The 72,089-nt window shown below is 40.5% G+C and overlaps 4 gene segments (V, D, J or C); all 4 read left to right on the top strand.

Annotated features, from left to right (window-relative positions):
* Window positions 1–11,632: 11,632 nt before the first annotated feature.
* Window positions 11,633–12,135, top strand: LOC112604954. The segment is given in 2 exon segments: window positions 11,633–11,687; window positions 11,813–12,135. Coding segments are annotated over 2 exon segments (378 nt in total).
* An 11,692-nt stretch (window positions 12,136–23,827) lies between these two features.
* LOC112604959 lies at window positions 23,828–24,330 on the top strand. The segment is given in 2 exon segments: window positions 23,828–23,882; window positions 24,008–24,330. Coding segments are annotated over 2 exon segments (378 nt in total).
* Window positions 24,331–30,240: 5,910 nt separating this feature from the next.
* On the top strand, window positions 30,241–30,757 carry LOC112604967. The segment is given in 2 exon segments: window positions 30,241–30,315; window positions 30,441–30,757. Coding segments are annotated over 2 exon segments (372 nt in total).
* A 16,012-nt stretch (window positions 30,758–46,769) lies between these two features.
* LOC112605290 lies at window positions 46,770–61,779 on the top strand. The segment is given in 3 exon segments: window positions 46,770–46,856; window positions 47,026–47,307; window positions 61,721–61,779. Coding segments are annotated over 3 exon segments (390 nt in total).
* Window positions 61,780–72,089: the final 10,310 nt, after the last annotated feature.

Below are 72,089 nucleotides of genomic sequence, written 5' to 3'. Positions count from 1 at the left end.
ATTAAAACCACATGTATGCATATGCGTCTGCACGTATTTATGCATGTATATGCACATAGATAAACATATGCATATGAGTGTTTTTCAAAAAATAAAAGGCATGAAATCAGTAACCTCAGCTTCCACCTTATGAAGCTACATAAAGAGGAGCAATTTAAATCTGAAGTAGAACATGAGCAAAATAAATAATAAATATTAGGGCAGAAGTCAATAAAACTGCAAACAGAAAAAGTGACACTGAACACCAGGCAAACCAAAGCCTGGTTCTTTGGAAAGAACAATCTTGTATAGGTCCCATATATTTGAAAATGTGGGGGTTATATTTTCAATATTGATTTCTAGTTTGATCCCTCTGTGGTCAGAGAACATATTCACTATTTTAATTATTGCAAATGTGTTGAGAGGTTACATGGGCAGAATATGTCCCATCTTGGTATATGTCCTGTGGGCACTTGGAAGAAAAAAATGTGAACTTCTATTGTTATGGGTTGGAGTGTTCTATCAATGTCAGTTAGATCCTGTGGGTTGATGATATTGTTGAGTGCTTCTCTCTCTTTGCTGATTTTCTGTTGAGTTGTCCTATCAAACATTAACAAGGGGTTTTGAAGTCTTCACGTGTAATTGTTTTGTTAGTTTTTGCCACATGTACTATATTGCTCTGTTGCTTAGTGTCTACGCACTTAGAACTGCTCTGTCTTCTTTCCAAAATGACTTTCTTCATTATGTAATGTACCTTTCTGTCCCTGGTAACATTCTTTTGCTCTGTGGTCTACTTTATCTGATACTAGTATTTGCTAGTGATTCTTTCTTTTGAGTAATGTTTGCATAGTATACTACTTTCCTTCCTATTATATTCAATCTACTTATACTGTATATTTGATGGGAGTGTCTTATAGACAACATACAGTTAGGACATTTCTTTTTGACTAATCAATTGTTGTCTTTTTTAAAATTTCATAATTTACATATTTAATATATTGATATTGATATATTAAAATTTAAGTCTGCACTCTACTTTTTTGTTGTATCTTTTTTTGCTTCTCTGTTTCCTTTTTGCAGCCTTTCTTTGGGTTACTTGAACATTTTTACAATTTCATTTTAATTTTGTCAAATTTTGGGGTATCTCTTTTTATAGTGATTTTTAAATTGGTTGTCGTGGTATTTCCTTTATATGCATAGCTTCTCACAATATGTTGGTGTCAATATATTACCGTTTAAAATAAATATAGGATTTTACCTTTTTTATGTCACTTTTCCTCCCCCATTGTAAATAGATTGTTTTTTAAAACTAATTTCTCTGCATATATTAGGAAAAAAACAATGTTACAACTTTGATACAACTATCACACATGATAAGCAATGCATTATGTCCATCTATCTTCTCATTTTTGTAGTCTTTTGTCCCTAACATTATTTAATATCCCCTCTTTATCTTTAGTCTTACCTTCCTAGGGCTCATTTTGGCTATGTTTAAAGTGGATCCGCTAGCAGGAAATACTCTTAGTTTTTCTACAACTGAGGACTTCTCAATTTGTCCTTCATTTCTAAATAATAATTTTACTGGACATAGAATTTTAGGGTAGCAGATCTTTTCTTTAAATACTAGAAAATATGACATAATTGACACCAGATAACAAGGTGGAAATATTTCCAAGAACAGAGGACAACCATTCTCTCAGTGAGGTGAAAGACATCTCTTCCCCCTTGCATTAGTTTCCAATACTGCTGTTTAAATCGCCACAGTCTTGTTGGCTTCACACAACATAAATGTGTTATCCTGTAGTTCTGGAGGTCAGACGTCTCACAGAGCTAATGTTAAGGTGTCATTAGGGCTGTAATCTGTCACGCGCATCTGTGTGAAGAGACCACCAAATAGGCTTTGTGTGAGCAATATACCTCTTTAATCACCTGGGTGCAGGTGGACTGAGTCTGAAAAAGGAGTCAGCAAAGGGAGATAGGGGTGGGGCAGTTTTATAGGATTTGGGTAGGTAGTGGAAAATTATAGTTACAGGTCATTTTTCCCTTGCGGGCAGGTTCGGGGGTCACAAGATGCTCGGTGGGGGAGCTCCTGAGATTCATTGTCCAGGAGAAGGAATGTCGCAAGGTCAATTGATCAGTTAGGGTTGGGCAGGTACAAATCACAATGGTGGACTATCGTCAGTTAAGGCAGGAACTGCTTATTTTCACTTCTTTTGTGGTTCTTCAGTTGCTTTAGGTCATCTGGATGTATGAGTGCAGGTCACAGGGGATATGATGGCTTAGCTTGGGCTCAGAGGCCTGACATTCCTGTCTTCTTATATTAATATGGAAAACAAAACAAAATAGTGGTGAAGTGTTGGGGCAGCAAGCATTTTTGGGTTGGTATGGGGAGATAATGGGTGTTGTTTCTCAGGGCTGCTTAGAGCGGGATTAGGGGCAGCATGGGAACTAGAGTGGGAGATATTAAACTGAAGAAAGATTTGGGGTAATGGGTGATATTGTGGGGTTGTTAGAAGGAGAATTTGTCATATAGAATGATTGGTGATGGCCTGGATGTGGTTTTGTATGAATTGAGAAATTTGGCGATAGGACCAGGAGATATCAGCTGTGATGGTATGGAGAAACAGTGTAAACTGGCAGTATAATTAAGAGCAGGGCATTTATGAGTAGTTGATAATGGTGAATAGGACAGAAGATAGTAGGGATGACAAGTTTTTGGGGCACAGTTCAAGTAGTGGGGGTGACTGTGTAAAGCCCTGTTGCAAAAAGTAGGGAGCAGACAGTTAAATGTGAAAGGTGTAAGGAGGATATTAATGCTTGAAGGTTATGAGAACTGTAGAGGGTAAGTGGAGCATAGCTTGTGATTTTGAGGGCTTCCAGAAGTATTACAGCAGCAGCTGCTGCCACACACAAAAATGAGGGCCATGCCAGAATTGTGAGGCCAAGTTGTTTTGATAGAAAGGCAACAGGCTGTGGGCCTGGCTCTTGTGTGAGGACTCCAGCAGCACAGCCTTTTATTTCAGCTGTGTGTAAGGAAAAAGGAAGGGACGAGTCAGGGAGTGCTAGTGTGGGAGCTGTCTCCAGGTCCTTTTTGAGAGAGCAAAAAGAAGAATGGGGAAAAGACTTAGGGTCTATGGGATCAGTTAAGTTATCTTTTGTGAGCTTGTAAAGTGGTTTGGTTAGGATAGCAAAGCCTGGTATCCAGAGTCGAAAATATCCAACCAATGCCTAAGAAGGAAAGGAGTTGTTGTTTGGTGGTGGGGATTGGGGTCTGGGAGATTAACTGAACATGGTCTGCAGGAAGGGCACGTGTACGTTGATGGAGGATTATATCTAGATAGGTAACACTAGGGGAAGAAATTTGAGCCTTGGAGGGGGATACTCGGTACCCCCTTGAATAGAGATGTTGAAGAAGCAGGATAGTGTCCTGCTGGGAAGAACAAGATTGTCAAAATGTTAAATAAGGTGAGAGACAGACAGGTGAACAGAAAGCAGATCATGAGAAAGGGCCTGGCCAAAGTAGTGTGGGCTGTCCCTGAAGCATTGGGTTAGAACAGTCCAGGTGAGTTATTGGGATTGGTGGGTGTCAGGGTCAGTCCTAGTAAAGGCAAAAAGAGGCTGAGAGAAGGGATGCAAGGGGATAGTAAAGAAGGTGTCTTTGAGGTCAATAACAGAATAATGAGTTGTGGAAAGGGGTATTGAAGATAGGAGGGTATAGGTGTTTGGCACTATAGGGTGGATGGGAAAGACGATTTGATTAATAAGGCAAATATCCTGAACCAACCTGTAGGATTTGTCCGGTTCCTGGATGGGTAGGATAGGGGAGTTGTAAGGAGAATTTGTAGGCTTTAAGAGGCCATGTTGTAACAGGTGGGTGATAACAGGCCCTAGCGGTAACAGTGATTAGGTTTTAATGGGATGGTAAGGGGCGCATGATCGGTCGCCAACAAGGGAATAGAGGTATCCCATACTTGTGGATTAAGGCAGGGAGACACAAGGGGAGGATGTGAAGGAGGCTTTGAACTGAGGAAAAGGGTGGCAATGAAGTGTGCCTATAGCCCAGGAATAGTCAGGGAAGTGGATAGTTTTGTTAAGATTTCTTGACCTAATAAGGAAACTGGGCAGGTGAGGATAACTAAAATAGAGTGCATAAAAGAGTGTTGTCTGAGTTCACACTAGAGTTGGGGAGTTTTAAGAGGTTTAGAAGCCTGGTCATCAATACCCACAACAGTTATGGGGGCTAGGGAAACAGGTCCTTGAAAAGAAGGTAATGTGGAGTGGGTAGCCTCCACATTGATTAAGAAGGGGACTTACCCTCTACTGTAAGAGTTACCCAAAGTGTCTGTGATGGTCCAGGAGGCTTCCGAGGTGATTGGGCAGTGTCAGTCTTCAGACACTAAGCTGAGAAGATCTGGGAAGGAGTCAGTCAGAGAGTCTTGGGCCAGAGTTCCAGGGGCTCTGGGAGTGGCTGCTGGGTGAGTTGGACAGTCCAGTTTCCAGTGGGGTCCCACACAGATGAGACATGGCTTAGGAGGAATCCCAGACTGTGGGCATTCCTCGGCCCCTCTGCCAGATTTCCATCACTTGAAGCAAGATCCTGGGGGAGGAGGTCTTGGAGGAATGCCGGGATGCTGCAGTTTAGGCATTTTGAAGCTGTTGTGTGCTGGAGACGTGGGTGGGATTTCTTTCACAGTGGAGGCAAGTAATTGCAATTCACAAATACGTTGCTGCTTGGCTGCCTCTTCTCTATTATTGTACACCTTGATGGCATTGTTAATTAAGCCTCGTTGTGGCGTTTGAGGGCCAGAATCTAATTTTTGGAGCTTTTTCTAATGTCGGGAGCAGATTGGGTAATAAAATGTATATCGAGAATAAGATGGCTTTCTGGCCCCTCTGGGTCTAGGACAGTAAAGTGTCTGATGGTTGTTGGTATACAGGCCATGAACTGGGCTGGGTTTCTATATTTGATGAAGAAGAGCCTAAATACTGATTTGGAAGAGGTCAGAAAAGGAGAAAGGAGCATTAACCTTGACTATGACTTCAGCTCCAGCCACCTCTCTAAGGAAATTGTTGGGAGCAGAGGCTGAGGAAGAATTGGGACCTGGCTTGGCCTGGCAAGGAGCAGCCTGGGGAGGAGGGGAGAGGTCAGATGGGTCCATAGAAAAGGAGGATTCAAAGGACTCAGAGGTTGGGTTGGAGGCTGAAGGAACTGACAGGAGAGAAAGAAGAAAAATTTGGGACAAGTCACATTGGGAGCAAAGACTAGGGAAGGGCCAATGTGTAGTAAAGAATGCCTGGATGTGAGGCACCTCAGACCATTTGTCCATTTTTCAACAAAAATCATCCAGGTCTTATAATATGGAGAAATCAAAAGTGCCATTTTCTGGCCATTTAGAACCATTGTCAAGTTTGTAGTGGGGCGTAGCAGTATTGCAGAAGAAAATAAGGCATTTAGGTTTTAGGTGAGGTGGGAGTTGAACAGGTTTTAAGTTCTTGAGAACACAGGCCAAGGGAGGAGGGGGAATGGAGGGTGGAAGGTTGCCCACAGTGAAGGAGATAAGTTTAAAGAGAAAGGGAGAGACATGGAGAAGTGGGGGTAAGCAGCCCTGGGCTGTAATGTGGGTGAACAGCCAAAGCAGGCATCCCCACAACTGACTTGCCACCAAGTGGGAATGTGGGTGAATGACCAAGGCAGGCATCCCTGCAGTGATCAGACACCAATGGAACATGAGTGAATGATCAGGGCAGGCATCCCTGCGATGATCAGATACCAAGGGAAAACTGCCTTCCTGAGTCCATGACCAGTGCCAGGGTTTTGGGTCCATGGACAAAATGTGTCTCCTTTGTCTCTACTAGAGAGGAAAAAGAACTGGAATTGGAAGGACAGGGAGATTGAAGGGTAGCAAGAGAGGTTGGGGAAGAGAGTGAAAAGACCGATTACCTGATTTGAAATTGGTGAGATGTTCCTTGGGCTGGTTCCTACCTGAGGACATATGTGGGTCTCCTCATGGAGTGAGGGCGAGGACAGGGGGCCGGTCTCCCGAAGGAGTCCCCCTGTCCCAGGTTTTGGCAAAAAATGTTATGCATGTCCATGTGAAGAGACGACCAAACAGGCTTTGTGTGAGCGATAAACCTTTTTAATCACCTGGGTACAGGCAGACTGAGTCCGAAAAAGGAGTCAGCAAAGGGAGACAGGGGTGGAGCAGTTTTATAGGACTTGGGTAGGTAGTGGAAAATTACAGTTAAAGGGGGTTGTTCTCTTGTGATAGGGGGTTGTTCTCTTATGGGTAGGGGTCACAAGGTGCTCAGTGGGGGAGCTTCTGAGATTCATTGTCCAGGAGAAAGAATGTCACAAGGTCAATTGATCAGTTAGGGTGAGGCAGGAACAAATCCCAGTGGTGGAATATCATCGGTTAAGGCAGGAACTGGGTATTTTCACTTCTTTTGTGGTTCTTCAGTTGCTTCAGGCCATCTGGATGTATATGTGCAGGTCACTGGGGATATGATGGCTTAGCTTGGGCTCAGAGGCCAACATAACTTTTCTTGAAGCTGCAGAGGAGAGAACTGGATCCTCTGCTTCTTATCTTCCAGGCACTCCCACATTTCTGGTTCCATGGCTCCTTCCTTCCTCAAACTACATCCCTCCCCAGTGTCCCAGCTCCTCTCTGACTGCAAGCCTCCTCTTCTATTTAAAGACTTTTGTGACAATATTGATTTAATTTCAATAACCAGGTTGCTTATTGTCAAATTCCTGGAACACCAGGGTTCTTGGTCTCATGCCGGTTTGGATAAAACGACATCGACATACGTGGAGTGGTTTTAAGGAGAGAAAAGTTTAATATACAAGAATGAAGGAAGATGAAAACAGCTCCCCTGTACAGAGAAAGAGGGACAGGGGATTGTAACAAAGAGAAAACTCCATGTGGGGCAGAAAAGTAGCTGCTTCTATGAGGAGGCTGGAGAAGGTGGTGTCTGATTTGCATAGGGCTCAAGGGACAGGTTTGACCAGGCATGTCATTCACGTAGCCTGTGGAAAACACTGGCCCTCCCATGGTAGTCTTTTTAATATGCAAATGCAGGTCACCATAATGTTCTACACACATGGGGATATATGGGGACAGCCATGTTGCCAGAAACATGTGGGAACAAGGAAGAAGACAGTGGGAATCGCCATGTTTGGGTGAATCCAGTTTCTAATGGCTGGCATTTGCATAGGAAACCTTCCCGGCCTGGCTCCAAGAACCAGGGCTTTCCAGCTAGACAAGAAGCATTTCTAGAGCTGCTTTAAAAGAAACCAAACTTTCCTAAGGACTCCTTTTCCTCTCTATCTGCCTAAAATAATTTCTTCATAACTCCTATAATATTTAGGTTCCAGAGACAGGACATGGACGTCTTTTGGGTGGAGACATTATTCATTCCACCAACAATAAACATATCCCCCAGAATTGTTCTTCTCTAAAGTAAAATTTTAAAAATCATGAAGTATTTTTATGGATCAAGAGAACTGGACAAAATCTTAGACTCAGGTTCCTCTAACTTGTGAGTTTTATCTTCTGGGGTTCGCTCACTCCACTGTCTCTAATGTAGATTTATTGATGTGTAGATAGTTTTAGAGGATTTTTAAATTTTGTGACCCAATGTAAACAAAACACTGAGACAGGTCTCAATCAATTTACCAAATTGATTGAGTTATTTTGCCAAATATATGGCTTATGGCCTGTGACACAGTCTTAGGAAGTCCTGCAAACATGTGCCCAAAGTGATTGGATTACACATTAGTTTTATGCACTTTAGGGAGACACAGAAATTACTGGCAAAGACATAAATCAATACATATCAGATATACATTAGTTTGTCCTGGAAAGGTGGGAATTCTTGAAGCAGGGGCTTCCAGGTCATAGGTGGAGTCAAAGCTTTCCTGATTGGCTACTGGTTGAAAGAGTTAAGCTCTGCCTAAAGAGCTGAATTCACCATAAAAAATGCTTGAGTTTAGAAAACGGGGTTTTTTGTCATATAGATGAATCCTATGGGTAGCAAATAAAGAAGATGATGAATGTTGCTTATCAGACCTTTAAAAAAATGTCAGACTCTTTGGAAAAGACTTAGTAAGGGGAGGAGATTCTCTATAGAATGCAAATTTCCCCCATAACAGGCAGCTTAGCAAGACCACTTCCGAATAGGTCAAAGAAATATTTTTAGGGTAAAATATTTAGATTTTCTTCAGGGCCTATTATCTGTCACGTTGGAGTATGATATCTTATTGGTAAAAAGTATCTGTTTTGTCAGTCGAAAGATCTCTATTGTAATGATAATGCTGATCAGTTGTGTCTGAACTCCAACATGAGGAGAGCATAATGAGGCGCATTTAAACCCACCTGCCAGTCATGGCCTAACCTAGTTTTTCAAATTTCTTTGAAGTACTCTCTGTCAAAAGAGGAGTCCATTCAGCTGGTTGGTGGCCTACAACTTAATTTTTGGTTTTAACACACAGAAAAACAAAATCACTGCACAAATTCAATCTGAAATAGATTGGTAAAGAAAAATTAAGTGTTTCCTGAATATTCCTACATTTCAAAGAAAAAGAAATTATTAGAATTCAGATGAGAAAGACTCCTCATACAAAAGATTAATGATTTTTGTTTTTTAAATATCTGAGTTTGGGTCCACCAGCAGTGAGGATTCCTGTTTAGGTAGCAAATTTACACTGGGAAGAAAGGAGGAAAGTGAGGAAGGGAACAGAAGATGAATGCTAAAAGACACATCAACAACCTACCTGACTCAGGATAACTGAAGATCAACCACATGTGAAAACATAGACTGAATTCCTCTGGGCTGTTCCATCTGAGAGATGACGAAGCTGGGGTATGTGTACACCTCATCCTGTCCTCACTGATTGTGAGCTGTCTCTCTTGTTCTATTTCAAGCTGCTATAACACATTCCTTGTCACTGTGTAATTCATAAGGAACAGAAATTTATTTTCTCACACTTCTGGAGAATGGGGAAATTTAAGATCAACGCATGGGCCGGTTAAGGTCTGCTTTCTTTGCTTTCAAGATGATGTCTGAAGTTTTGAGTTCTTCAAAGGAAGGAAGGCCATGTCTTAACATGACACACGAGCAGGAGAGAGAGAGAGAGAGAGAGAGAGAGAGAGAGAGATCCCAGCCCTACAATTTCTGTTTATAGTGGCATTAATGTATTCCACTAGAGGGCTCCACCCTGATGACCTAAACACATCCCAGTAGGCCCCACCTGGCAATACCATTACACTGAGAATTAACTTTACAACAGATGGATTCTGGAGGACACAGGGAAAGCATAGAAATTGCCTAAGAGATACCCATTCCTGGCCATTTGGTCAGCAATGTATGCAGGCAGAGTTCTCTGCCGAAGACTGTAAAGAACATAAGACATGTATATTGCCATTGGAAGTGAGCAGAGGTACAGCAAAGGGAAAGCCCTAGACTACAGATGGGGACTCCTACATTCATCCTGGTACAGTTAACCCTTGAATATCTTGGGTCTGAAATTTGCAGATCCACTTATATTTCTTCTCTGTGAGTCACCTATGAGCAAGCACTTAATAAGTAGTAAATATATTTTCTCCTTTTTATAATTTTCTTAATAACATTTTTTTCTTTAGCATACTTTATTGGAATAACAGAGTATATAATATAAATAACTTTTAAAAAAGTGTTAATCAACTATTTATTTTATCACTACGACTAGCAGTCAAAATAAGCTATTAGTACTTAAGCTAGAAATGCAAAAGTTCTACACAGGTTTTCAACTGCACCAGTGCTCAGTGTCCCAACTTCCACATTGTTCAGGGATCAACGGCCCTTTCAGTCTGTAGCTGCATCTCTCTGGAACAGCATCTTGGCAGGTGGGTTGCAAGTAAAGGAATCCAGAAAATAATATCTCAAACTGTGCTGCATTGGTATGATGATTATGTAAAACCAAAGGCATTTAAAAAGCAGTAAATGCACAAAAACCCTTTTCCTGAACATCCCTTATCTGCCGAAAAGCAATTGTCAAGAAAATTCTTCCTGAGAATTTTTATATCAGGGAAGATTAACACAAAAGAGAAATCTAAAATAGAAGAGACTGGGAATTGATACTTTATCCAGACAGGCTATTACCTGTTCTTTTGAGGATGCACTTCTGTTCTCATCTATTCTCTCCAAGTTGCCTACACTTCCCAATTCCCTGTTTCCTAGAAAGGAAATATGAACAACTGGATCCCACTGAGTTATCTGGGTAATCGTCCTACTATGATATCCTGCTGCACTGCAAATGAATTTTGTTTGCCTTTTCTTTTACTAATCTTCCTTTTGTCAGTTTATTTATTTTGTCAGTTTATTTAGAGTACAAATGAACCATTCTTCCTTTCTTGCAATATAACCAAATCCCTTAAAATTCTGGTGGCTTACAAAGCTGCAGGAAGGTTTGTGCATGGGATTTGCAGGAAGGGAGGAAGCACTGTGATTTGGCTCACCAAGTCAGGCATCAGTAAAATTTTGTACAGTCCTAGGCTGCAGCCCACTGATGCTGATATAGTTGGATCCACTTCCCCTGCTACTGAGCCAGGCTGGGACATTTTTGGTCACATTAGAAATGTGCGATATAACAACTGCAAATCATTTCCAGTTTCATTTGGATCAAACTCCTTTCTCCATGTACATAGGCAATTGCTTGATAAGAGATTCAGTGTCTCTTTCCTAAAAATGTTAACAGGGTCGCTGGTGTTTGGGTCATGGTGATGTCCCAATCACTGATGAAATGTAAAAGAGGAAAGTGGCATTGATGGTGCATGGCAGGGACATGCTCCATACAGTGGTCACCCTCACTAAGAGAGAAGAACTTTGGGAAATAATACTCAATGGCAGAAAAGAAGGTAGACTATGGAGGAGCCCAAAACAAGAATAAGGTGCAGCCCATTTAGTCTCCGGGTACTATAGAGACCTGCAGCTTGGTGGATCTAATGGTGGATCTGCGAGTGCGGCATTCATTGAGGAAACATGGTATCATCTCTGTGCATCTGCAGTAAACTGCTTGATCTTATAGTGGTAAGAACAATGGCATAACACCATTTGCTTGATTCTTAACGAACATACATAGCATCATGTCAATAAATTTTAGTTTGTTTTTTTTTTTATAAAGGAGCAATATTAAACTCACAGAAATGTTGCAAGTATAGGACAAACTAACCCCTACCCTAACCGGTGTCTAATGAGAGTCTTTTGAAGACCTGAGATCCATACCATTTAACATTTTACTATGTATTTCCTACAAACAAGAATATTCTCCTAAATAATCCCCATATACCAATGAAATACATACTCCATCAACTCCTGAGGAATATTTCAAATTGTAAAAAAAAAAAAAAACCTAAAAAACGTCTCTCATGACAAAATAGTCCCCAGTGGAAACACATTCTCTGCCAACAAACTTGTGCTACCCTGGTCTTACCTGGAACACCTGGGGACACTGAGCTGGTGCTGAGTTACTCTGATGAGCCAGCCCTGCAGCTGTGCCCAGTCTGCCCCATCCCCTGCTCATTTGCATGTTCTGAGAGCACATCCTCCTGCCCTGAAGACTTCTTAATAGGCTGGTTACACTTTGTGCAGGAGTCAGACACAGTCAGGACACAGCATGGACATGATGGCTCCCGCTCATCTCCTAGGGCTCCTGCTGCTCTGGCTCCCAGGTAAGGAAGGAGAACACTAGGAATTTACTCAGCCCAGTGTGCTCAGTACAACCTGGCTCTTCAGGGAACTTCTCTTACAACGTGATTAGTTGTGTGGACATTTACTTTTATGTCTCCAATCTCAGGTGCCAGATGTGACATCCAGATGACCCAGTCTCCATCCTCCCTGTCTGCATCTGTAGGAGACAGAGTCACCATCACTTGCCGGGCAAGTCAGGGCATTAGCAATTATTTAAATTGGTTTCAGCAGAAACCAGGGAAAGCCCCTAAGCTCCTGATCTATGATGCAACCACTTTGCAAAGTGGGGTCCCATCAAGGTTCAGCGGCAGTGGATCTGGGACAGAATTCACTCTCACCATCAGCAGCCTGCAGCCTGAAGATTTCGCAGCTTATTACTGTCTACAGCATAATAGTTATCCTCCCACAGTGTTACACACCCGAACATAAACCCCCAGGGAAGCAGATGTGTGAGGCTGGGCTGCCCCAGCTGCTCCTCCTGATGCCTCCATGGGCTGAGAGTGTTCCTCAGATGCAGCCACACTCTGATGGTGTTGGTAGAGAAGCACATGAAGTCACCTCTGCATCCCAATTTCCTTTTTTTTTTTCTCAGCCCCGACTACACAGACATAACAGTGCCTCTGCTGATTTAATGAAGACAGAGATCATGACACCTGAGGAGTCTAGTTTATGGCTTCAGTTGGAATTCATATAACAGAGAAGAAGCCACTATAGATATTCTAAGCAGGAATTGTCTTAATACAGAGAATTAGAGTCTAAACTATTGAAGTCTAAACAAAATGTAGAGATGAATCTCTAAATTTAATGTTTTATTTGCTAAAAATTTTTTGCCAAATGGGGCATACAGGAAAACTCAATGGTCTGCAGTATGTTGGAAGAACAAAGAGTTTTATGAAAAAGGAAAATTGTTACCTATCATTCTTTGAGAAATTTTATTGGCTCTAGTAAGAGTTGGGACCTGGCAAGATCAGACTGGCAAGCAGTGGTGGACAAACTGAATCCTAGAATTACATTCAGTTATCTCAGAAGTTGTGGGTAAATTTGATTTCAGTTTACAATAAGTCAAAGCAGTGAAGTTGCAGACAATTTTGTTACTGAAATGCCTGGGATTCAGTGAAGATCCTGCTGCTCACCACACAGATAGCTGATCACTAAGACAACAAGTATTGCCAAGAACAGGCGTTAATCAGGTGCTGCAGCCGAGGAGATGGGACACCATTGGTAGTATATATAGTACTAATACTTAAGTAGTATATACTACCATTAGTGGTATATGTAGTACTAATACCTAAGTGTGCTTATTCTATTATATATGCAATATATGCCTGTTTGTAAAATTATTATCTAAATTGAATATATTTGAATAATTTTTGTTACATTCTATAAAAATTATATTTTGGACCACACATAGTTCATACTCTTGCTGCAGAAAATTTATGTGTAGCCTTTATTTTTAAAACTCTATCAAATGATTGTCCTTACCCAAAAACATTTTCCAACCCAGTAGGGCTCCAAGGGTATCAAATGTTGACTAAAGTTGAATATTAACCATCGCAGCCTATGAAACTCTCCATTATGTTCATGCCCACAATGATGATATGCCAAATAGAGTTCTTACAACAATGGATGCTGGATGGAGTCACATCAGTGCCATTGTCAAGGAAGCCCTGGAAATGTAAAAATCATAACAGTGGGTAAACTGCAAGGATTACATCGGATAATCACATTGGAAAGAGAAGAACATTTTAATGATATTGGCTGTTGGTTTTGACAGATCATCAGGCCTTAAAAGAAATGCAACAGGATGATTACAGACAAAGCCATTCTGGAAGAGCTATGACTAGATGTTTTAAAAATGAGCCATAATCCAAAAAAAAAAATGCTCTCCAAGTGAATATTAGTCAAAATGCCATTAATGAGCAGCGGCTTTTAATAATGATGATGATTCAACACATGGACTTCAATCAATCACCTTTCCCAGCTTTCCCAGGGAATCTCCTGAACCAATGTTATGGAAGTCCCTGTGGGGACTCAATAATATGAGTTTCCCCCAGCTGAGACTTAGAGTGCTACTGGCTCTTCTGAACATCTAATTTGCCAAGAAGAATGACCCCTCCTGAACCTCTCACATTGTACCACAAATCAGGGCTCAGACTAACAGCTGATGTCAGGTGATTCTAGTGTCATTGGGTGTCCCAGAGTCACTTCAGGACACAAAAGTTTCCTGAAGCAGCCACCAGTTGTGCCTCTTTTGAATGACAACTCCTTGCTTACTGTAGGAAACTGATAGGGCTGAGTATCTCAGAGCTAGAGCACCAGGCATGACACTGCTACCTTAACTAGCCATTCTCACTTTGGTGCCTACGAACACAATCAATAAAACTGGACAGGCCCAACAGATCCAAATTATTAAATGGAAATGGTACAGTCAGAATCAGCCCTAACCAGGATCTCAGAGGACCCATGTGCCCCGTGAACAAATGGCAAGCTTGCTGGAAGGGAACAAATAACCCATAGAGGACAATTTAGTTTCTCTTTTGGCCACATAGTCAAAGATTCAGAGACATGTCTGTGTCAGTATGGCATGGGGGCCCTGATGATAGTGCAAAACACATGCCAGTGGGTCCCCTGGGTGTGGCCACCATCCAGCCAGGGGATGGCGTCTTTTGACTGACACTGAACATGGACATTCTGCCCAATGGGCCAAACTACATGCAATGACAGTAGCCATGCAGGCTGCCCCTACACTATATTTTACTCCATTTCCACTAAATCAAGGGCCATTGTCAACAACCCAGCCACCTGGTCAGGAAAATAGCAACTGAGTGACTGAACTATTAAAGGATCCCCTGTGTAGGGAAAAGGACTATGGCAATAGCTTGCTTCCTGGAAAGCTAAATATATGTCACTCAGTTAGATGCTGGGGCTACCATCGCGACCCTTGAGAGGAATTTATGTCATGTTTTTGGATACCCCATGAGACTTCACTCTGACCAAGAAACAGCCTCACTACCCAATCAACAGGACAATGGGCACTTTCTTGGGGAACCCAATGGAGACTTTCCATGCAATTACCAAACCCAACACTGGCTACTGTACCTGGGTAAACACCTCAGGTGTCCTAGAAATACAAGTAGAGCTGATCCTAAAGCAGGCTCACTGGCTGCAGAGAATGGTGAATCTGAAAGATCCCCCTTACACTTCTTAACATCTTAGTCCCTGCTTTGGGGGGTCTTATCCTCCTGCGAGTTGTACTAGCTTTTCTTGGCCCAGTGAAATGTTCTTTCACTATGGCTTAATAATCTGCATTGAGATTGTGTTAGTCAAGGTGCATCATCAATCTGAAAACATAAACTTCCACCTCTAGTTCAGGGGAAGTTGATGGGCATATGAAATGTGCTAACTTTGCTAAGGGGGATGTCTAGGTGATGGGGTAACTGCAAGACAGTTCTCCAATGACCCTGACTGACTTAGTTCTCTCCACTTTCTTGCTTATTTTAAGAGTTCTCAAGAATAATTGTACAATGTGCTGGAATTGTAACATCCTGAAATAGAGAGGAACTGGACAGAACAACCTACCTGTGCTCTATACAAATTTCCCATAGAATGGAATGTCCTTTAGCACGTTAGCCCTGTGTGTCTTGTTACCCCAGGATATAAAACCCAGAGTTGCTGCTTTCCTGGGTTCCTGAGCTGTGGTGCAAGTAGGGGACACACAGTTGACTCCATCAGCTCCACATGGCTTTCCTGTGCCTTGGTGGACTGATCCATAAGTCCAAGGCCTTTGTGTTTCCTTGCTGCTTCTCTGTAAATGATAAGCCCACTTCAGGTAACTTACTGTATGGGGTGTTCTTTTCCCAGACTCAAGTATGTTGGTAACCAGTGCACGGTGAACCTGCTTCAAAGATGTCACTGACATAGAGACAGAACTGGAATGGAGGTTGGAGGGGGCAGGGATAGATAAAATGGAGCAGAGTATTGTTTAAGGGGTATAGACATTAATTTTTATCCAGTGAAAACCATTCTGGATTTAGTATCAGTAATAATAGCAGAACAATGTGAATATATTTAATGCCATTGAACTCTACTCTTAGAAATGTTTAAGAGAGACAATTTTATGTTCTCTGTATCTACTATAGTTAAAAAATTAACATATTTATTAAAGTATTGTTAGCTCAGAAGACATGTTTTGTTTTCTAAATTTCTGAGCAAATGTTCATACATAATCACTTTGTGATGTCATTGTTCACACATTTTAACAAATTGTGCGTGTGTGTGTGTGTGTGTTGTAGACATGGGGTCTCCCTATGTTGCCCAGGCTGGCATCAAATTCTTGGCCTTATGTGATCCTTTCTCCTCGGTCTCTCAAAGTGTCCAGGGGCTACTAAGAGTCTGAAATCTTCTCGAGGAACAGGCTAGGGGACACCTCTGAATTCACATCCCTCTTTGCCTCACATCCCCTCCCACCTCCTCTATGGGCACCTCTAGTGTATCTTGTGGGCATCAGTGCATGGAGCATGTCAGGATGTTTTCTCCCACCTCCTACTCCCATGTCATGATGAAAATTCATCTGCACTTCAGACATAGGCTGTCCACGCCTTGTTTCTCTTACATACATGTCCCGGCACATTGCTGAACCCACAGTTCTGACCTCACTCCATGAGTCTTTGTGGAAGGGTCATGGTTGCCAAGTTGTGGTTATCGGAGACCAGAAAGTAAAATGGCAACTATTGAGAAGCTTGTGCGTGGGGCAGACATAGGCCATTGTCAAGAGTCCCAGCAGCTAGTGAGCCATGAAAGCTGGGCAGAGAGATCCCACATCACCCCAGTCAGAGGGGAAGCAGGGAGTGAGCCATGGAGGGGCTTCTTCCTGTGACCATGCAGCCTCTGAGCCACATGTGCTGCTTTGTTTGACAGAAATGACCAGAGGAGGACTTGTTTATGCTGAGCTCTGGGGACAAAACGTTCCTCCAGTCAGGGACCAGACTCACTATCCATCTCCTGGGCATCTGCTGCTCTGTGATTCCTCAGACGCTTCTCAGGTCGCTCATGATCCTCTGCAATGGGCAGCTCACTGCTCTAGGCCCAGGGGGCACATGGAAGAGGGTCCTGAGCTTTATGACCCTCAGGCCCTGGCATGAGGAAGGGGCCATGAGGTGGTGCACCCAGTGCTTGTTTTCAATGTTCACATTCAGTTTATTAAAGTTTAAAGCTATACCTTATACTAGAAATCAAAGTTATATGTCTTTATATATAAAGGTGCATCATATATTTATGCATAGATATGTAGTTTATACAAATATATAAATACAATTTATTTCTTAAGTATGTATTCAAAATGTGAAGTTTACAATAGAAATTCATATTATACAAATATATAAATACAATTTATTTCTTAAATATGTATTCCAAATATAAGGTCTACAATAGAAATTCATATTACATAGATACATAATTTTATGTTTATTTGTGTAGCGTGTGTTTTGTTTCTTTCCAAGCAGAACAGAGTCTCGCTGAGTAAAGACTTTGAGGACATTTGCTGACCCTCCATCTTTGGCTCCAGCAGGGTCCCAGTCTTTCAGGACCAGGGAGGATAGAGTTGACAGCACCCAGCCCAGGAACCCCGCCCGAGCCCTAAGGTCTGGATCTCTGAGACTTTCACTCTTGCTGGGCTGCGGGATATATGCTTAATGCAGCTTCTGTGAATTTCTGAGTAGTTTCCTTTCCTCAAGCCCCTGCCAGGCAGCCCTGTGGGCAGGGCCTGTGGTTCCTCCCAGGTCCTCAGCCCTGTGGCTCAGGAGAGCAACTGCTTCCCCCACAGCCCAGGGCCAGCACCTGGCAGCTCTCAGGCACTGCCAGCCTGACCTTAGCCCTGGAGTAAGGGCCCTATTCCAAATGTCTCCTAATTTATTGCAGTACCTGAAAGTCTGTCTTGTTCTTAAACTCAAAGTCCACATTTCCACATTTGCTAAAGCTAGCATTTGCCACCTGGAAAATTAGACATGTGAATTCACTGTCATTCTCAGAGCCTGGCCTCTTTTAATCCCACCAAGTAAAGTTGCCCGTATGTTCTCTTCTTTCCACACAACTTTACTGAGAATTATAGTGAAATGTAGTGTGGTAAAGCCTTTATGGCCTGTACAGAAACCATCCTCTTCCCCTTTGGTGCGTAGGGCACCAGCTCTATCCTGCTGGGCATGGTGAGGACAGTGAGCCTCTCCCAGCCTGGGACAGGAGCAGGGGTTAAGGGCCCATGTGATTAGCTCCACAATGCAATGTCAGGGGAGTGAAGGAGGGGCAGGGACTCTGGGAAGAATTTGATCCCTCCAAAGAAGATGGAAGGTGAAGAGCTTTGCTTCACCTTCTAAAATCAATGACTTTCTTTTAGATTTGGGAGCAGGGACACATGTTTCATTGCCCTGACTCCTCCCACATCTCCTCTTTCTCTTACAATAGCTCTGACTCTGTCTGTCCCTCTCAGATTGTGTCCTAAAAATCTAATTATCCCTCCTAATATGAAAACAAACCAACAAACATAACCCTCTTACTCCTATCATGAGCTGTGAGATCTGACCCCTAAACTCTGTGATACCCAGATCATATAAGAGATAATCATGGGATTTTACCCAAGAAATGTTCTAGCTAAAAACAATTCTTGTACTAGATCTTCTCTTGGAAAAAAATTTACTCTGTCTGTTGTCATAACTGACACCAGATAATAAGGTGTAAATATTTCCGAGAACAGAGGACATCCATGAGCTCAGTGAGGCGAAAGACATCTCTTCCCCCTTGCGTCAGTTTCCAATGCTGCTGTTTGACTTGTCACAGTCTTATCGGCATCACACAACATAAAGGTATTACCCTGTGGGGGTCAGAAGCCTCACTGAGCTAATGGTAAGGTGTCAGTAGGGCTGTGATCTTTCTGGATGCTCCAGAGGAGAGAACTGGATCCTCTGCTTCTTATCTTCAAGGTGCTCCCATATTTCTGGTTCCATGGCCCCTTCCTCCCTCAAACCACATCCCTCCACATAGTCCCAGCTCCTCTCTGACTGCCAGCGTCCTCCTCTATTTTAAGGACCTTTGTGATTATGTTGATTTCATCTGGATAACCAGGTTGCTTATTCATAAAGTCCTTAACTTACATCTGTCAAGGTCATTTTTTGCTACATAAGGTAGAATGCTTATGATACAGCCCCAGTGACTGGAGGAACACCAGGGTTCTTGGTCTCACACTGCTTTAGATAAAACGCCACAGAATCTCGTGGAGTGGTTTTAAGGAAAGAAAAGTTTAATATGCAAGAAGGAAGGAAGAAGAAAACAGCTAAACAGCTCCCCCATACAGAGACAGAGGACGGGGGATTCGAACAGAGAGATAACTCCATGTGCAGTGGAAAAGTAGCTGCTTATAGGAGGAGGCTGAAGGAGGTGGTGTCTGATTTGCATAGGGCTCAGGGGATTGGTGTGACCAGGCATGTTATTCATGTAGCCTGAGAAAAAACTGGCCCTCCCACCCTAGCCTTTTAATATGCAAATGTAGGGCACCATAATGTTCTACACACATGGGGATATGTTGGGGCAGTCATGTTGCCAGGTACATGTCAGGGCAAGGAAGAAGAAGGTGGGAATTGCCATGTTTGGGTGAACCCAGTTTCTCATGGCTTTCATTTGCATATCAAAGCTTGCCTGCCTGGCTCTAAGAGCCAGGGCTTTCCTAGCAGACAAAAAACATTTCTGGAGTTGCTTTAAAAGAAACAAAACCTTCCCAAGGACCCCTTTTCCTCTCTATCTGCCTAAAATAATTTCTTAATAACTCCTATAAAACTTAGGTTCCAGAGACGAGGACATGGACATCTTTTGGGCAGTATTCATTCCACTCATCTTTTGAGGTAGGACATTATTCATTCCACCAAAAATTAATATATTCCCCAAAATTGACCTCTCTAGAGTAAAATTTTAAAAATCACGAAGTATTTTTATGAAGCAAGAGAGCTGGACAAAATCTTAGACTTAGTCAGAGTCTAACTTGTGAGTCCTCTAACTTGTGAGTTTTAGCTGTTGGGATGTGCTCATTCCACTGTCTCTACTGTAGACTTACGGATGTGTAGATAATTTTAGAGGATTTTTAAATTTTTTGACCCAGTGTAAACAAAACAGTATCTGAGACAGGTCTCAATCAATTTATAGGTTTATTTGCCAAGGATAAGGCTTATGGCCTGTGACACAACCTTAGGAGGTCCGGCAAACATGTGCCCAAGGTGGTTGAATTACACATTGGTTTTATACATTTTAGGGAGATGCAGATATTACAGGCAAAGACACAAATCAATACATATAAGATAAACATTAGTTTGTCCTGGAAAGGTGGGATATCTTGAAGGAAGGGCTTCCTGATCATACATGGATTCAAAGGTTTCCTGACTGGCAACTGGTTGAAAGAGGAAAGCTCTGCCTAAACAGTTGAATTCATCATAAAAAAAATGCTTGAGTTTAGATAAGGGAGCGTAGAAGTCAAGGTTCTTGTCATGTAGATGAATCCTATGGGTAGCAGACAAAGTAGATGTGGCCGGGGGGGAGCTTATCAGACCTTAGGAAAAAAAATGTCAGATGATTTGGGAAAGACTTAGTAAGGGGAGGAGATTTTCTACAAAATGCAAATTTTCCCGACAACAGGTAGCTTTGCAGGACCACTTCCGAATAGGTCAAATAAATATTTTTAGGGTAAAATATTTTTATTTTCTTCAGGGCCTATTCTCTGTCATGTTGGAGTATGGTGGTATCTTATTGCTACAAAGCGTCTGTTTTGTCAGTCCAAAGATCTCAGCTGTAATGATAATGCTGGTCAGTTTTGTCTGAACCCCAAAGGGAGGTGGGCATAATGAGGCCCATCTAAACCCACCTGCCAGTCAGGGCCTAACCTAGTTTTTCAGATTTCTTTGAAGTTCTCTCTGCCAAAAGAGGAGTCCACTCAGCTGGTTGGTGGCTTACAACTTAATTTTTGGTTTTAACACCCGGAAAAAAAAATCATTGCATAAATTCAATATAAAATAGATTGGTAAAGAAAAATTGTTTCCTGAATATTCCTACATGTCAAAGATAAAGAAATGATAAGAATTGAGATGATTAATATCCCTCGTACCAAAGAATAATGATTTTATTTTTTACTATCTTAGTTTGGGTCCACCAGCAATGATGATTTCCATTTAAGCAGCAAATTTACACTGGGAGGAAAGGAGGAAAGTGAGGAAGGGAACAGAAGATGAATGGTAAAAGACACATCAACAACCCACCTGACTCAGGATAACTGAAGATCAACCACACGTGGAAACATGGACTAAATTCCTCTGGGCTGTTCCACCTGGGAGACTAGGAAGCTGGGGTATGTATACATCTCATCCTGTCCTCACTGATTGTCAGGTGTCTCTCTTGTTCTATTTCAAGCTGCTATAACAGATTCCTTGTCACTGTGTAATTCATAAGGAACAGAAATTTATTTTCTCACACTTCTGGAGAATGAGAAATTTAAGATCAAGGCATGGGCAGCTTAAGGTCAGCTTTCTCTACTTTCAAGATGATGCCTAGATAGCTGAGTTCTTCAAAGGAAGGAAGGCCATGTCTTAACATGACAGACAAGCAGAAGAGAGAGCGAGATCCCAGCCTTATAATCCCTGTTTATAGTGACATTAATGAATTCCACTAGAGGGCTCCACCCTCATGACCTAAACACATCCCTATAGGCCCCACCTGGAAATACCTTTACACTGAGAATTAACTTTACAACAGATGGCTTCTGGAGGACACAGTCAAATCATAGAACTTTCCTAAGAGATACACATTGCAGGCCATCTGGCTAGCAGGGCATGCAGGCAGAGTTCTCTGCCCAAGATCATAAAGAACATAAGATATACATATGGCCATTGGAAGTGAGCAGAGGTACAGCAAATGGGAAAGCCCTAGGCTACAGACAGGACTGTTACATTCATCCTGGTACAGTTAAGCCTTGAATAACTTGAGTTTGAAATTTGCAGATCCACCTACATTTTTTTCTGTGTGTGTCACCTGTGAGTAAGCACTTAATTAGTAATAAATATATTGACTCATTGTTATGATCTTCTTAATAACATTTTTTTCTTTAACATACTTTATTAGAGGAAAAGAGTATATAATATATCGACTATTCATTTCATCACTAAGGCTTTTAGTTAAAAGTAAGCGATTAGTACTTGAGTTAGGGATGCAAAAGTTCTACACAGGTTTTCGACTGCACATGTGGTCAGTGCTCTAACCTCCATGTCGTTCAGGGGTCAACTGCTCTTTCACTCTCTACCTGCGTCTCTTGGGAACAGGATTCTGGCAGGCAGGTTACAAGTAAAGGAATCCAGAAAATACTCTCTCAAGTTGTCTTGAATTAGTGTTATGATTATGTGAAACCAAAGTCATTTAGAAAGCAGCAAATGCACAAAAAGTCTTTTCCTAAATATCCCTTAGCTGCTTAAAAGCAGATTCTCCAGAAGGAAACCGATCATCAAGAAAATTCTTCCTAGGAAATTTTTATATCAGGGAAGATTAACATAGAACAGGAATCAAAAATAGAAGAGATTGGAAGTTGATGCTTTATCTAGACAAGCTGTTACCTATTCTTTTGAGGATGCACTTCTGTTCTCATCTATTCTCTCGAGGTTGCCTACACTTCCCAGTTCCCTCTTCCCTAGAAAGGAAATATGAACAACTGGATCTCATTGAGTTATCTGGGTAATCACCCTGCTATGATATCCCACTGCATTTTAAATGAATTTCGTTTTCCTTTTCTCTCATTTATCTTTCTTTTGTCAATTCATTTTCAGCAAATATTTAGAAGACAAATGGAGATTTCTTCATTTCTCTCAATATAAGCAAGTTCCTTTACAATTCAGGCTGCTTACAAAGCAGCAAGAAGGTTTGTGCACAGGCTACAGCACTGTCATTTTGCTTCCCTAGTCTGGCATCAGTAAAATATTGTGGAGCCCTAAGCTGTAGCCCACTGATGCCAGTGTAGTTGGAGCCACTTCCCCTGCTACTGAGCCAAGCTGGGACATTTTTGGGTACATTAGAGATGTGCGATATAACGATTGCAAATCATTTCCAGGTTCATTTGGATCAAACTCCTTTCTCCATGTACATAGGCAATTGCTTGATAAGAGATTCAGTGTCTCTTTCCTAAAAATGTTAACAGGGTCGCTGGTGTCTGGGTCATGGTGATGTTCCAATCACTGATGAAATGTAAAAGAGGAAAGTGTTATTGATGGTGCATAGCAGGGACATGCTCTGTATAGTGGTCACCCTCACTAAGAAAGAAGAACTTTGGGAAATAATACTCAGTGGCAGAAAAGAAGGTAGACTATGGAGGAGCCCAAAACAAGAATAAGGTGCAGCCCATTTAGTCTCTGGGTACTATAGAGACCTGCAGTTCTTGATAATGGCGGATGTGCGAGTGCTGCATTCATTGAGGAAATACAGTATCATCTCTGTGCATCTGTAGTAAACTGCTTGATCTTATAGTGGTAAGAACAATGGCATAACACCATTTGCTTGATTCTTAATGAATATACATAGCATCATGTCAATAAATTTTATTTTTAATTTTTTTTATAAAGGAACAATGTTAAACTCACAGAAATGTTGCAAGTATAGTACAAAGTAACCCCTTCCCTAATCGCTATCTAATGAGAGTCTTTTGAAGACCTGAGAATCATACCATTTAACATTTTACTATGTATTTCCTACACACAAGAATACTCTTCTAAATAATCCCCATACACCAATGAAATACATTACTCCATCGACTCCTGAGGAATATTTCAAACTGTCAAAAAAAAAATACCTAAAAAATGTCTCTCATAACAAAATAGTCCCCAGTGGAAACACATTCTCTGCCAAAAAATTTGTGCTACACTGGTCTTACCTGGAACACCTGGGGACACTGAGCTGGTGCTGAGTTACTCTGATGAGCCAGCCCTGCAGTTGTGCCCAGTCTGCCCCATCCCCTGCTCATTTGCTTGTTCTGAGAGCACATCCTCCTGCCCTGAAGACTTCTTAATAGGCTGGTCACACTTCGTGCAGGAGTCAGACACAGTCAGGACACAGCATGGACATGATGGCCCCCCCTCATCTCCTAGGGCTCCTGCTGCTCTGGCTCCCAGGTAAGGAAGGAGAACACTAGGAATTTACTCAGCCCAGTGTGCTCAGGACAGCCTGGCTCTTCAGAGAACTTCTCTTACAACGTGATTAGTTGTGTGGACATTTGTTTTTATGTTTCCAATCTCAGGTGCCAGATGTGACATCCAGATGACCCAGTCTCCTTCCTCCCTGTCTGCATCTGTAGGAGACACTGTCACCATCACTTGCCGGGCAAGTCAGGGTATTAGCAGTTATTTAAATTGGTTTCAGCAGAAACCAGGGAAAGCCCCTAAGCTCCTGATCTATGATGCAACCACTTTGCAAAGTGGGGTCCCATCAAGGTTCAGTGGCAGTGGATCTGGGACAGAATTCACTCTCACCATCAGCAGCCTGCAGCCTGAAGATTTCGCAGCTTATTACTGTCAACAGTATAAAAGTTCCCCTCCCACAGTGTTACACACCCGAACATAAACCCCCAGGGAAGCAGATGTGTGAGGCTGGGCTGCCCCAGCTGCTCCTCCTGATGCCTCCATGGGCTGAGAGTGTTCCTCAGATGCAGCCACACTCTGATGGTGTTGGTAGAGAAGCACATGAAGTCACCTCTGCATCCCAATTTCCTTTTTTTTTTTTCTCAGCCCCGACTACACAGACATAACAGTGCCTCTGCTGATTTAATGAAGACAGAGATCATGACACCTGAGGAGTCTAGTTTATGGCTTCAGTTGGAATTCATATAACAGAGAAGAAGCCACTATAGATATGCTAAGCAGGAATTGTCTTAATACAGAGAATTAGAGTCTAAAGTATTGACATCTAAATAAAATGTAGAGATAAATCTCTAAATTTAATGATTGCTAATTTAATATTTGCTAAGAAATGTTTGCCAAATGGGGCATACAGGAAAACTCAATGGTCTGCAGTATGTTGGAAGAACAAAGAGTTTTATGAAAAAGGGAAATTATTACCTATCATTCTTTGAGAAATTTTATTGTCTCTAGTAAGAATTGGGAGGTGGCAAGTTCAGACTGCAAGCAGTGGTGGACAAACTGAATCCTAGAATTACATTAAGTTATCTCAGAAGTTGTGGGTAAATTTGATGTCAGTTTACAATAACCCAAAGCAGTGAAGCTTGCATATAATTTTGTAACTGAAATGCCAGGGATTCAATGTAGATCCTGTTGCTCACCACACAGAAAGCCAATCACTAAGACAACAGTATTGCCAAGGAACAGGCTTTAATCAGGTGCTGCAGCCGAGGAGATGGGACACCATTCGCAAATGTATCTCCCTGACCAACTAAAAGTAGGGGTTTAGATAGCAGGGAAGAAATGTGGGAAAACAGGAATTAGGGAGGGGTAAAGAAGATAATTAGGTCAACAGGAAGCAGGAGGTCAGTTAGGCAATCATGATGGGCAAAGGGTCTGATGTCTCACTGTCCCAATTCAGTGATACGTAACCTTCAGCTCCTTGATTGTATCTAGAGGCCTGATGGTTGGTTTCCTGAAAAAAGAACTCAGATTAACAAATGTAACTATCTTGAGTTTTAAGACTGGGGGAGTCAGTTTCTATGTTTATTCAAAAAACTATAAACATTGGTTCCATGGGATAATAAGGCCTATTTCAATTGCATTCTATAAGCAATATTTTGCATCCCAAGTGCCTTTCCCTCCTGGCTTCTTGCCTCTGTTGGGTATGACAAGAATGACCGAATTCCTATGATTAACTTTTACACTACAACCTTTCAAAGCCAAGGATACTGTAGTCAGGAAGGTTGATAGTAGAAGCAGGATTCTCTGGTACTCCCTCAGAAAATAGAATGCATCTGCCCCTGAAGTATGGGCTATCTAACCATGTCATCCTCAGTCCTGTCTTAAGGATGGTGGTGCTGCTGCTCTCAGCTTCCTACAGCATCTTTCAGGTTTTTCTCCAGGCACATGTGTTGACAAAGAAGAAGACAGTGGGAATCGCCATGTTTGGGTGAATCTAGTTTCTAATGGCTGGCATTTGCATAGGAAAGCTCCCCAACCTGGCTCTAGGAGCCAGGGCTTTCCTCCAGACAAGAAGTGTTTCTAGAGCTGCTTTAAAAGAAACAAAACCTTCCCAAGGACCCTTTTTCCTCTCTCTCTGCCTAAAATAATTTCTTAAAAACTCCTATAACACTTGGGTTCCAGATATGAGGACATGGACTTCTTTTGGGATGGGACATTATTCATTCCACCAACAATAAACATTTTCCCTAAAATTGTCCTACTTATGAATCAAGAGAGCTGGACAAAATCTTAGACTCAGGTTCCTCTAACTTGTGATTTTTATCTGTTGGGGTTCACTCACTCCACTGTCTCTAATGTAGATTTGTTGATGTGTGGATCATTTTAGAGGATTTTTAAATTTTGTGACCCAGTGTAAACAAAACAGTATCTGAGACAGGTCTCAATCAGTTTACAGGGTTATTTTGCCAAAAATAAGGCTTATGGCCTGTGACACAGCCTTAGGAGGTCCTGTAAACATGTACCCAATGTGGTTGGGTACATTGGTTTTATGCACTTTAGGGAGACACAGAAATTACAGGCAAAGACATAGATCAATACATATCAGATATACAGTTAGTTTGTCCTGGAAAGGTGGGAAAGCTTCAAGCAGGGGCTTCCAGGTCATAGGTGGATTCAAAGCTTTCCTGACTGGCTACTGGTTGAAAGAGTTAAGCTCTGTCTAAAGAGTTGAATTCATCATAAAGAAATGCTTGATTCTAGAAAAGGGGTTGTGGAAGCAAAGGTTCTTGTCATGTAGATGAATCCTATGGGTAGCAAATAAAGTAGATGGTGAATGTTGCTATCAGACCTTTAAAAAAATGTCAGACTCTTTAAAAAAGACTTAGTAAGGGGAGGAGATTCTCTATAGAATGCAAATTTCCCCCACAACAGGCAGCTTTGCAGAACCACTTCAGAATATATCAAAGAAATATTTTCAGGGTAAAATATTTAGATTTTCTTCAGGGCCTATTATCTGTCATGTTGGAGTATGGTGGTATCTTATTGCTACAAAGTATCTGTTTTATCAGTCCAATGATCTCTGATGTAATGATAATGCTGGTCAGTTGTGTCTGAACTCCAAAGGGAGGAGAGTATAATGAGGCACATCTAAGCCCACCTGCCAGTCATGCCCTAACCTAGTTTTTCAGATTTCTTTGAAGTTCTCTATCAAAAGAGGAATCCATTCAGCTGGTTGGTGGCTTACAACTTAATTTTTGGTTTTAACACACAGAAAAACAAAATCACTTCACAAATTCAATGTAAAATAGATTGGTAAAAAAAAAATTAAGTGTTTCCTGAATATTCCTATATTTAAAAGAAAAAGAAATTATTAGAATTCAGATGAGAAATACCCCTCATACGAAAGATTAACGATTTTTTTTTCCAGTATCTGAGTTTGAGTCCACCAGCAATGAGGATTCCTGTTTAGGCAGCAAATTTACACTGGGAGGAAGGAGGAAAGTGAGGAAGAGAACAGAAGATGAATGGTAAAAGACACATCAACAACCCACCTGTCTCAGGAGAACTGAAGATCCACCACATGTGGAAACATGGACTAAATTTCTCTGGGCTGTTCCACCTGAGAGATGAGGAAGCTAGGGTATGTATACCCCTCATCCTGTCCTCACTGATTGTGAGCTGTCTCTCTTGCTCTCTTTCAAGCTGCTATAACAGATTCCTTGTCACTGTGTAGTTCATAAAAAATTGAGATATATTTTCTCACACTTCTGGAGAATCGGAAATTTAAGATCAAGGAATGGGAAAGTTAAGGACTGCTTACTCCAGTTTCAAGATGATACCAGGAGTTTTGGGTCTTTCAAAGGAAGGAACACCATATCTTAATGTGACAGACAAGTCGAAGAGAGACAGAGAGATCCCAGCCTTATAATCCCTGTTTACAGTGGCATTAATGTATTCCACTAGAGGGCTCCACCCTGATGACCTAAACACACCCCAGTAGGCCCCATCTGGCAATACCATTACACTGAGAATTAACTTTACAACAGATGGATTCTGGAGGACGGAGTCAAACCATAGCGCTTTCTAAGGGATACACATTCCAGGCCCTTTGGCCACCAACGCACTCAGGCAGAGTTCTCTGCCTAAGATCATAAAGAACATAAGACATGGATATTGCCACTGGAAGTGAGCAGAGGTACAGCAAAGGGGAAAGCCTTAGACTACAGATGGGGACTGCTACATTCATCCTGGTTCAGTTAACCCTTGAATAAATTGGGTTTGAAATTTGCAGATCCACTTATATTTTCTTGTGTGTGTGTCACCTGTGAGCAAGCACTTAATAAGTAGTAAATATATTTTCTCCTTTTTATAGTTTTCTTAATAACCCAATAATAATTGTTTTCTTTACCATGCTTTATTGGAATAATAGAGTATATAATATAAATAACTTAAAAACATAGTTAATCAACTATTTATTTTACCACTAAGGCTATCAGTCAAAAGTAAGCTGTTAGTACTTCAGTTAGAAATGCAAAAGTTCTACACAGGTTTTCATCTGCACCAGTGCTCAGTGCCCCAACCTCCAAGTTGTTCAGGGGTCAACTGCCCTTTCAGTCTGTAGCTGCATCTCTCTTGAACAGCATCTTGGCAGGTGGGTTGCAAGTAAAGGAATCCAGAAAATAACATCTCAAACTATGCTGCATTGATATAATGATTATGTAAAACCAAAGGCATTTAGAAAGCAGCAAATGCACAAAAAGGCTTTTCCTAAATATCCCTTATCTGCCTAAAAGCAGATTCTCCAGAAGTAAACCAATTGTCAAGAAAATTCTTCCTGAGAATTTTTATATCAGGGAAGATTAACACAGAAGAGGAATCTAAAATAGAAGAGACTGGAAGTTGATGCTTTATCCAGACAGACTATTACCTGCTCTTTTGAGGATGCACTTTTATTCTCATCTGTTCTCTCCAGGTTGCCCATACTTCCCAATTCCCTCTTCCCTAGAAAGGAAATATGAACAACTGGATCTCATTGAGTTATCTGGGTAATCACCCTGCTATGATATCCCACTGCATTTTAAATGAATTTTGTTTTCCTTTTCTCTTATTAATCTTTCTTTTGTCAGTTCATTTTCAGCAAACATTTAGAGGACAAGTGGAGATTTCTTCCTTTCTCCAAATATAAGCAAGTTCCCTTACAATTCAGCCTGCTTACAAAGCAGCAGAAAGGTTTGTGCACAGGCAACTTCACTGTGATTTGGCTCCCCTAGTCAGGCATCAGTAAAATTGTGTACAGTCCTAGGATGCAGCCCACTGCTGCTGATGTAGTTGGAGCCACTTCCCCTGCTACTGAGCCAGGCTGGGACATTTTGGGGCACATTAGAGATACTAGATATAATGAGTGAAAATCCCTGTCCAATTTCATCTGGATCCAACTGATCTCTCCATGTACATAGGCAATTGCTTGATAAGAGATTCAGTGTCTCTTTCCTAAAGATGTTAACAGGGTTGCTGGTGTCTGGGTCAGGATGATATCCCAATCACTGATAAAGAGTAAAAGAGGATAGTGGCATTCATGGTCCGTGGCAGGGACAGGCTCCATGCAGTGGTTACCCTCACTAACAGAGATGAACTTTGGGAAATAATACTCAATGGCAGAAAAGAATGTAGACTCTGAAGGTGCCAAAAAACAAGAATAAGGTGCAGCCTATTTAGTCTCTAGGTATTAAAGAGACCTGTAGCTCTTAATAATGGTGGATCTGTGAGTGCTGCATGCATTGAGAAAACATGGTATCATCTGTGTATCTGTAGGAAATTGCTTGATCTAATGCTAGTAAGAACAAAGGCATAACACCATTACCTAATACTTACAAATATATATAGCATCATGTCAATAAATTTTATTTTTAATTTTTTTTAGAAAGGAACAATATTAAACTCACAGAAATGTTGCAAGCATAGGACAAGTACCCCCTTCCCTAGCGGGAATCATATGAGAGTCTTTTGAATACCTGAGAATTGTACTGTCTAAAATTTTACTATGTGTTTCCCACAAACAAGAATACTCTCCTAAATACTCCCAATACACCAATGAAATACATTGCTCCATCGACTCCTGAGGAATATTTAACAATGTCAAAAAAATACCTAAAACATGTTTTTCATAACAAAATAGTCCCCGGTAGAAACACATTCTCTGCAGACAAATTTGTGCTACCCTGGTCTTACCTGGAACACCTGGGGACACTGAGATGGTACTGAGTTAATGACATGAGCCAGCCCTGCAGCTGTGCTCAGCCTGACCCTTCCCCAGCTCATTTGCATGTTCTCAGAATACAGCCTCCTCCCCTGAAGATTTATTAATAGGCTGGACACGCTTCATGCAGGAGTCAGACCCTGTCAGGACACAGCATGGACATGAGGGTCCCCACTCAGCTCCTGGGGCTCCTGCTGCTCTGGCTCCCAGGTAAGGAAGGAGAACACTAGCAGTTTCCTCAGCCCAGTGTGCTCAGTACTGCCTGGCTATTCAGGGAAGTCTTCCTATTATATGATTAATAGTATGAATATTTGTGTTTATATTTCCAATCTCAGGTGCCAGATGTGACATCCAGATGACCCAGTCTCCTTCCTCCCTGTCTGCATCTGTAGGAGACAGAGTCACCATCACTTGCCAAGCCAGTCAGTGTATCAGCAGCTGGTTAGCCTGGTATCAGCAGAAACCAGGGAAAGCCCCTAAGCTCCTGCTCTATAAGGCACCCGGTTTGCAAAGTGGGGTCCCATCAATGTTCAGTGGCAGTGGATCTGGGACAGAATTCACTCTCAGCATCAGCAGCCTGCAGCCTGAAGATTTTGCAACTTATTACTGTCAACAGTTTAGCAGTGCCCTTCCCACAGTGTTACACACCTGAACATAAACCCCCAGGGAAGAAGATGTGTGAGGCTGGGCTGCTCCAGCTGCTCCTCCTGTTGCCTCCATCAGCTGGGATTGTTCCTCAGATGCAGCCACACGCTGATGGTGTTGGTAGAGGGGGATATGAAGTCACCTCTGCACCCTAATTATTTTCTCTTTCTCAACCCCACCTGCACGGACATAGCGATACTTCTCCTGATTTAATAAAGACAGATCATGACACCTGAGGAGTCTAGTTTATGGCTTCAGTTGGAATTCATATAGCACAGAAGAAGCGACTATAGATATTCTAAGCAGGAATTGTCTTAATACAGAGAAGTAGAGTAAACTACTGAAGTCTAAATGAAATGTAGAGATGAATCTCTAAATTTTATGTTTTATGTGCAAAGAAATATTTGCCAAATGGAGCATACAGGAAAATGTAGGGAGACCCCCTGAAACTATTGCTGCTGAATAAAAGATGAAATGTTCCTGATTACTGTAAATACAAAATTGCACACAGGATTGTGTAAAGATAATGCCGGGTTGGACTGCCAGAATGAGCCAAAAGAGCGTGATGTACTTCTCCCTGCAGAGAGCCTATGAATGGATGTGCAGTCAGGGAGATTTCACATCACCAAGATTCCTATCCCAGAAAAGCAAATGTTCACAGCTCTGGGAATGGAATGCGACCCTCGTGGGAAGCGTATAAACAGACGCATGGGGGGCACCTGTCCGTAAGATAGGGCTATAAATGCCCTCATCTTGCTGCGGCTCTTCTAGGCCTTTTTAGGGTTAAGGCATACTCCCTTCCGAGAATTTCTGCTCTAACCTGTTGTCTAACTTCACGTCCTGCTTCTATGAATTGTTTGTAATCAGCTTTTGCTGCAACTGTTACTGCTGATTAATATCTTGCTAATCATAGGTCATGGAAAGACTGTGTTTCTGTTTTAAGGCTCTGTTAGAAATTAAACTTCAAGTCCTGTTTCTATGAATTGTTTGTAACAAGCTTTTGCTGCAACTGTTACTGCTATTCCTGTTTTAAGGCTCTGTTAGAAATTACTGATGCACACACTATATTGTAAACTCTTATCTCTGTATACTGTACTTCTGCATACAGATGTTACATTAAAGGATTACTTCATCCCTATGTGACCATCTCACCTCGTAATCAAATGACCCTAAATCCCTCACTAACCTACCCCCGCCCTCACTAAACTTAATAATAAATGCTAGCATATCCAGTGCATTGTTGGCACCGTGGGACTAGAAGACGGTGACCTCCCTGGACCCAGCTTTCACTATCTTGTGTGTGTCTATTATTTCTTGACCTACTGATCTGCCTGGGAACGAAGAGAAAGCCCCACTGCATTGCGGGCTGTTGGCCAGATCCTGCAGTAGCAAAACTCAATGGACTTCAATATGTTGAAAGAACAAAGAGAAGGTTAAAGTTTTATGAAAAAGGAAAAATGTTAGCTATTGCTCTTTGAGAAAGTTCATTGGCACTAGTAAGGGTTGGGAGCTGGCAAGCTCAGACTGGTAAGCAATGCTGGACAAAGTGAATCCTAGAATTACATCAAGTTATCTCAGAAGTTGTGGGTAAATTTGGTTTCAGCTTACAATAAGCCAAAGCAGTGAAGCTTGCAGAGAACTTTGTTACTGAAATGCCAGGGATTCAGTGTAGATCCTGCAGCTCAGCACACAAAAAACCAGTCACTAAGACAACAAGTATTACCAAGGAACAGGCTTTAATCAGTTGCTGCAGCCAAGGCGATGGGACACCATTTACAAATATATCTCCCTGAACTACTAAAATTAGGGGTATATATAGCCAGGAAGAAATGTGGGAAAACAGGAATTAGCAAGGCACAAGGAAGATAATTTGGTCAACAGGAAGCAGGAGGTTAGTTAGGCAATCATAATGATTGAAGGTTCTGATGTCTCACTGTCCTGATTTGGTGATATGTGAGTTTCAGCTCCTTGATAGTATCTGGGAGGACTGATGGTTGGTTTCCTGAGAAAAGATCTCAGATAAGACAAATATAACTTTCTTGAGTTTTAAGACAGGGGGAGTCAATTTCTATGTTTCTTCAAAAAACAATAATCATTAGTTCCATGGGATAATAGGCCCTATTTCAATTGCATTCTAGAAACAATGTTTTGCACCCTGAGTGCCTTTCCCTCCTGGTTTCTTGGTTCCATTGGGTATGACAAGAATAACCTAATTACTACAATTAACTTTCACACTACAACTTTTCAAAGACAAGGATATAGTAGTGATGAAAGTTGATATTAGAAGCAAGATTCTCTGGTGCTCCCTCAGAAAACAGAATGTATCTGCCCTTGAAGTATGGGCTATCTAACTACGTGGTCCTCAGTCCTCTCTGGAAGCTTAGGAGTAGGGATGCTGCTGCTCTCAACTTCCAACAGCATCTTTCCAGGTGTTTCTGCAGTCTTCATCTCTGTCTCTGTGTCTGTCTTAAGTACCAAAGGAGAATATTGAGTCATCCTTTTCCGACTTCCAAATCTCATGGGAGGACCTATTATCGGGCAACTCTATAGGACACAAGAGAGGCAAACAAGGATATTTACATAAGTTAAAATGATTTTTCCCCCAATGAGGCCATTTTGAAAGATTATATTTAAAGCCACATGTCGAAAACATATCCAGCTTTATTTTCTTATTAATGCAAATTTACATTTGCAAATATTTTCAAGATTGTAAAGGATGAAAACATAATTATTTGTCCATGGAATGATCATAGCCTCTATAATTAAATGGATTACACATTTTCTTGAAAATTTGTACTCACTGAAATAAAAGAATATATTTTACATATCTGAAGCTATGTTAGAAATTATCAGACTTAACTTCAACTGTGAATTTGGTTTTGAGTGTTGTTCACTCCTGTGACCAGTCACAAGAATCTTTTGTCATGTGTAGTCACTGCTGTTCAGTCTTGTCCTCAGACAATTGATATCTATAGGCTGAAGATGAGCTCAGTACCCTGCAGAGGAACCACTCAGCTGAGCCCTTCCTTGATCAGCCAGATGATTGTGAACATGAGCATCCATGAGCACGATAACAAATGTTTACTGTTATCAACAACTGAGTTGTGTATTTAACCAGTTACCAATCATTAATTCACAAAAGCTTACTGATACAGTATTTACACCTCTACCTATATGTACACACATGTATTTTTTCTTAAGTTGGTGGTATAAATGTGACTATTCAGTAATCAAATTATGAAGTTATTAAGAGAAAATTAAAGACAAAATTATTGATGGAAAAGCATGCATACATATATATGATACATAGATGTGAACATATTTTTTGATAAAATGTTGGCTACAAATATATATAGTATTCATGTTTAAGTACATTTATTCTATCATATATGTACTATAAACATTTTTATAAAATTCTTCTCTAAATTAAATACATTTAAAATTTTTTGTAACATTCCATAAAATAATGGTATTCTGGACCACATATAGTTCTTACTCTTGCTATAGAAAATTTCTTTGTAGTCTTTATTTTTAAAATTCTACCAAACGCTAGTCCCTACCTAAAATATTTTCTCAACACAGTGGAGCTCCAAGGGTATGACTAGAACAAATTTTGACTAATGTTGAATATCAACCATTGCATCCTATGAAAGCCTCTGTTATGTTCATGCCCACAGTGATGATATGCCAAATAGAGTTCTCACAGCAATGGATGCTGGATGGAGTCACATCAGTGCCATTGTCAAGGAAGCCCTGGAAATGTAAAAATGATAACAATGAATAAACTTACATCTGATGATCACATTGCAACGATAACAGTGTTGGGGTGATCAGACCCAGCACCAGGTCGTGGGGGTGACAAAGTCTGGCGGAGTCAAAGGATTGGGAAAAGACAGTTGGAGAGAGAAAGGTGGGCACCAGGGGCCATCGCTAGTGTATGGAGGCTGTGAAGGCCATGAGCTCTGGGAGCCCATGGTATTTACTGGTAATCCAACAAAGAAACAGGTAGTGAGAATGTGAAGATCAAAAGGCCGCATGGTATTAAGCACATGATTTACAACTGTAACAGTTTAGCATTTGCTCGGCAACTTGAGATAATGGAGAGCAGGTTCTTTTAACTAAAGATACAATCCATCCTGGGAGAGCAAGTAGCAAGGAACCAGCAAGTGTAGACACATTCCAGAGCCACGAGCCCCAGATTCTGTCCAAGCCACAAGGGATTTTATGCCCTGGGCTTAGATTATGGTGCGTCAGGGTAGCCTTCCAACCTTTGGCACAGAGCTTGGTGTTCCAAAGGCCATGAGGGCTTTTAGACCCTGCATCCCAGACATGTTCCAAGACTCTTTTACATTATGTCAGACATGCAAGCCCTGTCTCAGCTTCTCCCAACACTCAACTTTTCCTGACATAACAGCAATGCAATAATATTGGCTGTTGGTTTTGACAGATCATCAGGTCTTAAAAGAAATGCAACAGGATGATTGCAGACAAAGCCATTCTGGATGAGCTATGACTAGACATTTCAAATATGAGCCAAAGTGGAAAAAAAAATGCTTTGCCAGTGAAAATTAATCAAAATGCTGTTAATGAGCAGGGGATTTTTAACAATGAGGATGATTCAACACATAGACCTCAGTCAGTCACCTTTCCCAGCTTTCCCAGGGAGTATCATGAACCAATGTTATGGAGGTCCCTGTGGGGACTCAATAATATGAATTTCAACTTACTGAGACTTACAGGACTACTGGCTCTTCTGAACACCTAATTTACCAAGAAGAATGACCCCTCCTGAACCCCTAACATTGTACCACACATGAGGGCTCAGACTAAAAGCTGGGGTCAGGTGATATGAAAGGACCTCATGTAAAATGAGGAGGGCACTGGTTATTTTCCCAAGTATGAATTTGCCTTTCCTTTTGGTTATGTTTCTGCAAAAATATTATTTGAAGATTTTCCAAGTGCTTTCATCACAGTCAGGAAATTCTTCCATAATATGGCTTTGGATCAAGCAACTTATTTGCCTCAAAAAAAGTGAAGAAAGGGTAGCTCATGCTCTTGTCATGTGCACAGGTGCAGCTTTCCCTATAGACAGGGAAAAACCCATTATTAGTCAAGCAAAGCTGGCACACAAACCCTTGTGCCGTTGAATTGCTATGCTGTCAGATGTGGTGGAGGCTCTGAAACACTAACTATGTGAATGGTGCTGTTACTCCCATAAGCAGAATATTTATACCTTGAAAATGAGCTGTAGACTCATCACCGTTATGCCAACTAAACAGCTTGAAATACTCTATTTCTATTTACTCAGGGCTGTGGTTTTCTGGTTGATGGTTCCTAATAAAAAGGGAAAAAGGCAATTATTCCATGAAATTGGAAGAAATGATAGGATAAGCATGTGACCATTTAGACTTAATACAATACTGGATAAGTGGCCAACACAGGGCATTAGGGTGTGTGCTGGGGCCATAGATCTAGCCCATATAAAACAAGAGCAAATATAATTAATTTTACATACATTAGAGAGAAAGTACAGAAAATACGAACCCTAGGGGACCTTCTGGAATGTTTCTATTTATTGCCATTTCCACTGGTAAAACTCAGAGAAGATTACAACAGTCATCAGGATGAAGTTCTAGAGATCACAGTCATGTGAAGAATTCCCTGCACTTGGATTCCCAGTGAGGCAAAGGGAAGATGAAACACGTAGTGGGATATGGAGGGGTAAACACCAGGGACAGCCTCCTGGTCAGCTTAAACGCTGAAAAGTGTATTTATTTTTTCTCTTTAGTTTTATCACTGAATCATTTGGATTTAAGAAAAGCAATTATGGCTGGTTAGGCAGAAAGGTATTTATTATCATGAATTAACGGATAAAAAACATTTGGGGAAACCAGGGTGGCAGCTCAGGCAACTCCAAGTACTGCTTTTGCTATTCCTTGATCCTCTCCCTGCCCCATGTTTTCCACAGTCAAGAAGAATACTCTCATTTTGATAGAAACATGGCAAGTTAAGTGTGCCCACAGGATGGTGCTGCCTGACTGTGACCCAGACCAGGAAAATGAGCACATTTGAGTGAGATCAGGCACTTCTCCTCCCTCATCTCAACCCAAAAGCATTCTGTAGTAACACAGCCAATGGGCATTCTTCCCCACATCTCTGACTTAGGAAGCCAAGGACATGAGGAGTAGCCTTTCTAGACTCTACCATAGAGAAAGTCTTGCCAGAAACTAGAGAATAAAATAAATATGAAAGAAGCCAAGGTCAATAACTAAATGTGTCATGCATATATGTATTTTAAATAATTTAATCCTTTCTATACACCCTTTCTTTAAAAAAAAAAAATTCAAAGTGATATTTTTAGCCACCATTACAATTTAGGCCAAAAATTTAAAAATAAGTAGACACATTAATGACTCATGAGAGAAGATCCTTTTTTCCTAGAAGGTATTGGGCTGAACAGATTGGAGTTTCCCCCACATTTTGGGGAGCACAATGTTATGTGGGTACCATGATATTCTTTGTAAAGGAAATCTTTATGTTAGGGTGTAGCATGTTGCTGTTGATACTAGTAATGCCTGGAAATTCAAGTGTAGAAAGATGTGTATTTATGATAGAAAGCCACACGGTGGACTTGGGCAGAAATAACCCCTGTACCTGTGAAAACAGATAAATCTACATGAGACTGAAATGAAGATGTCATCAACACAAGCGGGTCTGCAGAGAGAGGGGTCAGATCTCTAGTAGTTGATAGCAGAGCTGCTGTCTTTCTGGTGGCAGTAGTGAGAAGAGCTGCTCTCTTTTCTGTGGGAGACACCTTGAATGTGGAGTCTCAGGCAGCAGGAGCTCCTCCCCAGCCTGTGCCTGCAGTGCCATTCTTGAAATTGTTCTAGAGGCTTTGCTTGGATCCTGTTCCTTAAGGCTTTTCAACACTTTGCAAGGAATTTAATATCCTCTAGTAAATCCTTTTATGCTTCATGGATTTGACATTTGCAACAGGGAATATACGCAGTTTACAGTGACATCATTCACAGCCTCCTTTTTTCTCGCTAAATATAATGCTTTCCAGGTGGACCTACTAGAGGAAGCCAATGTGAATAACAATCCATGTCACCAAAAATGCAAGACAAATAAGCTCGGGAAAGCCACTGGGTTCTCACGTAGCTGCACTGTCCCCTAGTACAAAATGGGAGGGTGTAAAACTCTTAGCTCCACCATCAGAGAGATGGTCTAGAGTGACCTTCTCTGCATAGTAAGTCAGTATTTATAGACATTTGAATACTAACACCTTTAACACCAAAATACAGGCAAAAGTAGGAAAGAAGATAAATTGGACTACATAAAATTTAAAATGTGCATCAGAAGTCATAATCAACACAGTGAAAATGCAACATGTGGACTAGAAGAAAAATTTGTAAATCATATATCTGATAACAGGATAATAATATCCACTATATAAAGTAAGTCCTACATGTCAATATTAAAATAGAAACCTGATTAAAAATGAGAAAAGTACATGAATCGACATTTCTCTGAAGAACATTCTTTGGAGATAATTAGATAACTAGCATAGGAAAAGAGCCTTAATATTGTTAATCCTTAGAAAAATAAAAACAAAACCCTCTTCACACCTATTAGGATTTTTTTTTTTTTTTCAGACAGAAAATGACCAGTCTTGGTGAGAATTTAGGGAAATGGAGCTCCTCTGGACACTGTCGTGGTGATATAAATGGTTTACCTGTTATGGGAAACCATATGGTGATTCCTCAAAGAATTAATAATAGAAATAATATATAATTCAGCAGTTCCACTTTTGGACATATACCCAAGTAATTGAAGACATTAACTTGAGGAGATATTTGTATACCACTCAGAATCAAATTATTCACAATAACCAAAATGTAGAAGCAACTCAAATGTTCACAAAGGAGGGAACTGGTAACCCAAATGTGGTATATACATACAATAGCATATTATTTAGCTCTAAAAAGGGAAATTCTGACACATGCTGCAACATGGATGTAACTAGAGGACATTACACTAAGTGAAATGAGCCAGTCACAAAAAAATTACTAAGTTGTGATTTCACTATGGTATTTGCAAAACCGTTTCCATTTTGTCTTGAATCAACCCAGTCCTCTTCCCTTTCTTGCTTGTAGTTTTCTGGAATAACTATAGAATGTTCTGGAACTGTAACATTCTGAGAAAGGGCATTATTGTCCAGAACAACCTAGGTTCCATTTCTGTCCCTAACAGAAACAGGAAATTCTTCAACACTCTAGCCCAGTGTGTCATGTGATTCTAAGACATAAAACACAGGGTGGGCTGCATTCCAGGGTCCCTCAGCTGCAGTCCTTGTGGGGTATGCATGGTCTAGAGTCAATCAGGTCCCAGCAGCTTTCTGCTCTCTCTTGCTGACTCTCTGTAACTAGTAATCCACTTCATGTAACTGGTTGTATTGTCTCTCACCCAATTTGGGTAAATTGGCAACCAGTGCACAGCAAACCTTAGCAAAACTGTGCAGTAAGAAGGTTGGATTCAAGAGAACCATGGCTTATTGGTGAAGTTGGAGGAACAATACTCCCCAGTACCTGGCCGAGGAAAGAGACATCAGCCTGGAAATGCAAGGCCTGGACATGCAAATGGATGTTTAATGAGGAGGGAGGATAAATAGGACATGGTGAGAGGCAGCATTTGATGTGGCAGTGAGTCAGTGGAAACAGTGGAGAAGCAGGACAGCAAGAGACAGCAAGAGATGGTATTTTGTGAGAGGATGGACATAGCGATCAGCAATGCAAGACAGCTATTGGAGAAATGGCAAGACAGCGACCAGTGAGAGAGGGCAAGACGGTGATCAGAGGTACAGCCATCAAAGCTACAGAGTTGCTAGCATTGCAGAGCTGTTAACAATCGCCAAAGGCTGTTTTAAGAGCCATCATCTTTCCTGACAGGCGGTGGAGCCCAGCGGATGGGCAAGTGGCCACAGAGCCACTGCTTCATGCAGGGCAGCCGCTCCATCCACCAGTTTCCCCGCGGGAGTCCAACCCACCCGAGCTGGGGAGCCTGGAGAGATCTTCACGCAGGCCCCACATTAGAGACTGCTTGGCACCATTTTGGCTCCTGCACACCTGTAAGTGTCCCCTCTGCCCACCTGCCCTATATCAGATAATCCAGGAAATAAGTCCTTTGGCTAGATAGTCCATTTGAAGTCCCCCATAGCACACCTGACTACATCCTCGTTTCTCCTTCCCTTAGTCATTTCTCATCTAATGTCATTTTATTTATCCATCAGCCATTTTATCTTATTTTCTGCCCTGATATATGTGTTTGCTTTGCAGTTTTGTCTTTGGCTCCCTACTAATTATGTTTGTGCAATTGTTTAAGGCAGGATACTTGGTTGTAAGAATTCTCCTGTTCTGTTGACTCTACGAAGCCAGAGTCACATTGTTCTATGGTCACAACCAGACCTTTGGGGCTCACTGTTGGCCACCCCACTGAGGCTCCAGGAATTTCCTGCACTGGTCAGCCCCTGGATACTCCAGGGCTTCCTGGCATTTGGTGTGGGGACACTCCTAGGCTGATACTCGGGTACTGTGGGATTCAGCATTTGGTATTGTTGGCCACTCCCTGGATGCTCCCGGGTTTTCAGCATTGACGTTCATCTGAGGATTGTGGATTGGAGCCTCACCCTATGGGAATCTTCGCTTGCCTTGTCTTGTTTCCTCCCCTAAAGGTATCATTTTCCATAACAGCATTTTGTTTTCTTTTTGTCACTTTATTTACACTTTTTCTTCTACACTTTATTTAATAAAAATGCTGATTTAAGGCCAGACATGGTGGCTCATGCCTGTAATCTCAGCACTTTGGGAGGCCAAGGCGGGTGGATCATTTGAGGTCAGGAGTTCAAGACCAACCTGGCCAACATGGTGAAACCTGTCTCTACTAAAAATACAAAAAAAAAATGAGCTGGACGTGGTGGTGCATGCCTGTAATCCCAGCTACTTGGGAGACTGAGGCACGAGAATTGCTTGAACCCAGGAGGCGAAGGTTGCAGTGAGCTGAGATCGCACCACTGCACTCTAGCCTGGGTAAAAGAGTGACACCCTGTCTCAAAAAATAATAACAATACATAAAAATTTAAAAAATAAAAAATAAAAATAGTGTTTTAGTCATATTTTGTGCACTAACAGTTATAATTTAGTTTCATAATGTCTTGCTACCTCTTCTTACACCTCCTATGCAGGAAGTGGAAATCTGAGACAAGAACAGTGATGGCCCAATCACTTTCTAGAAAGTGATCTGCATATTGAAACTGGGTTTTCTTAAATTATTGATTTGCTACATTATAGAAAATTTTGTTTTTGAAACCAGGTGCAGTGGCTCATGCCTGTAATCCTAGCACTTTGGGAGGCCAAGGCGGGTGGATCATTTGGGGTCAGGAGTACAAGACCAGCCTGGCCAACATGGTAAAACCCCGTCTCTGCTAAAAATACAAAAATTAGCCAGGCACAGTGGTATGTACCTGTAATTCTAGCTACTCGGGAGGCTGATGCAGGAGAATGGCTGAAACCCGGGAGGTGGAGGTCGTGGTGAGCCAAGATTGTGCCACCGCACTCCAGCCTGGGTGACAGAGCGAGACTCTATCTCAAAAAAAGAAAAAAAAAGTAAAACAGAAAATTTTGCCTTTGATATGATAACAAGTTTCTTTTAAAACTTCTGAGATTCATGTCTTAGATATTCAGCCCTTGTGTTTTGCTGCTTTCAACTTGTTCTCCCTTTAAAAAGGCCTGGGATCACTGCTGTCTCCTTTTGCTTTTTCATCAGCTGTTGTGACTTTTTCACCTCCGGTTCTGACTGTTGTTGTGGCCTTGATGCTAAAGTGTTTTGTCTTAGAGTTCCGTGGAAGCAATGTTTACCCTCAATATAGTATAATTCTACGTACTTCCTTTTTTTTTTTTTTTTAAACATATATAACCTCATTTGGGGCTCCTCCCCAAGTAGCTGGGACTACAGGCACATGCCACCATGCCCAGCTATTTTTTTTGTTTTTAGTAGTGATGTGGTTTCACCATGTTAGCCAGGATGGCCTCTGTCTCCTGATCTCATCAACTACCTACTTAAGGGCTAATGAGTATCTGTCTACCTCCATGCTGTCTGGCCTAAAATGTTTAAATGGCTATAAATTTTTTGATTCCAGTCCAGTGGCCAAAGGAACTACCAAAGAAACCAAAAAAAATCTAACTCAAGCCATTGTGGGAAACAGAGTCAGACACACCTCACTCCACCCCTATTTGAAATGAAGGCCAAACTCAAAAGGCCTTTTAAATTTATGAAAATAAAATCGTGCCCTTTTCCACAAAAGAAAATAATAGCTCCTCTGTTTAACCGGAAGACTTAGTCTTACTAAAAACTTAAAAAGAAGGAACTGGCTGGGTGCAGTGGCTCCCGTCTGTAATTTCAACACTTTGGGAGGCTGAGGTGGGCGGATCACTTGAGGCCAGGAGTTCGAAACCAGCCTTGACGAAATAGCGAAACCATATCTTTACTAATACTACAAAAAATTAGCTGGGCATGGCGGTACATGCCTGTAATCCCAGGCACTCAGTAGCTGAGGCATGAAAATAGCTTGAAACCAAGAGGCAGAGGTTGCAGCGAGCCAGCCGAGATTGTGCCACTGCACTCCAGCCTGGGCAACAGAGCGAGACTCTGTCTCAAACAACAACAACAACAACAAAATGATCCCCCAAGAATCAATAATAACTAGAATAAAGGGGCCCTTGTCAGATATTCTTAATTACTCTAACTACTGTTAGGCTTCAGGAAGTCACTAGTTGGGTACAGCTGTCCAGGATTAAACCTGTCTCTTATGAGGTCCTGCAGGCACAAAAGGTGGACACCACAACCTCCATTTATAAAACCTAGAAAATTTAAGGCTGTTGATTGCAAACACATAGATTAATAATGTGGTTCTGTGGGTGGACAAAGGAGCATTAATATTTCTCTCTCTTCCAATTATAATTTTCTTGTTTAACCTCCTAGTAAAGTTTATATCTTCTAAATTTCTTGTAAAGATGATAAGGTTTTTCAAAAGTCTTCCAATCCCTTCTGTCTTCTGTCCTCACAAATGAAAGCATCCTGCCATTGGGCCCCTTAGTTCAGGTACCAAAGATTTTTACTCCTCAAATGCTAGGGAAGGCTTGCACCCATAAAGTCAGAAGGAAGCACTTACAGAAAATGGACTCTGCTCTTCTGCAGTCCCCTTAAGATTAAGGAGGAGTATCTAATCTCTGAGTGGGGAAAGAGGTGGGAGGTGGGTGGGACTCAAATCTGGAACAGATTGAAGACTAGCTAAAACAAGGAAGAGACACTGGAAGCACCTGTCCATAAGACATGCCCACCAGTGCCATGTCAGTTTACTATTGCCACGGCAACACCTGAAAGTTTCTGCCCACTTTCTAGCTACTTCTGAATAACCCACTCCTTAATTAGCATGTCATTAAAAGTGGGGATAAATATGAGTGTGACACTGCCCCTGCGCCGCTGCTCCAGGCACACTGCCTGTAGGTAGCTCCGCTCCACAAGAGCAGTCACAGAGCTGTAACCGCCACCTCAGTAAAGCCGTTTCCTTCCACCACCCGCTTACACTGCGCTCCTTCCTGAGGGAGGCCAAGAACCCACCCTGCACCACTTTTGTCCAGTTAGTTGACACAAAATTACTCATAGGCCGGGCGCGGTGGCTCAAGCCTGTAATCCCAGCACTTTGGGAGGCCGAGACGGGTGGATCACGAGGTCAGGAGATCGAGACCATCCTGGCTAACAAGGTGAAACCCCGTCTCTACTAAAAAAAATACAAAAAACTAGCCGGGCGAGGTGGCGGGCGCCTGTAGTCCCAGCTACTCGGGAGGCTGAGGCAGGAGAATGGCGTAAACCCGGGAGGCGGAGCTTGCAGTGAGCTGAGATCCAGCCACTGCACTCCAGCCTGGGCGACAGAGCGAGACTCCGTCTCAAAAAAAAAAAAAAAAATTACTCATAATATCCTCTTTTTATTTATTTTACTCTTAGACACTATGTAATGACTTTCTCCTTTCCATTTACCATATTGTGTTTTGTGTCCTTTTTCTTTCCCTCTTCTTTTTTTTTTTTTTCTGAGACAGTGTCTGGCTCTGTTGCCCAGGCTGGAGTGCAGTGGTGCAATCTTGGCTCACTGCAACCTCCGACTCCCAGGTTCATGCCATTCTCCTGCCTCAGCCTCCTGAGTAGCTGGGACTCCACCACGCCTGGCTAATTTTTTTGTATTTTTAGTAGAGATGGGGTTTCCGTGTTAGCCAGGATGGTCTCGATCTCCTGACCTCATGATCCACCTGCCTCGGCCTCCCAAGTCTTTCCCTATTCTTTATGCCCCCTTCATCTAGTAGTCACAGGCTTCAATTCAGTTCTTTCTTGGTGGTAGTAATACGGCTCCTTAAAAAAGCTAATTTTTCTGGGTATGAAGCCATTCACCATTTTCATATGTAACACTGTAAAAAGTACTGTGACATAAGCCTCTACTTCACAAACTGCACTGTCAAGCATCATCTCCCAACCAATACAGAATTTTTTTGCTCCTCAGTAGTACAATTCACATAGGAGTAGAAATCTCAAGTTTAAAGTGTGGATTTGCACTTTACCACGTGCTGTATTCAAGAAGATGAATAATATTAATACATCAGTAGGGCTGGGCACAGTGGCTCAAGCCTGTAATCCCAGCATATTGGGAGGCCATGGCGGGCAGATCACCTGAGGTCAGGAGTTTGAGATCAGCCTGGTCAACATGGCGAAACCCCATCTCTACTAAAACTATGAAAATAAGCTGGGTATGTTGGCACACACTTATAATCCCAGCTACTTAGGAGGCTGAGGCAGGAGAATTCCTTTAAACAGAGAGATGGAGGTTGCAGTGAGCCAAAATCATGCCACTGCACTTCAGCCTGGGTGACAGAGCGAGACTCTGTCTCTAAAAAAACAAACTCAGTAGCTTTGAATTTTAAACATCTATTTGACAAGAAATTCATAGTCCTTTCTCTTTTAAAAATGTAATACTTCTTTCAGGAATGAGCCTGGTTTGATGCCTCTCTCCCCACCATGATAGAAGTGTGGCATAAATCTATGAAAAATTCCATTTCCTTGTTCCTACAACATCTGGGATGGAAAATATCTTCCCTTGCTCTAGTGCTTTCTTCTACACCCAGTTCCACCTAATCTGTGACTCAAAACAGTACTTGTCAGGAAAGATTCTGGAAAGAACAAAAGACTTCTAGGAGGTGTCAGAGATTCCTGCACCACCATCTGTCCATCTCTAGAGGGGGTTGTGAGTATGAGGCAGAGCAGAGCTTGTAAATCTACCTGCTTTCACTCCCATTATATTTCCTAACAACAGCAACCACAGCAACAGCCATAACATCATAGGACAAACCTCTACTATTTCCAAGGCTTTTATCTCAGTAAATCTACTCTACCATTACCATAGCAGCTACAATGTTTGATACTCATACAAATAGTGCTGTAGCTTTCCGTTTATAATTGGAAAAGTGGGCAAGACTCAGTGTAATGCAGGCATTCCTTAAACTAGTTACCATTCAGTTTTTAGATTATCATTGAGCACATATACCCAGCATATGTCTAATATATATGTAAAAAATCCATGAAGCAAGTGTTAAATACCTTGTGTTTTCTATTGTATTTTTCTCTTACATCATCTTCTCCTTTTTGTCATCAAAAATCTGTTTGAATCATTCTAAATTAATTATTGGATCATAAGTAGAAAAAATCTTTTATTTCATAACACATTGCCTCAATGAATATGTTTCTTTGCAAGACATAGTCTTCATTTCCAAGATAACAAGCCTGACAAAATTATACTGGAGCAAACCCACAAGTAATGATGGTAGCTTTGCCTTATCGTCAGTCCTGGGGCCAGAATAAGACAAAAGATAACAAGGTAGAATAAAGATTGTATAATAAAGAAGGACAGCAGCAGGACATGGTAACCTTTTCTGGGTAACATTTTGGTAATGGATGATGAGAAGTAATGTGTTAGACAGGGATGGGTGGGAATGATTGAAGGTCTGAGTATTTTAGCACAGATTAAGATCAAATCATTAGGATATTAAGAGTTGTGTACAGTTACTGAAGAAAACACCTTAGAATTTAATTTGTGGATAAAACATTCTTGGATTAGATTTAAGACTATTTTCCATGCTAAGTATATTTATAATGATGATGACTATAGTGCTGAATACTTAAACAATAAAAACAAAATTAATTCCTGCATACATAATGTGCTGAGTACTATTGTAAATGTTTTATCTTATTTTCTTTAAACTGTCCACAGCACTGTAAGGCAGGTACCACTATTGTCACAGTCACACAGATATGGAAACTGAGACACAAGGAAGTGAAGTTACTTGATCAATTTCAAGCAATCGGCAAGCCATGGAGCATCTATGTCAGGGTCTGCCAGGACATGGGACTGGAAACAGAAGTTTTTGACTTCTAACTCAAAGAGGGTGTGTGTCTGGCTCAATGGAAAGCTTCAGGACCCTCAGAAAACGTTACTAACAAGCAAAAGAAAGGTGCATCTGGAATATTATGTTCTAACAGACTCTTCATTTCCATCGATCCAATAATGCACTTAGGGAGATGACTGGGTGTGTTGAGGATAGAAAGAGAGAAATAAAATCACAGCCTTTTATATTTTTCTTAACAGGCTTGTACCAAACATCATCTGGGTGAATTTAGGTGACTGAAGAGAAGAAAGACACAGGAGTGAAATTCTGTGAGCACAAGGGAGAAGTTCTACACTCAGACTGAGCCAACAGACTTTTCTGATCTCTGACAACCAGGGAGGCGCAGGATGCTCTGTGCAGAGAGGAAGAAGCAGGTGGTCTCTGCAGCTGGAAGCCCAGCTCCCACCCCAGCTGCTTTGCATGTCCCTCCCAGCTGCCCTACCTTCCAGAGCCCATATCAATGCCTGGGTCAGAGTTCTGGGGAGGAACTGCTCACTTAGGACCCAGAGGGAACCATGGAAGCCCCAACGCAGCTTCTCTTCCTCCTGCTACTCTGGCTCCCAGGTGAGGGGAATATGAGGTGGTTTTGCACATCACTGAAAACTCCTGACACCTCTGCTCAGCAAGAAATATAGCTAAAGTTCAATGTAGGTCAACAATTTTGGCGCTACTCAAAGACAGTGATTTTGATCTAGATTACAATAGTGCATTTCTGTTTTATTTCCCATCTCAGATACCACCGGAGAAATTGTAATGACGCAGTCTCCAGCCACCCTGTCTTTGTCTCCAGGGGAAAGAGCCACCCTCTCCTGCAGGGCCAGTCAGAGTGTTAGCAGCAGGTTAGCCTGGTACCAGCAGAAACCTGGGCAGGCTCCCAGGCTCCTCATCTATGATGCATCCAGCAGGGCCACTGGCATCCCAGACAGGTTCAGTGGCAGTGGGTCTGGAACAGAGTTCACTCTCACCATCGGCAGCCTGGAGCCTGAAGATGTTGGAGTTTATTACTGTCAGCAGGGTTATAGCTGGCCTCCCACAGTGATTCGACATGAAACAAAAACCTCAACAAGACCGTCAGTGGTTACTAGATTTACCAGCTGCTTCCTTTACAGACAGCTAGTGTGGTGGCCACTCAGTTTTAGCATCTCTGCTCTATTTGGCCATTTTGGAGTTCAAGTTCTCAAGTCCAAAATTACTTATGTTAATCCATTGCATCATACCATTTCAGCATGGCTACTATGTTCATTTAAATGCATTTTAGAAAGCATCCCTGTTTATGGTATCACAAAGAGTTGAATAAATCTTCTGTTCAAAAATAAACAACAAACACACATATAAATATAAAGCTAAAATATCAAAACTATTTCAACACTTTGAAAATTGGCAAAGCATAAAATGATTAAGCATGTATATTCTTTATAGAAATAAAAGTACTAGTGCTTTGGGTAAGGACAGAAAAAGTCTATAACCTTTTGCCTGTGACAGCACCCTTCTACCCCCAGCTCAGTAAGCATAAATTACAGAACTCGATTTTTACCAGTGTGAGGATAGCAAATAAAACTGGCAGCTTGTTGCCAAAGGGGATGGACTTGAGTAAAGCCAAGGAGTGGAAAAAAATTATTCAGTGTTTCCAGCTAAACATGGAGAACTCCATAGGTAATATACAGAAAAAGCCCACAGCTTTACTAGTCCAAGAGGATGCCCTTTTTGGGGCAAGTAATACATCTGCTGATGGCAAATAGCAGATTCCTGGATAAGATAGAGCCATACTGCTGAAACAATCTCTGCACACATTCCTAGTGATCTAGAAGCTATAGATATAAGTGATGAGACCCAGGAGTTCCCGGTGCAAAGTAAAACCAGAGGGAGGTAAGAATTAGCTGCACTTTGCATGCAGTTTGCTTTTTAAACTACACACAGATAGATTGACAGAAGACAGATTTAAAAGCTCCAGATATTTGAGCAAAATGTCTCAAATCGTTGGTGACCACTACGCTATGCAGATACATGTGCAGTTCCTATAAATTCAAACTAAAGATTAATATTAAGAATAAAAAGAAGCAGAGATATCAGTGGTCAAATACCACATGAGATGCAGATTTTTCAATACCATGCAATAAGAATGCTTTAAATATATCTAATCCATTTAACATTATAGCTCACCTTATCGTATCCTAAATCTGCTCAGAACACATATATTAGCCTACAGTTGGGCAACATTATGTAACACAAAGTTTATCTTACAATAAAGTGTTGAGTATCTTATGTAATTGATTGAATACTGTACTGAAAGAGAAGATAGAATAGCTGTATGAACACTAGTACTATTTCTACTTGAATGCATATCACTTACACACCATCTGAGTCAAAAAATTTTAACTCCAACTATCATAAGTCAGGTACTATCAGTAAGTTCAGACAAGCAACTAAGAAGAAAATTTAAAAATGCTCAGAAAAATGAAACAAATTCCAGGCCTGACATGATAGCTCAAGCCTGTAATCCCAGTACTTTGAGAGGCTGATGCAGAAGGATGACTTGAGGCCAGGAGTTTGAGACCATGCTGGAAAAAATAGTGACACCCTTATCTCTCTCTCTATATATATATTTTTAAACCAGAGATTGGTGACATGCACCTATATTCCCAGCTACTCAGGAGGAAGAACCTGGAGGATCGCTTGAGCCCGAGAGGTCGAGACTGCAGCAAGCTATGATCACAGCACCACACTCCAGTCTGGCTGACTGAGTGAGACTCTGTTTCTAAGAAAATTAAAATTAAAATTAAAAAGCCCACAATCTAAAGAGAGGTACTATAATATATTATCAAAAATGTACAGTTTTCAGTTTAAAAAATCCTGGAAGAAAAAGGGAAGTATGACCGATATTGTAGGAATAAAAATAAAGCAACTGCAATAATAACAGCAGAAAATAGCCAATGAAAGCTGATTCCAACTTGCCCTAATTGTTGATTTAGCAAAGGCTACAAAGCAGTTAATATGCAGATGTTAAATTAATTATTTTTAAAACTGTGATCCTTGATATAGAAAAGAAAATATTTAAAAAAAAAAAAGATTCAGCAAGTAGGGACTCAAGAAAAGAAACGGAAAGTATAAAAAAAAGACCAAATGGGAACTCTAGAAATGAAAAGTACAATAACCCAATTTAAATATGTATTAGCTAGGTCTAATAGCAATTTGAGATGGCAGAACAATCAGTTAACTTGAAAATAGATGACCGGAAAACTATTGAGACTGAAGAAAATGTTTAGAAAAAAAGGAAGAAAACTTAAGAGATTTATAGCTCAGAGTGAAGGATATCAACAAATATATGATGACAGTCACAAAGGAGGAGAGAAAGAGAAAGTAGCTGAACAAAATATTTGGAGAAATAATGACAAAAACTTTTCAAAAGTAAGAAAAAATATTCTTAGAAGAAAAACTTCAATAAAACCCTTTAACATACTCAATAGAAATTAATAACTGAACACATTATATTAAAATATTGAAAGACAAAGAGAAAATCTTCATTGCATGAAGAATGAAAGCAGACACTGTATACAGAGACACAATAATATAGCTATTGGCTTCATTTTCATTGGGACCAGTAGAGGCTAGAAGCTCTGAAGTGACATATTTAAATGCTGAAAGAAAAAAAAAAAAAAGAAGAAGGCAATCAGGAAATCTATATCCAGTGAAAATATCCTTCAACTCGAACAAAAAAGCAAACATATTCTTTGGTAAACAAATATGTTCATTCCTAGTTGCTATGTCTTATAAGATAGTTAAGAGAAAATACTTCAGAATCCCAGGAAATGACATCAGACAGGACACTGAGTCCACTGGAAGAAATGAAGTCCTCAAAAGTAAGAAGGAACAATACCAAGGCTGGAAAGATAAAAATACACTTCATGCTATTTATGTGAAGTTCAAAACAGGGAAACCTAAATGATTGTGTTAGATGTCAGAAAGACAGTTACTTTTGCTGAATGAGAGGGAAACCTTACAAAGACTGTCCATGAGGGAAGCACAAGGGCATGTGAAATACTCTATCATCCCACCTGGACAATGACTTACACATAAACTTTATTCAGTTGCACACTCAAGAAGTGTGCACTTTACTCTGGCTACTTTATCAATGGAAATAAAATGAATAAAAACCAAAACCTAGATTCTTTCACACTTACCAGTAATCACAGCCAAGAGCCCAGACTAATTTGCAATATTATTATTATTAACACCACTTCTTTACCATATCTTGACACTTATACTTTTTATCCAGCTAGTTTCACGGCTCCACCTCTGGCCCATTCTTTTGGAAGACCCCATAGCCATAGGGCAGGTAACACCTATGGAAGACTGAAAATGACACAATTGATGGTTAATTAGCAGAAAACAGTTTTTGTGTATTACAAATTTTCCTATGCAGAGGGTACAATACATGTGAGTGAGAGAGTCCCTCTAGCACAGAAAAGAAGTGTGAACTAGAGCTTCAGAATGTGATCCAGTGTGTAGAGTTCATCAGAAGAACACAAATCGAGGTGACCTCTCATCTGGGTATGGGAAAGTGAAATGACTGTGAGTTCTCCCCAGATCAGTGGCCCATGGCTTTTGGCGACATGTACATGAAACTCACATTTGTTCACATCCACAGTCACTTCCTGGCTTCACCCATAGGAATGATGGTCTGGCTACCCAGTTACTTAGGAACTCTGCACACAGGCTGTCAGTTACTAAAACAACAATGAAAAACAGTGACTTTGGTTAAATGTATATCAGTAGTTACATTCTAGAGGGAAAAATGAGCAGGGGGATATATTTTAATATCAAATGAAGAATCACAACCTTGTGACTCCTTACTTTTCCCATATAATTCATTATGCTTGTGTGAAACTTCAGAGTATCAAATGAGGCCCATATATTCATGCCTAAACCTTTGTCTTTGTCCAACGTGAGCCCACGTTTGGGCCATCCGCTGGCATCCGAGTATACTTGTGAGATGATCACTGTTCAGACAGCATTGCTGGGGCAACTCACAGACAGCTCCATTCTGAGTCCCTCCCCTCAAACTCCCAGCATCACTAACCCTGAAGGAGTGTCCTCCTGTCCTCCACAGCACCCAGAGCCTGCCCTGCCATGATTTCGCTGCCCAACGGAAAACCTCATCAGAGATTTCACAGGCTCAGAGACAAAGGCAGGTCCCAGGCAGAGGCTGGTTTGGGAGTCTAAGAGAAACTATTTTTTTCAACAATTGTTCTGTTAGAATTTTCCAGGGATTTATAAGCTGAATTTCTATACATAGTTACTCTCTTAAAAATAAAAGGTATTTGTAATCCGAGAAACATAAAACAGAAAAAAATTAAATCCCACAAAAGCATCATTATTCAGAGACTTCAAATTCAGCTAATCAAATTCTGAGCTCCCTGCCTTATGGTCCATCTCCATAGTGTCTATGTGCTCCACCCTTATCAAATATATGTTCAAAGAATTATTCTAACCTTTAAAAAAGAATTAAAAAGGAATTTGTAAAGACAACGATTCAACAAATAGAGGCTTTCAAACAGAGAAACTATGAAAAGAGACCTACTGGAAATTCTAGAAATGAAAAGTTCAACAACTAAATTGAAAAATGTGTTATATAAATGCAACAGCAATATAATATGATGCAAGAACCAGTAAACTGAAAAACAAGTCAATAGCAATGATCTCATATAAAGAAGAGAAAAATTATAAAGAAGAATGAATAAAACCTCAGACATTATAGGTCCGTGTGAACAATGCCAACAAATTTGTGTTAGGAATTAAAAGGAAAAAAAGAAAGAGGCTAAACAATGTGTTTCCATCTTTTTGTCCATGTGTACCACATGTTTAGTTCCCACTTACAAGTGAGAAGATGTGGTATTTAGTTTTTTGTTTCTGCATCAGTTCACTTAGGAAAATGACTTCCAGCTGCATCCAAGTTTCTGCAAGGACATAACTTTGTTCCTATGATTTTGTTCCTATTTATGACTGCATATGATTCCATGGTGTATTGTTGTGGGATGTCAGGGACCCCAAATGGAAGGACTGGCTGGAGCTGTGGCAGAGGAAGATAAATTGTGAATATTTCATTTTAATATGGTTATTTATCAGTTCCCAAATAATACTTTTATAATTTCTTATGCCTGTCTTTATTTTAATCTGTTAATCCTGTTATCTTCATAAGCTGAAGATGTACATCACCTCAGGACCACTGTGATAATTGTGTTAAGTGTAAAAACTGATTGTAAAACATGTGCATTTGAACAATATGAAATCAGTGCACCCTGAAAAAGAATAGAATAACAGCGATTTTGAGGAAACAAGGGAAAACAACCATAAGGTCTGACTGCCTGCTGGGTCAGGCAAAAAGAGCTATATTTTTCTTCTTGCAGAGAGCCTATAAACAAACGTGTAAGTAGGGAAGGTATCAATAAGTTATTTTCCTAGCAAGGAATATTAATATTAATAGCTTGGGAAAGGAATGCATTCCTGGGGGGAGGTCTATAGATGGGTGCTCTGGGAATGTCTGTCTTATGCGGTTGAGATAAGGACTGAGATACGCCCTGGTGTCCTGCTGTACCCTCAGGCTTAATAGGGTGGGGAAAAACTCCACCCTGGTAAATTTGTGGTCAGACCAGTTATCTGTCCTTGAACCCTGTTTTCTGTTGTTTAAGATGTTTATCAAGACAATAAGTTCACCACTGAATATAGACCCTTATCAGTAGTTCTGCTTTTGCCCTTTGTCCTGTTCCCTCCAAAGCATGTGACCTTTGTTAGACCCTGATTAGTAGTTCTGCTTTTTGCCCTTTGAAGCATGTGATCTTTGTACCTACTCTCTCTTTTTATAACTCCTCCACTTTTGAAACCCTTAATAAAACTTGCTGGTTTTGAGACTCAGATGGACATCACAGTCCTACCAATAATGTGATGTCACCCCCAGTGGCCCAGCTGTAAAATTCTTCTTTTTATACTTTCTCTCTTTATTTCTCAGCTGGCTGACACTGATGGAAAATAGAAAGAACCTATGTTGAAATACTGGGGGCAGGTTCCCCCAATAGTGTATATATACAACAGTTTCTTTATCTAGTCCATGGTTGATGGGCACAATAGTCATTGGGGACTACTAGAGGGGAGAGAGAGGGAGGAAGGGAAGGGTTGAAAAACTACCTATGGGTACAATGTTCACTACCTGGTTAATCAGTTCAGTCATACACCAATCCTCAGCATCATGCAAAATAACTTTGTAACATATCTGTATATGCATGCTCTGATTCTAAAATAAAAACTGAAAAAGAAAAAAATGGAGAAATAATAAAAATCATCTGTAGAAATGATGAAACACATTAATCTATACATGAAAGAAACTCAGTGAAACCTTTTCAGGATAAAGAACAATGCAATTCATAACTATATACATTATAGTACCAATGTTGAAAGATAAAGAGAATTTGGAATGCATCACTAAAATACTGAATTGCTCTATACTAGGAAGCGATAATAAAGCCATTGGCTAAATTTTCATCATTATCAGTGGAGGTGAGAAGACAGTGAAATGATATATCTAAATGCTGGGGGAGAAAAGTCAGCCACAAATTCTATATCCAGCAAAACAATCCTTTACATATAAAGGCAAGGTAGAAATATTCCTTTATATACAAAGACTAATTCATTAATAGTATATATGCCTTGCAAGAGATTCAAGAGAAAATTCTTCAGAATCACAGGGAATGAATAATAGTAGATAGCAATTCAAATTGACAGGAAGGAATCAAGGCCTCAAAAAGTGAAAGAAATAAGAAAAAAGCTACAAATTATGTTTACTTTACCTGATATAAAGATTAAGTCCAGGAAAAAAAAAAAAACAGTTATAATAGACATCAGAATATCAGTGATATTGATTGTGTTTTGAGCAGCAGTTTTTGACTGGGAAGCTGCATAATGAAAGCAGTGAGAGAATTATAAACCTTCGCTGTTTCAATGTGGATCATGACATGAAGTGATCTGGACCTTGAAACTCATTTGCACCCTTAAGATTTGCACTCTTTGCACTGTGTGTTTTACCTTAGATAAAATAAAACGAAATAAAACAAACCTAGACTCTTTTAAATAAACTTGAACAAAGAAATAAAAATCACCAAATATTTATTAAAGATCAACCTTATTAAAGAGAAATGGAAAACATACCCGAGAAAGTTCTAAAGAAGTAGAAGTCTAGTAGAGGAAACAGCAGGAAACATCTGCATATGACCCTTCTGTCACTCAGGAAACACAGATTTTACCTGTATTGATTTCCTTAAAACATAAAATACATTTATGTCATTTTGCTCACAAGAGAGGCCCCCAACTTCTCCTTGGCTCTTTCCACCCCACTGCACCCACCAGAGGATTTGTATACTGCTTCTAGGGAGGACTTTCCCTTGTGAGTTTGAGTTAAAAGCTCAGCTCTAACCTTGCCTTGACTAATCAGGACTCCTCAGTTCATCTTCTCACAATGAGGCTCCCTGCTCAACTCCCGGGGCTGCTAATGCTGGTAAGGGCAGAAGGGAAATAAGGAAGGATGACAGGGTGGGAGGGTGAACTCTGGGGGACCCACTCCTTCCCATGTTTTTTCTGTCCTCCTGTTAGATGTGTGTTCTCCTCCAGGGTGGGGCATGTGATGCTTAGATCTGTGAGAGTGAGGAAGATTCCAGAAGGATCAAGGACATGTACGTTAGTGAAAGCTGTGACACAGAAAGAGGGGGATGTGGTAGGTGACTTCTAGAGGCCCCTTTGTGCTTTGCAAATTGAGGGGAAAAGAAAGACAGATCAGCCTGTTACTGTGTCTATATAGAAAGAAGCAGACATAAGAGACTCCATTTTTTTTCTTCTGATATCACCACTTGGTTCATCTTGCGAGTCATTGGTGCTTGATTGCAGTGTTTCCATCTCTGTGGAGGCGCTTTTCTTTGCATCGCCATTGAGTTCATTGTAGAACTTCAAATGTCTAGTGGGTATCCAAACAGGAAGCTGATTTTCTTCTGGTGAAACACAAGCAAAACCTCTTCCCCAAGTTATCACCTTCCCTATTTCCCAGGTCTTTTTGTTGTTGTTGTTGTCTTTCCACCAAATCAGTTTTCCTTCGTATGGACTGTTCTTTTTACCAGTAAGATGTTGTTCTGCAGAAGTAGTAGTCTGATTTCTATAAATGTTTAAAAAATTTAAAGTATAGAGTGCTAGATTAAGCTGCATCTGAGGAGTGGTACACTCCTTACTGTCTGCCCCTTCTTTTTGTTTAACTAACTGAGTTTTGAGTGTTCAATTAGTTCTTTCAACTATGGCCTTTCCTTGGGAATTATAAGGAATTCCTATTGTATGTGTAATTTTCCACTGATTTAAGAATTTTTGTAAAGCTTTACTACAATATCCTGGTCCATTGTCAGTTTTAATTTTTTCTGGAACTCCCATTACAGCAAAACAAGAAAATAAATGTTTTTTAACATGGGAACTACTTTCTCCTGTCTGGCAGGTTGCCCATATGAAATGTGAATAAGTATCAACTGTTACATGAACATATGATAATTTTCCAAATGAAGGTACATGTGTAACATCCATTTGCCATAATGCATTAGGACACAGACCTCTGGGATTAACTCCTGCCTCTTGAGTGGGCAGGTGTAGTACCTGACACTGGGTGCAATGTTGTACAATATCTTTTGCCTGTTTCCATGTGACCTTAAATTTGTTTTTTAACCCTGCTACATTTACATGCGTCAAAGCATGAAGTTCTTGTGCTTTTATGAATGTAGAGGATACCAGTAAGTCAGCTTGTTCATTTGCTTTAGTTAAAGGTCCTGGTAAATTAGTGTGTGCTCCAATATGAGTAATATAAAATGGGAAATTCCTTTTTCTTACAGTTTGTTGTAATAAATTGAACAGCTGGTTTATCTGATCATCCATGCTATATTTAATTAGAGCTCTCAACATCCCTTGTAGCCCGTACTACATATGCACAATCTGATATAATATTAACAGGTTGATTAAAATCTTGTAACACTGTAATGACTCAACCAACTCTGCCCTTTGAACCAATTGATATTGAGTTTTGATTACTCGCTCTTTTGGCCCTGTGTAGGCCACTTTTCCATTGCTGGAACCATCAGTAAATACTGTCAGAGCATTTTCTAAAGGTTCATGTCTGGTAATTTTAGGTAAAATCCAAGTAGTCAATTTTAAAATCTGGAAGATTTTTGTTTTTGGGTAATGTTCCCGCACAATCAGCAAGACCAATCTGCCATGCACCAGAATTGATAAAGGCTTGTTCCTTGGTTAAAGGAACAACTATTTTGTCTGGGTCATTACCACACAATGTTATTATTCGTAATCTTGCCTGACCAATTAATGTAACTATTTGATCCAAGTACAATGTAAAAGTCTTAATTGTACTGTAAGGCAGGAATGACCACTCCACAAGATCAGTATTTTGAACAATGATGCCTGTTGGAGAATGTGCAGTAACAAAAATCAAAAGTTGGAGTGGGGCTAATTCTACTTATTTGAGCTGAGTGAATTTTTTCTTCCACTAATTTAATTTCTTTTGTTGCCTCTGGGGTTAATATTCTTTTACTATTTAAGTCTGGGTCTCCTCTTAGGATAGAGAATAAATTTGACATGGCATAAGTAGGAATGCCTAGAGTTGTCCGAATCCAATTAATATTGCCTAACAATTTCTGAAAATCATTTAATGTTTTTAATGTGTCTTTTCTTATTTCTATTTTTTGTGGCTTAATTTTTCTATTTTTGATCTGCATCCCTAAAAAATGAAAAGGAATAGAGGTTTGAATCTTATCAGATGCTATTGTTAGTCCTGCGTTGGCAACCTCTGCTTGCAGAAATGTGTAACAGTCAATTAATTTGTCTCTTGTTTCTGCAGCACATAAAATATCATCAATATAATGAATGATATAACAATCTGAAAATTTGTCTCTAACTGCTTGAAGGACTTGATCTATGAAAGTTTGACAAATAGTTGGACTATGAAGCATTCCCTGAGGTAATACTTTCCACTGAAAACTGGTGGTTGGTTCTTTATTATTTATGGCTGGTATAGTATAGGCAAATTTTTCACAATCTTGCTCTGCCAGAGGAATGGTAACAAATCAATCCTTTAGATCAATTATAATTAAAGGCCAGTCTTTTGGAATCATGGTCAGAGAGGGCAATCCAGGTTGAAGAGGCCCCATGGGTTGAATTACGGCATTTACGGGCTCTTAAGTCTGTTAACATAGGCCATTTGCCAGATTTTTTCTGAATTACAAATACAGGAGATTTCCAGGGTGAGAATGAAGGCTCAATGTGTCCCTTTTCTTATTGTTCCTTTGCTAATAAATGTAAAGCTTCTGGTTTTTGTTTCGGTAGTGGCCACCGATTTACCCATACCAGTTTTTCTGTTTTGCAAGTTAATGGAATGGGTTTAGGAGGCTCTAGAGTGGCTGCCCCTAAAAAGGATACCCTATTTCTTTTCTTTCTTGATTTTTCTCAGTCTCAATTGGGACTTTAATGCCATTTTCATTTTTTCCTAATCCTTTTCCTGGTATATATCCCATCTTAGTCATGATTTTTTGACTAGTGGGGCTGTATAATGGAGCGGGCATCATGATTTCCGCACCCCATTGTTGTAATAAATCTCAACTCCATAGATTAACAGGAATTGAAGTAATCATTGGCTGAACAGTACTTTCTTGATTATCTGGCCCTAAACAATGTAAAATCATCATACTTTGATAAATTTCTGAAGCTGTGCCTACGCCAACAAGTCTTGTAACAGCCTTTTGTTTAGGCCAATTTTTTGGCCACTGATTTAAAGCAATGACAGAGACATCTGCTCCAGTGTCTACCAACCCTTCAAACTGTTTTCCTTGAATGATGGCCTTACACACAGGTCTGCTCTCAGAGACCTGACTTGCCCAATATGCAGCCTTTCCTGCTGGATCAGTGCTTCCAAACCCTCCTGTTCTTTTTATCTCATTGTTTCCAACTTTAATATAAGGTAGGAGTAATAATTGAGCAATCCTGTCTCCTGGACTGGCACTCCAAGGAGTTGAGGAACTAATAACCAATTGAATCTCACCTTTATAGTCTGAATCAACCACACCAGTATGAATTTGAACTCCCTTTAGATTTAAACTTGATCTTCCTAAGATTAGTCCCACAGTCCCCTCAGGCAATGGGCCGTGTACCCCTGTGGGGATTTTTCGCGGAGGCTCCCCTGGAAGCAGAGAGACTGCCGTATAGTACATAAATCTACTGCTGCACTGCCGCTTGTGGAAGGGGATAATTGCCGTATTGTGATAACTGCCTTATTCCCTGAGACACTTGTGACAGTGGGGGTTGTTGTTCCTGAAAACCCTGGGGAACAAAAGACTGAATTGGGAATGTCCCAGTTTGTTGCGGGACTTGAGGCTGGCCCCTCCTCTTGTTTCCCAACAGTGGTTGCCCATTTTTATCAAATTTAGAATGACATTGATTTCCCCAATGTTTTCTCTTTTTACATCTTGGACATAGGCCAGGTAGCTCTTTATCTGTTGTTGTAGTAGCTTGAGTTGTTACATTTTGTTCATTTGAGACTAGGCAATTCTTTTTAAGATGACCAATTTGACCACAATTATAACATTTTCCCCCAAATGTTCTCACTTTTCCTCCTAAAACGACTCCTGTGATTGCTTGAGCCATAAGCATAGCTTTATGCATAGCTCCTCCAATTCCATCGCAGGCTTTAACGTACTCTGAGATTACATCTGATCCTACCGGGACCCTTCCTTTTAATGTCTTAATGGCTGATTGACAATCAGGATTGGCGTTTTCAGATGTCATCAACTCCACTATGACCTTATGGGCATTCTCATCGGTAAATGACTTTTGAGCAGCATCTTGAAGCCTTGCTACAAAATCAGGGTAGGACTCTTTAGAGCCTTGTCTTATTGTATTAAAGGAGGGGCAGGTGGTTCCTGGGTCTTGGATTTTCTCCCAGGCCCTAAGGCAGATAGCCCTAATTTGCTCAATGCCCTCATTTGACATTATTACTTGTTGGCTAGCAGTGCTCCAATTTTGACCTATTCCTAATATTTGTTCTATGTCTATGTTAATTGGAGGATTGGCAGTCCTATTTCTTCAGACCTGTATTTGTGCCCCATCAATCCACCAAGTCTTAAATTATAAAAATTGAGAGGGTGAGAGTGATGATTTTGCCAGAATCTCCCAATCATAAGGAATGAGTCTATGTCCATGAGCAATGGAATCTAATAATGTTCTCATGTAAGGAGAGTTGGGTCCATACTGTTTTACTCCCTCTTTCATTTCTTTTAGCATTTTTGTAGAAAAGGACTCGTATCTGGCTTCAGCTATGGGAGGCTCTCCCTCTTGGGCCCCTTCTCCAGGTGATCTTGATTCTAATATTACTGGGAATTGCCACGCTTCAGTATCTCCTTGTTTTCTTGCCTCATCAATAATTTTATGTAATGCACTACCCTGTCTACTAGTCGGTGCTGTAGGATTAAGTCTCATGGTGAGTGGCTGAGGATATGGCGCCCTGCCCTGTGGCGCTAGAAACCTTCCTGGCTATGCGTATGGATTTTCTGGGGGCAGCCGATACTGAAGTTCAGCTGGCGGCCAGTATTGATAGGCTACTGGTGGCTGGGTCTTATTTTCTACCGGCTGAGATTGTGGACACTGTATCTGGATTGGCATTGCCATGACAGAGACTCTACCTTTTTCTTTTTCTTTTTTTTTTTTAAACTTTCATACTAAGCTTTATTGTATGCTGCCATCAGTGTATATAAAACAATTACTCTTGTGAAACAGAAATTCATGAAAATTCATAGAGGTAGATGTTAAGGACTGACAAAAGTAGAAGTTTGTATATTATGGCACATGTGTTACAGGGACACAGTAACAGGCTGCTCTCTCTTTCTTTTCCCCACAAAAATCTTGGTTCTTTCTATACCTGTATATTTTGGGAGTATTAACAAAAATCACACACAAAAAGATAATTGAGCAAAACATAAATAACAGACAGAAAATGATTAAAATGACTCACAATGTTTGTACATAATCTTGCATTTCTCTCTTATTATTTCAGGATCCAATGGAGATGCTGTGATGACCCAGCCTCCATTCTCCCTGCCCGTCACCCCTGGAGAGCCAGCCTCCATCTCCTACAGGTCCAGTCACAGCCCCCTTCACAGTAATGGATACACCTATTTGAATTGGGACCTACAGAAGCCAGGCCAGCCTCCACGGCTCCCGATTTATTTGGTTTCCAACTGGGACCCTGGAGTCACAGACATGTTCAGTGGCAGGGAGTTGGGGACAGATTTCATGCTTAAAATCAGCAGGGTGGAGGCTGAGGATGTTGGGGTTTATTATTGCCAGCAAAATACATTCTTTAGATTTGGTTTAGCAGTTACTAGAGTACTTGTACATTGATAAGGTTTGGTGATACTGTTTGGTGATACTGATACTGATAAGGTTTGGTGATACTGTTTGGTGATACAGGTTTGGTGACACTGTTTCCCTCCCCTCCTTCACCTCCCCCTACCGCTTTTCACAAGGCAGACCCCTGACCAGGATAGCAGCAGGCACTGTATTTTTTCCCACTTTTCTCAGGAATAACACAAATAAAAATCATCACAGTCTAGATTTTTAAATTACTAGTTATGTTCTGGCAAATGTATGCAAAAATAAAGGCCTAGTGCCAAAAGTCTTTGCACAGTCTCAACCACAGCATATTGAAGTAAAAAATTAGTTTTCTGAACACCAAAACTGGGTTTCAACAATAAGGACCAAGTTTGAAAGAATAAAGAAACATACGTATGTCATCTTAAACGGAATCTGGTTCAATACAACATAATATATAAGCTAACTTTTTACACCCTGAAAAACAACCTTCTGAAGACTTTGAACCGAGGTCAGTAAATGAGAGATTGGTGAGTTGTGTTTGAGATATGAACCCCGATGGAAGTTCTCATGTATTTCCTGGGAAGAATCACAGAGTTGAGAGACCCTGCCTGGCGTTCAAGGCTGGGCCCTGAGGCCACTGCAAGCTCATGGGAAAGTGCTGCATCTCACGGAGCTCTAGGTCATTAGTGACTGAAAGGTTAGGGAGGTTTGTGTCCAAATGCAACTTAGGTCATTTCAAACTTTCAAGTTCAACCCAGCAGGACATAGATGAGCCTCCAAAAGTTGATTCTGCTTCCATCATTTACTTAGGAATGATTTGAGAAAGAAATCATAATACCCTATATGGGTATTAGGCAGTAATAAGTTGAGGATACCTGCTGTATAATACACTTGCATATTTCACAAGTTAATATACAAAAAAACTGTAATTAAACTGATTAATTCAAATGAAAACAAGAATCAAGAAAATTGGAGGAAACAAGATGGTAGGTTTAACCTTAACTTTACAAATAATTGCATCATAAACACTTTTTCCAAGTAAATCATAACATTATCAGACAGGATTAAAATCAAAGATGTATGCTACTCATTAAATACACACCATAGTAGGAATATAGAATGGCTTTAAAAATGAAAGGATGAAGCATACATATCATGCAAGAACTGAGCAAAAGAAACTAGGTTGTGATTTTAATGCAAGAGACAAAATGGATATTTCATAATGATAAATGGGCAAATCCATCAAGAAGCCATTGAAATTCTAAATCTGCCTGAGTCCTGTATTAGTACGTTTTCACCCTACTGATAAAGACATACCTGAGACTGGGCAATTTACAAAAGAAGGAGGTTTAATGGGATTACAATTCCCCATGGCTGGGGAGGCCTTACAAACACCGTAGAAGAAGGAGCAAGTCACATCGTATGTGGATGGTTTCAGGCAAACAGAAAGAGAGCTTGCGCAGGGGAAATCCTCTTTATGAAACCATCAGATTTCATGAGATTTATTTGTTATCATAAGAACAGCATGGAGAAAAACTGCCCCAATGATAAAATTACCAACCCCCAAGTCCCTCCTAAACTTGTAGGAATTCTAGATGAGATTTCGCTGGGGACACAGCCAAACCATATCATTCCACCCCTGGCCCCTCACATATATCATGTCCTCACATTTCAAAACCAATCATGCCTTTCCAGCAGTCCCCCACAGTCTTAGCTCAACACTAACTCAAATGTCCACAGTCCAAAGTCTTATCTGAGACAAGGCAAGTCCTTTCCGCCTATAAGCCTGTGAAACCAAAAGCAAGTTAGTTACTTCCTAGACACAATGGGGGTACAGGTATTGGGTAAATACAGCCATTTCAATTGGCCAAAACAAAGGGACTACAGACTCCAGGCAATCTGAAATATAGCAAGGCAATTAAATCTTAACATTCCAAAATGATCTCCTTTGACTCCATGTCTCATTTCCAGGTTACACAGATTCAAGAGGTGGGTTCCCATGGTCTTCAGTAACTGTCCCTGTGACTTTCCAAGGTATGATCTCACTCCTGACTACTTACAAGGGCTGGCACTGAATGTCTGTGACTTTTCCAGGTGAATAGTGCAAACTGTCAGTGGATCTACCATTCTGGAGTCTGGAGGACAGTGGCCCTCTTCTCACAGCTCCACTAAGCAGTACCCCAGAAGGGACTCTGTGTGGGGGCTCCAACCCCACATTTCCCTTCTGCACTAGCCTAGCAGAGGCTCTCCATGAGCACCCCACCCCTGCCACGAACTTCTGCCTGGGCACCCAGGTGTTACCATACATCCTCTGAAATCTAGATGGAGGTTCCCAAACCCAAATTCTTGACTTCTGTGTGCTTGCAGGCTCAACACCACATGGAAGCTGCCAAGGCTGGGGGCTTGCACCCTCTGAAGCCACAGCCTAAGCTCCACATTGGCCCCTTGTGCCGTGGTTGGAACAACTGGGACACAGGCCACCTGGTGAACAAAAGGCCATGTTTAATTAAACATAAATCAACAGGAAGATTCTAGAAAAAGAAAAGAGTCATAAGAAAAAAAATGGCAAGAGAAAAGGAAGTGGTTAATGTGGAAATGGAGTCAGTTATTTGAGGAGGCAGAAACTGCTTCCTCTGAGGAGGTGATTGACCTGGGTAAGGAGAACAACTGACCTGAAGAGAAGTTTCTGAAGGGCATTGAGGTTCATGACAATCAAGGCTCTTAGAAGGAACACAGTATGAACATGAGAAGGACAGAGAAAGACACTATGAGGAGAGTGACTTAACCAAGGGAAAAAAGAGGAAGTCAGAGAGGGGGCAGGTCAGAGCCATTTTCTTTCAGTGTCTTAAAGATCACCACATATGACTGGTGTGAAATGAAGAAGGCCTTCATTTTCTGTTTGGGGAGCAAATGCTTTCTAAGTACAGCAAGACATTCTGGGAAATGTTTTAAGCAAATTACCCCCACGGTCCTATTTATTTTTTAGCGGAGTAACGACTCTAGCTGGGCTGTGAGAAGCAGAAGAAATACTTATCTGGACAAAGTGAATTCTGGCTTAAAGTAAACATGGGGCAGTGAAGATTATTGGAGACATAAGCAGATGAGACCATATTTTTACATTAATGTCAATTACACACCTTGATATGAGAAGAGTCAGATTAGGAGTGACCTGGAGGCGTTGGCGTTAATCTATTACATAGATTTTGATTTACTGATGTTAAATGTATTAGCGGTGAAGGAAATAGGGATAAAATAAAAGTTTGTTATTGTTGCTCATTTCTAGATTGAGATGCCAATAAACATGCAGATTAAGTGGCCATGTTTGCAAGTGAGTGGGGTTTGAGCTCAGAGGAAAGAAAATACACATAAGTATTCAGCAGTGCTTACAGGATAATTTATGGTATTAAAACCACATGTATGCATATGCATCTGCACATATTTATGCATGTGTATGCATGTATATGAACATACACATATGAGTATTTTTCAGAAAACAAAAGTCATAAAATCAATAATCTCAGCTTCCACCTTATGAAACTACATAAAGAGGAGCAATTTAAATATGAAGTAGAATATGAGGAAAAGAAATAATAAATATTAGGGGAGAAATCCATAAAACTGCAAACAAAAAACTGATATTGAACACCAAGCAAACCAAAGACTGGTTCTTTGGAAAGAACGATGTTGTATGGTTCCTATATATTTGAAAATTTGGGGGTTATAGTTTTAATATTGATTTCTAGTTGGATCCCTCTGTGGTCAGAGAATATACTTACTATGACTTTAATTACTGCAAATACGTTGAGAGGTTATGTGGGCAGAATGTGTCCTATCTTGGTATATGGCCTGCGGGCACTTGGAAGAAAAAGTGTGAACTACTATTGTTATGGATTGGAGTCTTCTATAAGTGTCAGTTAGATCCCATGGGTTGATGACCTTGTTGAGTTCTTCTCTATCATTGTCGATTTTCTGTCAAGTCGTCCTAACAAAAATCAAGAAGGGGTTTTGAAGTCTCCAAGTGTAATTGTTTTGTTGGTTTCTGCCACATGCACTATATTGCTCTGTTGCTTGGTGTCTATGCACTTAGAACTGCTCTGTCTTCTTTCCAAAATGACTTTCTTCATTATGTAATGTACCTTTCTGTCTCTGGTAACATTCTTTGGCTCTGTAGTCTACTTTATCTGATATTAGTATTTGCTACTGATTCTTTCTTTTTATTACTGTTTGCATAGTATACCATTTTCCTTCCTTTCATATTCAACCTGCTTAAACTGTTATATTTGGTATGAGTGTCTCATAGACAATGTACAGTTTGGACATTTCTTTCTGATTCATTAATTTCTGTCTTTTTGTAAACTTCATAATCTACATACTTAATATGTTAATAATTATTGGTATATTAAGATTTATGTCTGCACTCGTCTTTTTTGCCATATCTTTTTTAGCTTCTCTGTTTTCTTTTTGCTGCCTTTCTTTGGGTTACTTGAACATATTTACAATTACATTCTAATTTACCTAATTTTTTGGTATCTCCTTTTATAGTGATTTTTAAGTTTGTAGTCATGGTATTTCCTTTGTATGTATAACTTCTCACAGTATGTTGGTGTAAATATATTACCATTTAAATTAAATATAGAATTTTACCTTCTTTTATGTCATTTTTCCTCCCCCATTAGTAATAGTTTTCAAAAAGTAATTTCTCTGCAGATATTGGAAACAAAACAGTGTTACAACTTTGATACAACTATCACACATGATTTAGAAATGCATTCTATTCATCTATCTTTTCATTTCTGTAGCCTTTTGTCCCTAATATTATTTAATATCCCCTCTTTATTTTTAGTTTTACCTTTCTAGGGCTCATGGTGGCTGTGTTTAAAGTGGATCTGCTAGCACCAAACACTCTTAGTTTTTCTACAATGGAGGACTCCTCAATTTGCCCTTCATTTCTAAATAATACTTTTACTGAACATAGAATTTTAGGGTAAAACTAGAAAATGTGGTATTTCCTTCTGACCTCTATGGTTTCCGAAGCGAAACTGTCATTATTTTTCTCCTCAAAGTAAGCAATAATTTTTCTCATGTTGCTTGTAAGATTTTTTTGTTGTTGTTTTTAGTTTTTAGAAGTTTGACTGTGATATGTCTTGGCACACATTTATTTGTGTTTATTCTGTGTTCATTTTCTTTTTAGTCTATTCTCTCACTGTTGTTTAAATGGGGTAGTTACTATTATTTCACTTTCCACCTCATGGATTCTTTCCTCTGCCTACACCATTCTGCCATTAGGCCATCCCCTGAGCTGTTCATTATGATTTTATCTTTCCCTTCTAAAATTTCCATATTTTTCCTTTTTTATATTTTGCATTGCCTTCTTGATGTTTTCTATTATTTCATGTGTTTCAAGTATGTTTGCAATTGTTCCTTGATGCATTTTTATAATGGTTGCCTTAAAATCATTTTAAGATTATTTTAAGTTAGTATACATGAATTACTATCTAATTATAGTCTTTTCCTATTCCAGTTGAGATTTTCCTGCTTTCTGATATGAAGAGTATATTTTGGTTAATATGTGGACCTTCTGGATGCTGTGTTATGGTGTGTGGCCTGATATTTTGAAAGTCTAACAAGCTCCCAGTTCATGCCAATGCTGTGGCTGTTGGACTGCAGAGAGGCAGAGATCCAGTTAAAGCAGTGGTTGATTATCCTACTTAACACCTACAAATATCTTGTGAATATTTTTCAATATGTGGCTGCCTGAATTCCAGTGAAATATTTTTAATCAACTCAGCAAGGGTCAGAGCAGGCATCAATAATTTAAATTATTCCTGTTTGATTCCAACGCATGCTTAGGGTTACTTTGAAAAGGTTGATTTGTAGCATGAGGTTTCAAACAGAAAATGAGCACACATGACACATGTTGCTGGTACAAAACTAAAAGAATGTGCATGCACTTGTTGAGCCCTGGAGACTATTATCTTCTGGAAGAGCTGGAGCAAAGCTGGGTCACATATCAGTCTTGGATTTATTTTAAAATGTATGATTTTATCTGTTTTGTTTTAATGACTCCTAGTTTTACTTTATATTAATTTGAGGGTAATCATCATCTGATTTTGACATGTGTTCTTCACTATCTTTCAGTCCAGACATATTCCCTGACATACTCCTGTCACCAAATACAGAACAGAGAACTATCACTTCATGATAGTTTTACTGTTTAACTTTGCTGAAATAGGTAATTATTTGGTTGCCCTTGTGTGTATAGACATTGGGTAACCCTGCATCGCCATAGCTTTAGGTTTCACTTTAGATTATTCCATGTATTTTACTTGAGGATACAAGTAAAGGCATCCACTCCTATGTATGAGGCCCTATGATCAGCAGGGTCTAAAATTGCATGACTGGAAACCCATGGAACCCAGTTGTGTTCCTGTGAATCATAAGAGAGTTTGCTCCTACTTCTGCCCTAGGGCTTCCTAAACCATTGCTTCATGCTAACATGGTCATCAGTTTAAAGATTCAGTACATATTGAAGGAAAGTGCCTGAAGTCAGTAGGTCATACCCACATGGACTTCCTTGGGTGAAGTATTTGATAGGACCTGTTGGGTGAAGTATTTGATAGGATCTGTTGATGCTATGATCATGTATCTATTGTTTCATTTCTTTCTCCATATAGTAGTGCCCTGAGTATGAAAGATTCCCATATCAATAAAATGTACAGATTCTGAGCACTGTAATAGCCAATTAGAGGTCAGTAGAAAAGGCAAACATTTATGAAGAATACAGAAGAATCCTAGTACAAATATGTTACAGCCACCTCCAGAGAAATTGATCTAATTTCCAAATTATCACCAAATTTCTGATGGTATTTGTCTCTGCTGTGGGGAGTCAGGTACCCAGAGGTGGCAATAGTTGAATCAGCACTGGTGCAGATGGTGATGGTACAACATGGCTCATGTGTTGCTCATGTGTGCCCAAGTCCACGTTGCCACAATTGCTAAAGCTATCATTTGCTATCTGGAAAAGTAGACATGTGAATTCATTGTTATACTCAGAGCCTGTCCTCTTCCAAACCCACCAGATAAAGTTGCCCATATGTTCTCTTCACTCCACAAAGCTTTACTTAAAATTGTAGTGAAATGTAACTTGTGGTAAAGCCCTTATCGCCTGCACAGAAACCATCCTCTTCTCCTTTGGTGCCTAAGGCGCCAGCTCTAGCCTGCTGGGCATGGTGAGGACAGTGAACCTCTCCCAGCCTGGGACAGGAATAGGGATTCAGGGCACATGTGATTAGCTCCACAGTGCAATGTCAGGGGAGTGAAGGAGGAACAGAAACTCTGGGAAAAAATTGAGCCTTCATGAGATGGTAGAAGGTGAAGAGCTTTGCTTCACCTTCTAAAATCAATGACTTTCTTTTAGATTTGGGAGCAGGGACACATGTTTCATTGTCCTGACTCCTTCCACATCTCCTCTTTCTCTTACAATAGCTCTGACTCAGTCTCCCTCTCAGATTGGGTCCTGAAAATCTAATTATCCCTCCTAATATGAAAACAAACCAACAAACAAAACTCTCTTCCTCCTATCACGTGCTGTGAGTTCTGACCCCTAAACTCTGTGATACCCAGATCATAAAAGAGATAATCATGGGATTTTGCCAAAGAGATTTTCTAGCTAAAAAGAATTCTTGTGCTAGCTCTTCTCTCGAAAAAATTTTCTCTGTTCCTTGTCACAACTGACACCAGAAAAGAAGGTGGAAATATTTCCAAGAACAGAGGACAACCATGCGCTCAGTGAGCTGAAAGACATCTCTCCCCCTTGCATTAGTTTCCAACGCTGCGGTTTAAATTGCCAAAGTCTTACTGGCTTCACACAACATAAATGTATCACCCTGTAGTTCTGGAGGTCCGCATTCTCACTGAGCTAATGTTAAGGTGTCAATAGGGCTGTAATCCTTCTGGATGCTACAGAGAACTGGATCCTCTGCTTTTTATCTTCCAGGAGCTCCCACATTTCTGCTTCCATGGCCCCTTCCTTCCTCAAACCACATCCCTCCCCATTGTCCCAGTTCCTCTTTGACTGTCAGCATCGTCCTCTATTTTAAGGACCTTTGTGATTATATTGGTTTCATCTTGATAACCAGGTTTCTTATTCTCAAAGTCCTTAACTACATCTGTCAAGTTCTCTTTTTGCTACATAAGGTAGAAATTTTATGATACGGCTCCGATGACTGGAGAAACACCAGGGTTCTTGGTCTCACACCAGTTTGGATAAAACAACACGGACACACATGGAGTGGTTTTAAGAAGAAAAAGGTTTGATATGCAAGAATGAAGGAAGAAGAAAACAGATCCCACATACAGAGACACAGGGAGGGGGGATTCAAACAAAGAGATAACTGTGTGTGCAGCAGAAAAGAGGCTCCTGTATGAGGAGGCTGGAGGAAGTGGTGTCTGATTTGCACAGGTCTCTGGGGATTGGTTTGACCAGGCATGTCATTCGTGTAGCCTACAAAATAACTGGTCTTCCCACACTAGCCTTTTAATACGCAAATGTAGGGTGCCAAAATATTATATCCACATGGGGATATATGGGGGCAGCCATGTGCCAGGCATATGTGGGAGCAAGGAAGAAGATGGTGGGAATCACCATGTTTGCTGGTACCAGTTTCTAATGGCCGGCATTTGCATATCAAAGCTTGCCAGCCTGACTCTAAGAGTCAGGGCTTTCCTGCTAGACAAGAAACTTTTCTGGAGCTGCTTTAAAAGAAAGACAACCTTACCAAGGACCCCTTTTCCTCTCTATCTGCCTAAAATAATTTCTTAACAACTCATATAACACTTAGGTTCCACAGACGAGAACATGGATATCTTTTGGGGTGGGGACATTATTCATTCCATTGACAGGAAATATATTCCTCAAAATTGCCTTTCTCTAAAGTAAAATTTTAAAAATCATAAAGTATTTTTTATGAAGCAAGAGAGCTGGACAAAGTCTTAAACTCAGATTCCTTTAAATTGTGAGCTTTAACTGTTAAGGTATGATCACTCCACTTTCTCTAATGTAGATTTATTGATGCGTAGACAGTTTTAGAGGATTTTTAAGTTTGTGACCCAGTGTAAACAAAACAGTATGTGAGACAGGTCTCAATCAATTTATAGGTTTGTTTTGCCAAAGATAAAGCTTATGGCCTGTGACACAGCCTTAGGATGTCCTGCAAATATGTGCCCAAGCTGGTTGGATTACATGTTGGCTTTAAACACTTTAGGAAGACAGAAATTACAGGGAAAGACATAAATCAATACATATCAGATATACATTAGTTTGTCCTGGAAAGGTGGGAAGGCTTCAAGCAGGGGCTTCCAGGTCATAGGTGGCTTCAAAGCTTTCCTGATTGGCACCTGGTTGAAAGAGTTAATCTATGCCTAAAGAGTTAATTCATCATAAAGAAATGCTTGAGTTTAGATAAGGGGGTGTGGAAGCCAAGATTCTTGTCCCATAGATGAAACCTGTGGGTAGCAAACAAAGTAGATGGTGAATGTTGTTTATCAGACGTTAAACATCTGTCAGACTCTTGGGAAAAGACTTAGTAAAGGGGAGGAGATTCTCTGCAGAATGCAAATTTTCCCTACCACAGGCAGCTTTGCAGGGCCACTTCAGAATATGTCAAAGAAATATTTTTAGGGTAAAATATTTAGATTTTCTTCAGGGCCTGTTCTCTGTCATGTTGGAATATGGTATCTTATTGCTACAAAGCATCTGTTTTGTCAGTCCAAAGGTCTCTGTTGTAATGATAATGCTGGTCAGTTGTGTCTGAACTCCAAAGGAAGGAGAGCATAATGAGGTACATCTAAACCCACCTGCCAGTCATGGCCTAACCTAGTTTTTTAGATTTCTTTGAAGTTCTCTCTGCCAAAAAGAGAGTCCATTCAGCTGTTTGGTGGCTTACAACTTAATTTTTTGTTTTAACTCACAGAAAAACAAAAATCACAGCATAAATTCAATCTAAACTAGATTTGTTAAAAAAAAATTAAGTGCTTCCTGAATATTCCTACATGTCAAAGAAAGACAAATCATAAGAATTCAGAGGAGAAATACCCCTCATACAAAAGAATAAGATTTTATTTACTATCTTAGTTTGAGTCCACCAGCAATGAAAATTCCTGTTTAGGCAGCAAATTTACACTGGAAGGAAAGGAAAAAATGAGGGAGGGAGCAGAAAATGAATGGTAAAAGACACATCAACAACCTACCTGGCTCAGGATAACTGAAGTTCAACCACATGTAGAAACATGGACTAAATTCCTCTTGACTGTTCCACCTGAGAGATGAGGAAACTGAGGTATGTATATTCCTCATCCTGTCCTCCCTCATTGTGAGCTGTCTCTCTTGTTCTCTTTCAAGCTGCTATAACAGATTACTTGTCACTGTGTAATTCATAAAGCACAGAGATGTATTTTCTCACACTTCTGGAGAATGGGAAATTTAAGATCAAGGTACGGGCAGGTTAAGGTCTGCTTTCTCTGCTTTCAAGGTGATGCCTAGAGCATTGAGTCTTAACACTACAGAGGAGCAGAAGAGAGAAAGAGATTCCAGGCCCACAATCTCTGTTTATAGTGGCATTAATGTATTCCACTAGAGGGCTCCACTCTCATGACCTAAACACATCTCAATAACCCCACATGGCAATACCTTTACACTGAGATTTAATTTTACAATAGATGGATTCTGGTAGGACACAGTCAAACCATAGCACTTTCCTAAGAGAGACCCATTCCAGGTCATCTGGCCAGAAATGCATGCAGGCAAATCTCTCTGCCCAAGATCACAAAGAACTTAAGATATATATATATGGTCATTTGAAATGAGCAGAGGTACAGCAAAGGGGAAAACCCTAGACTACAGATGGAGACTCCTACATTCATCCTGGTACAGTTAACCCTTGAATAACTTGGGTTTGAAATTTGCAGATCCACTTACATTTTCTTCTGTGTGTGTCGCCTGTAAGTAAGCACTTAATGAGTAGTAAATATATTTTCTCATTTTTACGGTTTTCTTAATTTGTTTTCTTTAGCGTACTTTATTGGAAGAATAGAGTATATAATATGTATAACATAAAAACGGGTTAATCAACTATTTATTGTATCACTAAGGCTTCCAATCAAAAGTAAGCTATTAGTACTTCAGTTGGAGATGCAAAAGTTCTACACAGGTTTTCATCTGCACCAGTGCTCAGTGCCCCAACCTCCATGTTGTTCAGAGGTCAACTGCTTTTTCAGTCTGTAGCTGCATCTCTCTGGAAAAGCATCTTGGCAGATGAGTTGCAAGTAAAGGAATCCAGAAAATAACATCTCAAA

Source organism: Theropithecus gelada, chromosome 13, assembly GCF_003255815.1.
Source record: "Theropithecus gelada isolate Dixy chromosome 13, Tgel_1.0, whole genome shotgun sequence".
Lineage (NCBI taxonomy): Eukaryota > Metazoa > Chordata > Mammalia > Primates > Cercopithecidae > Theropithecus > Theropithecus gelada.
This window is presented reverse-complemented; position numbering and strand designations above follow the sequence as displayed.